Genomic DNA, 72,089 nt, shown 5'->3' with positions numbered 1-72,089 from the left:
GGGAAATGAGCGTAATTCTTCGACAACGTGAAGCTATAACGTTGAAGGATCATCGAGAGCGCAATCTTGGCCTCATTGGTCGCGAAATTCAAGCCAACGCACGTTCTTGGGCCGTAGCCGAAGGGGAGGAAGGCCATGGGGTTGTTCCTGGTAGCTGTGGCAACACCCTCTGCAAATCTCTCTGGTTTGAACAAATGTACATCTTTCCCCCAAATCTCTTGATTCCTATGCAGCGCTAGAGTTGGGATGTGGAATTCCATCTTGGCTGGGAATTCGTATCTCCCGATCCTCACTCGCCTCGTCCCCCGCCTCACTAGGCTCGCTACAGGGCTGTAGAGCCTCAACGTCTCATTCATAATCATGCTTGCCTTCATCAGATTCAACACATTGAGAAATGGTCAAGAAATGTGATGTGTGAATTGTTATAATCATATATTATAAAAATCTGCTTACTGTCTTCAATCTAGGAAGGCCTTCTGCAGTAGGATTCTGCTCTCCAAAAAGCTCCAACACTTCTTGCCTTGCCTTTTCTTGCCAATCTGTGTGGATTGCTAAGAGGAATATTGTCCATGAGAGCAAGCTGCTTGTAGTTTCGTGTCCGGCTAAGAAAAACACCTTGCATTCATCGATGACATCGTCGATTGAGATCCTACTCTTCTTGTCTGAATCATGGTGAGCTTTCAACAATGCTCCAAGAAAATCGGTCCCATAATCCTCTGCTTCTCCGGCTACCACTCTCTCCTCTCTCTTCCTCACTATTGACATGGCAGTATCACGGAGGGACTGCTCGATCTCATCTGACTCAACGTCGTCTCGCGTCTTCCAAATCATTCTGCAAATCCCTCATCACTCAAAAATGAGACATAACATAGAATGGTGAAGGTGGTGTGGAAGTTACCCGAAAGGTCGGATCTTGTCCATGTTCTTGAAGAGAAGAAAGCCGAGCTTGGTGAGCATGTCGAAGATGTTCTTCCCTTCTAAATAACTGCTTCCAAATGCAGTTCTTGCGATCACCTCCGAGCTCATGACTTTGAGCTCTTCACACACATCCATTTCTCTGCCTTGGTATTGCCTCCACTTTTGCAGCATTGTTTCAACGCTTGCAATCATGGATGGAATCATCTCCTACACAAGCAAACAGTTACAGTAGAAACTTCTAGATGGAAATTGCTAGAATTTTTCACCTTCAAGCTTTCTGCATAGAATGCATGGTTTGCCAATTTTCTCAGCTTAAACCACTTAGCCCCTTCAGCCATAACAAGCCCATCTCCAAGCAGCTTCTTCACATTACCTCTACTTTTGGGTTTGAGGAAAATCCCTTCCTTGTTTGTGAGTATCTCTTTAGCTATTTCGGGCTCGGTTATCACCACATGAGGTTGAGGGCCAGCCCAGGTAAGGAAATTCTTTCCTGTTACAGACAAATATGAGACGAGTTTGGGAACAAGATTTATATACGTAGTTACCATAAAGCTTCATCCATTGGTAGAACTGAGGCTGGATTTTGGGGAATATATCATGTGACAGCTCCATAGGACCCTTGAGTGCTTCTTCTCTCAAGATCGTGCTCTCTTTTGTGGTTCCATGAACTATTCTATACGAAGGGCCCGTGATTCCCTGTGCCTTCATCATGCGCTGCACGTGAAATGGTATCCATATTGCCTTGTAGATAAATCTGATCAGGGTAAATGTGATGAGATGAAGCATGATCTGGATGATGGTGATCATGGTGAATACAATGCAGCAATGAGATCACGCGAAAACCCCTCGTATTTGAAGGGACCAGACAACATACATTGTTTGGGGTGGTGATGAAAACAAGTCAGGCAAACAAGGCAATGAAAGTGACATTAGATGTTTCCTAGGATACATATGTTTTTAATGTAGAATGAGATAGAACTAATACAGTTTCTATCAACATATAAAAGGGAAAATTACATTTTTTTTTAACCAAGTGATCAGCACACATTCATTCTACGCAGATTACAGAATGATTTGAATTCCATGTTGAGGATTGACAGTGAGAAGCTGAAAAGGGGCATGGACATAGTTTGGCGAGAGCGTGAGCTTGTAACGCTGCAGGATCATGATGAGCGCGACCTTCGCCTCATCACCTGCAAAGTTCAAGCCCACACATGCCCTTGGGCCGGCCCCGAATGGGAGGAAGGCCAAGGCCGTGGGATTCCCGTTCGCGGCCTTAGCCACCCCATCACCAAACCTCTCAGGCTTGAACAGATGAGCATCTCTCCCCCATATTTCATGATTCCTATGCAGTGCTAATGGTGGAATGTACACCTCAACATCTGCAGGAATCTTGTACCTTCCTAATCTCGTTTCTTGCCCTACTTTTCTCGTGAGAGCAAGAACCGGGCTGTACAGCCTCAACGCCTCGTTCAGAATCATAGTCAGCTGCAAGAAAAGGTATAAAATGAGAAACATCAAAAGATCACAGAATCTTCATAACTTTTGATTGTTCACATACAATTTTAAGCCTAGAAAGGCCTTGTGCAGTGGGTTTATCCATTCCAAAGAGATGAAGCACCTCGTCCCTCGCTCTCTCTTGCCATTCCTCGTGGATGGAGAGCAGAAGAGCTGTCCATGACAGCAAGCTGCTGGTGGTCTCATGTCCAGCAATGAAGAACACCTTACACTCATCAACTATATCATCTAATGAGATCCTAATCTTGGGATCAACCTCATGATTAACCTTCATGAGGGCTCCAAGAAAATCATTACCAAAGTCTTCCAACTGCCCTGTCCTAACCATATCTTCCCTCTTCCTAACCAACGATACAATTGAATCACGCAGTGATTTCTCAACTCTGTCAGCTTCAATCTCATCACTTGGCCTCCAAATCCTCCTACAATATTATCCCAATCAGAAACAATAAAAGTAAAACTATAATCTTGAAATTATCAAAAAACAGATGAAGAAGTAAATACTTGAGGCCGAAAGGTCTGATCTTGAAAGCATTTCTTGTGATCAAAACTACCAACTTCATGAGCATGTCGAATATGTCTTGGCCTTCAACGTAGGTGCTCCCAAATGCAGTCTTAGAGATTATATCCGAGGTTAAAAGCTTGAATTCCTTGCTTATCTCGATTTCTTTACCTACATTCCCTTCAAATCTCTCCAACATAGTGTCCACACTCTCCACCATTGCAGGAACCATGTCCTAACATTAATATATATAGCAAGATTATTACAAAAAAAATACTCCTACTAAAGATAAAAAAATGCGAATCATTTAAGTGAGTCACCTTCAAGGAGTCTCCATGAAAAGCATAGTTAGAGAGCTTTCTTAATTTGGACCATTTTTCACCTTCTGCTACAACAAGGCCATCTCCCAATAGCCTCTTAACATAATTTAAAGGCTTGCATTTTTTGTAGATTCCATCCTTATTTGTTAATATCTCCCTAGCCAACTCGGGTTCAGTGACAATTATTTGAGGTTGATCACCCATCCAGGGACGGAGCCAGGAATTTAGTTCGGGGGGGGCTGAACCTGTACGGGCCCCCGAGAAATTTTTTTTGGGCATTCAGTATATTTAAGGTATTTTTTTTTATTAAAATACGAGCATAATACTAATAATAACGAACATTATTTTCATAGATTATATAGTTTCAATATATCACAAAACTTTTTTTGGAAATTCCGTATATTTAAGACATTTTTTATTAAAAGGCAAGCATAATAATAATAATAACAAACAACATGTCCATAGATTATATATTTTCTATATATTACAAATTAGTTTCAATACATTATAATTTTTTTTAGCATTTCATACATATTAGGCATTTTTTATTAAAAGACAAGTATAATAGTAATAATAACAAACAATATTTCATAGATCATATAGTTTTAAAAAACAAAATTATCCTTAAATTAAGTATATATGAGAGAATATAATAACCAAATACTCTTTTATAAAACAAAATTATTTTATAATAGGTATAAACATATATCTATATATATTATTAAAAAAAAAAAACTCAAAATTTGGGAGGGGGCTCTAGCCCCCCCTAGCTCCCCCCTGGCTCCGTCCCTGCACCCATCCAAATGAGGAAATTACTTCCTGTTCCACACAATAACTTAAACAAATTCAAGAATCACACACACACATGCATATTAGTTCAAGATGGGATTACCATATAACTTGATCCACGAATTCAAGTGGGGAAGAATTCTTGGAAAAACGTCATGACTGCAGAGGTCGTCGCAGCTGCTGATTGCTTCTTTCCTCATTTTGAGGATGTCTTTGGTGTTTCCATGAATGAGTTTGTAGGAGGGCCCTTTGATCCCTTGTGATCGGAGGATTTTCTGGATTTGAAGAGGCTTCCACCATAGTTTGTGGATTAATCTCGCTAAAACTACCAGGATTGAGATGATGAAGAAGAAAGTGATCATCACTGCTGTGAACTAAGAAGGTGTAAGTAGTTTCGATTAATTAGGATTTATAAAGTTGCAGGGAATCAGAGAACTGGGATTTTAGCATATAGATGATCGCAAAGAGACAAACGAAACGGTCTTTGTTGATCAACACACAATTTTGTCTGTTAATTGCTGCCTCAAAGGCTTCTAATATGAGGTATTAAATGTTATACACGGCACCACATACATTTTTATCAAATATTCTAATTAATGTCAAGTTTGAACTTAGAGAGTATTCAATCTATCTATTATATGAAAACACAGTTTGTGGTATTTTAGCAAATAAAACAACATATTAAGGGTAAATACATTAAAAGCTGCGCTGCCCAACAACATATAAAATAACATAGTCAAATCACAACCCCACTAAATATAATGGGGTGTTAGAAAAAATCGTGGCCTTTACTTCAATATAGAATTTAAATATATCCACATTTAAATATTTCATTAACATCTCATTGAATATCAAATTCGATTAATTATTGATTCATTATTTTTTTACGCAGACTCATTTACAATCTTAATGTTAATTGATATAGTACAATAATTATTTAACTGTTAGTTACATAAAAAAATAAATTGAATATTGTAATATGTATCAATAATTGATTTATATATATAATAAAATGTCAGATTGTATTATTGCTATAATAATTCTAATTTTTTTCTTTATAATTTATTTTTTGTAATATGATATTTATTAAATTTAATATTATATTCACTGGTTTGACAATATTCATTATTTTACACTACTTCAAATAAAGTAATGTTTGAATAATAAAATCTATGTTTTTCTTATTAATTAATTTAAGTCATAAATAATGATTTTTAGGCACTACATAATTTAAAATTTTAAATAATTACTCTTTCCGTTCATAAAATTTTTGCCACATCCTGAACGGCACGAGATCTAATAAAATGTGAGTGGATTTGTGATGGAATAATATACACCATATTATTATAAATAAAAGTGATAAATTTTTCATGGATGGATCAAAAAAAATTATCATCGCAATATTTTCGTATAAAAAATGCTTTGACGTATTAGTAATATATAAAGGAGTTTTCTCCCCTCCTCCAGGATTTACGTTGACGTCGATTATTTTATTTCATTTTTAAAATATACTTGCATTTTTTTATATTTTAATTCTGTTTTATATTTATATTTATTCATTTAATTATGTCGCTTAATTCGATAATCGCCGTGCATCGCACGGGAGGGCGTACTAGTTGTTCATATGCTGCAGTGCTGATGCTATTTTAATGCTTGTGGGACGAGTGAAGAGCTATGATGCACGGATTCTTCAAAAATCAACATGTACGGCGAATCAGATTCTTTTAGGGTGCGATTCTCTCGGATTCTCGTCGGATTCGCACCCGATTCGCCACGTGGCGTATCTTTTAAAACAATTTATAAAAATAAACCGAATTCGCAAATTCCATGGGCGAAATTCACGTATCTCGTGCACGAAAGGCCTACACAAGGTTATTTTGATAATTTTATTTTCAGTTATGACTTATATATCTATCTATTATATGAAAACACAGTTTGTGGTATTTTAGCAAATAAAACAACATATCAAGGGTAAATACATTAAAAGTTGCGCAGCCCAACAACATATAAAATGACAGAGTCAAACCACAACCCCACAAAATGTAATGGGGTGTTAGAAAAAATCGTGGCCTTTACTTCAATATAGAATTTAAATATATCCACATTTAAATATTTCATTAACATCTCATTGAATATCAAATCCGATTAATTATTGATTCATTATTTTTTTTACGCAGACTCATTTACAATCTTAATGTTAATTGATATAGTACAATAATTATTTAACTGTTAGTTACATAAAAAAATAAATTGAATATTGTAATATGTATCAATAATTTGATTTATATATATAAAAAAATGTCAGATTGTATTATTGCTATAATAATTCTAATTTTTTTCTTTATAATTTATTTTTTGTAATATGATATTTATTAAATTTAATATTATATTCACTGGTTTGACAATATTCATTATTTTACACTACTTCAAATAAAGTAATATTTGAATAATAAAATCTATATTTTTCTTATTAATTAATTTAAGCCATAAATAATGATTTTTAGGCACTACATAATTTAAAATTTTAAATAATTACTCTCTCCGTTCATAAAATTTTTGACACCTCCTGAACGGCACGAGATCTAATAAAATGTGAGTGGATTTGTGATGGAATAATATACACCCTATTATTATAAATAAAAGTGATAAATTTTTCATGGATGGATCAAAAAAAATTATCATCGCAATATTTTCGTATAAAAAATGCTTTGACCCGTGCGATGCACGGGTGGACGTATTAGTAATATATAAAGGAGTTTTCTCCCCTCCTCCAGGATTTACGTTGATGTCGATTATTTTATTTCATTTTTAAAATTTACTTGCATTTTTTTATATTTTAATTCTGTTTTATATTTATATTTATTCATTTAATTATGTCGCTTAATTCGATAATCGCCGTGCATCGCACGGGAGGGCGTACTAGTTGTTCATATGCTGCAGTGCTGATGCAATTTTAATGCTTGTGGGACGAGTGGAGAGCTATGATGCACGGATTCTTCAAAAATCAGCATGTACGGCGAATCGGATTCTTTTAGGGTGCGATTCTCTCGGATTCTCGTCGGATTCGCACCCGATTCGCCACGTGGCGTATCTTTTCAAATAATTTATAAAAATAAACCGAATTCGCAAATTCCATGGGCGAAATTCACGTATCTCGTGCACGAAAGGCATACACAAAGTTATTTTGATAATTTTATTTTCAGTTATGACTTATATATCTATCTATTATATGAAAACACAGTTTGTGGTATTTTAGCAAATATAACAACATATCAAGGGTAAATACATTAAAAGCTGCGCAGCCCAACAACATATAAAATGACAGAGTCAAACCACAACCCCACTAAATATAATGGGGTGTTAGAAAAAAATCGTGGCCTTTACTTCAATATAGAATTTAAATATATCCACATTTAAATATTTCATTAACATCTCATTGAATATCAAATCCGATTAATTATTGATTCATTATTTTTTTACGCAGACTCATTTACAATCTTAATGTTAATTGATATAGTACAATAATTATTTAACTGTTAGTTACATAAAAAAATAAATTGAATATTGTAATAAGTATCAATAATTGATTTATATATATAAAAAAATGTCAGATTGTATTATTGCTATAATAATTCTAATTTTTTTCTTTATAATTTATTTTTTGTAATATGATATTTATTAAATTTAATATTATATTCACTGGTTTGACAATATTCATTATTTTACACTACTTCAAATAAAGTAATATTTGAATAATAAAATCTATATTTTTCTTATTAATTAATTTAAGCCATAAATAATGATTTTTAGGCACTACATAATTTAAAATTTTAAATAATTACTCTCTCCGTTCATAAAATTTTTGACACCTCCTGAACGGCACGAGATCTAATAAAATGTGAGTGGATTTGTGATGGAATAATATACACCCTATTATTATAAATAAAAGTGATAAATTTTTCATGGATGGATCAAAAAAAATTATCATCGCAATATTTTCGTATAAAAAATGCTTTGACCCGTGCGATGCACGGGTGGACGTATTAGTAATATATAAAGGAGTTTTCTCCCCTCCTCCAGGATTTACGTTGATGTCGATTATTTTATTTCATTTTTAAAATTTACTTGCATTTTTTTATATTTTAATTCTGTTTTATATTTATATTTATTCATTTAATTATGTCGCTTAATTCGATAATCGCCGTGCATCGCACGGGAGGGCGTACTAGTTGTTCATATGCTGCAGTGCTGATGCAATTTTAATGCTTGTGGGACGAGTGGAGAGCTATGATGCACGGATTCTTCAAAAATCAGCATGTACGGCGAATCGGATTCTTTTAGGGTGCGATTCTCTCGGATTCTCGTCGGATTCGCACCCGATTCGCCACGTGGCGTATCTTTTCAAATAATTTATAAAAATAAACCGAATTCGCAAATTCCATGGGCGAAATTCACGTATCTCGTGCACGAAAGGCATACACAAAGTTATTTTGATAATTTTATTTTCAGTTATGACTTATATATCTATCTATTATATGAAAACACAGTTTGTGGTATTTTAGCAAATATAACAACATATCAAGGGTAAATACATTAAAAGCTGCGCAGCCCAACAACATATAAAATGACAGAGTCAAACCACAACCCCACTAAATATAATGGGGTGTTAGAAAAAAATCGTGGCCTTTACTTCAATATAGAATTTAAATATATCCACATTTAAATATTTCATTAACATCTCATTGAATATCAAATCCGATTAATTATTGATTCATTATTTTTTTACGCAGACTCATTTACAATCTTAATGTTAATTGATATAGTACAATAATTATTTAACTGTTAGTTACATAAAAAAATAAATTGAATATTGTAATAAGTATCAATAATTGATTTATATATATAAAAAAATGTCAGATTGTATTATTGCTATAATAATTCTAATTTTTTTCTTTATAATTTATTTTTTGTAATATGATATTTATTAAATTTAATATTATATTCACTGGTTTGACAATATTCATTATTTTACACTACTTCAAATAAAGTAATGTTTGAATAATAAAATCTATGTTTTTCTTATTAATTAATTTAAGTCATAAATAATGATTTTTAGGCACTACATAATTTAAAATTTTAAATAATTACTCTTTCCGTTCATAAAATTTTTGCCACATCCTGAACGGCACGAGATCTAATAAAATGTGAGTGGATTTGTGATGGAATAATATACACCCTATTATTATAAATAAAAGTGATAAATTTTTCATGGATGGATCAAAAAAATTATCATCGCAATATTTTCGTATAAAAAATGCTTTGACCCGTGCGATGCACGGGTGGACGTATTAGTAATATATAAAGGAGTTTTCTCCCCTCCTCCAGGATTTACGTTGATGTCTATTATTTTATTTCATTTTTAAAATATACTTGCATTTTTTTATATTTCAATTCTGTTTTATATTTATATTTATTCATTTAATTATGTCGCTTAATTCGATAATCGTCGTGCATCGCACGGGAGGTCGTACTAGTTGTTCATATGCTGCAGTGCTGATGCTATTTTAATGCTTGTGGGACGAGTGGAGAGCAATCATGCACAGATTCTTCAAAAATCAGCATGTACGGCGAATCGGATTCTTTTAGGGTGCGATTCTCGTCGGATTCGCACCCGATTCGCCACGTGGCGTATCTTTTCAAACAATTTATAAAAATAAACCGAATTCGCAAATTCCATGGGCGAAATTCACGTATCTCGTGCACGAAAGGCCTACACAAGGTTATTTTGATAATTTTATTTTCAGTTATGACTTATATATCTAGCTATTATATGAAAACATAGTTTGTGGTATTTTAGCAAATAAAACAACATATCAAGGGTAAATACATTAAAAGCTGCGCAACCCAACAACATATAAAATGACAGAGTCAAACCACAACCCCACTAAATATAATGGGATGTTAGAAAAAATCGTGGCCTTTACTTCAATATAGAATTTAAATATATCCACATTTAAATATTTCATTAACATCTCATTGAATATCAAATCCGATTAATTATTGATTCATTATTTTTTTCCGCAGACTCATTTACAATCTTAATGTTAATTGATATAGTACAATAATTATTTTTGTTAATGCTTTTCCTGAGATAGTGTGTGATATCTTACTCACTCCTCTAGGTACTGAGGGAGATGTGCGTTTCTGGAAACCCTCGTTGCAAGGGAATGTCACTACTGCGCTGGCATTCAACAAGCATTGTCATCATTTTCCGAAGGTGTCTTGGGGTTCTTGGCTTTGGGAATCTTTTATTCCAATTCGACGTTCTTTGATATGTTGGCGTCTTCTTCATAATAGAGTGCCAACTTATGATCGCCTTATCCGCTACGGTATGATCACGCCTAATGTCTGTTTTATTTGCTTAAAATGAAGTGAGTCTCAAGATCACCTTTTCTGGAATTGTGAGCGTGTGAAGAATATTTGGGCTACGTTTCTTGGGTGGTTTAATTTCACGAAAGGGTTGCAAGAGAATGATATTCATAGCTTTTTGGTGGCAGCTTGGCAGTATAAACTTAGTCCCCTCACCGGTAATTTCTGGAAAGCGGGTATCATCACAGTCATCTGGGCCATATGGATGCAGAGAAACAATTGTATCTTTGATAATCAAAAGTTCGAAGCAAGCCGTGTCATCCACACGGTGAAAGTTGCTTTCAAAGAGATTGATGATAACTTTGCTAAATTAGGCTACATGTGGAATTCTTGGTCGGATTATCTGATTCTCAGGGCAGTGGGTGTTACTACAAGGAGTGCTCCTCCTCCGGAGTTTGTGGAGGTGCATTGGTGGCCACCGGTGGCGCCATGGATAAAAGTGAATACTGATGGCTCGGCGATGGGAGCTCCGGGTACTATTGCTGCAGGTGGGGTGTTTAGAGATAACTGGAATGTGGTGCGTGGTTGTTTTCACTTCAAAGGTGGCTCGGGTTTTGCCTTTGAAGCGGAACTCCTGGCTGTTATCTCGGCGATTCAAATTGCTCACAATCGTGGTTGGCACAAGCTTTGGATTGAATCCGATTCCAACTACGTGATATCCATTCTTAATTCTCGTTCTTTGAATGTGCCTTGGCGTTTTAAGGCGACGTGGAATAGGATTTTAAAGATGTTAGATGCTTTCTCGCTGCAGGTCTCTCACATCTTTAGAGAAGGAAACAAGGCGGCAGATTTAATGGCTAACCAACAACGTTAAGAAGGGTGGTGGCCGCACGAGATTGAGGAGATTAGGGCTGCGGTTCGCCTTGACATGGCTTCGCATAGCCATCTGCGTCAGAAACGGTAGTTGGGGCTGATGGGTGGTTGTTTGGTTCGGCTTTTTCTTGGTTTTGTTGGCGTGTGTATGGGGAGATCTTGGTTTGGGTCTTTCTTCGAACACTTGGCAGGCGTTTGGATTAAGATGGGTGCTATTGATGCTCAGTTGATTCTTGCGCTGATGGAGGCGTGGGTTTTGAGGCGGTGGATGGAGTTGAGCTTGTGCTGCCCTGGTTTGGTGAGGGATGGAGTGTCGGTAGAGTCCTTCCGGGTTTGGGTGCGCTCGGCTCGGGGACGCTACTGGTCGGACTCCGTTGGTTTTTGTCTCTGTTTATCGGGGACGTTTTCTTTAGGGGATTCAGATGATTTTTTCGTTGATCCTTCCGCTCTTCCTTACTTTCGTCTTGTGTTTAGACGAGTACTCTTTTTCCTTTTCACGGTTTTTCCCACTGGGTTTTCCGTGAAAAGGTTTTAATGAGGCTCGGCCCTTAGTCTGCTCCTTCTGTGCTTTCAAGGGTTTTTTTTAGTTTTTCCTTTTCTTTTCTTTATATAAAATCGTCATTTAATAAAATAGTACAATAATTATTTAACTGTTAGTTACATAAAAAAAATAAATTGAATATTGTAATATGTATCAATAATTGATTTATATATATAAAAAAATGTCAGATTGTATTATTGCTATTATTATTAAAATACGATTTTATTAAAAAAGAGAAAACCTAAAAAAACCCTTGAAAGCATACTAAGGGTCGAGCCTCATTAAAACCTTTCTACGGAAAACCCAATGGGAAAAACCGTAGAAAGGAAAAAGAGTACTCGTCTACAAACTAAAAAAGAAAAAAGAGGGGGGGAGAGAGCGGAAGGGTAAGTTTCCGGAACTCCGGCCTAACCATCGTCCCCAAACCAACCCGGCTCTCACCCCACAGAAAAGAAAAGCAGGGGCAGATGGCCGGTGAAACACCGTCGCCAAATAGCCCAAAAAGGAGAGCTATACGACCGGTTAGACTCCGTCGCCGTTAGCTCGAACAAAAACAACACACAAACGCAAGTAGCACAGCCGGTAAGACGCCGTCGCTGCGAACTTACAAACAAACCCAAAAAGGAACCCAAGAAGTAAAACAACGGCCGATTATACTCCGTCACCGAGATTACCTCCCAAACAAAAATCCAAATAGTTTCGGCCGGAATGATGCCGTCGCCGGAAACTAAAACACCGTGAAGAAGACGGAAGCGCGATCTGCCCCACAAGACACCACCACGCCAATCACCTAGCAAGCAATCCACCAAACTAAGAACTCCGGCCGGAGTGATGCCGTCGCCAGAGCCTATAGCTTTGTGAATGTCCCGATTGCACGAACTGCACAACCTGTCACTACCACACCAAACACAGCGAACGCAAATTCTGCAAGTTAGCGAACCGATCACCGCCTGCCCACCATGTGTTCGATCGAAGGCTGGCAAGAAGACCAGCCATATAACTTAGAATCACCAGACACCAGCACCAGCCTACCATGTGTTCGATCAAAAAACCACGCCCCCATGCCCACCCAATGTTCGACAGAGCAGCAAGACAACCCACCATATGCTCGATCAAAGTACCTCGCCTCCAACTCCGATCAACCAAAACCTTTGCCAGAACCGGTAGGAACACTCCGCTCCCAGCAGACCAATTCTCCTTCCCGACGTCAGCGGGAAATACGAACAAATGAGTGTACCGCCATATCCTTCCGGGCAGCATGCGTTATTTCGTTGATTTCATGAGGCCACCATCCCTGATCACGTGCGGGATTCGCCATTAAGTCCGCAACTTGATTTCCTTCCCGATATATGTGAGTAATGTGCAAATGAAACAAGTTTAAAGAATTCAAGGTGTCATCCCAAGAAGCTTTAAACCGCCAAGGGATGTTTTTCGCTTTTTCTCAAAGCAGACCTACAACATAATTGGAGTCTGACTCGATCCAGAGATTCGTCCAGTTTCTTGTTCGAGCAATTCCAACGGCCATAATCACCGCCAATAACTCCGCCTCAAAACGTATCCCATGCCACACTTGTAGTGAAAACAACCCCGGACCCATCCCCAATGATCCCTGAAGACACCTCCATAACTAATATTCCCCGGCGCTCCAAATGCCGAACCGTCTGTATTTACTTTCATCCAAGGCGCCAGAGGAGGCCACCAATTGACGGAAATGTAGGTAGGGGGCGCAGCACGACTGCGAATACCAATATTCCGTAAAGTAATATAGTCTGCCCAACTGTTATCCATATGTCCAAGTTTTTTAAAGTTCATCTCCATCTCCTGGAAGCCACGCGCACCACATGAAGCAGGCGCCTCTGACAGAACTTGAAGCTATAAAAAACACACTTGTTCCGTTGATTCCAAATAGCCCAAATCATCGTGATTATCCCAGCCCTCCAATATTTACCAATTTGTGAGCTCAACTTTCTTCCCCACGCAAGAACCAGAAAGCTGTGAATATCCGTCGAGTGCAAAGCCTCCGGGAAGCAAAACCAATTGCAGAAAATAATCCAGCTATGACGCACCAAAGTACAATCCCAAAAAATATGCTCCGGCGTCTCGGAATCTCTGTGACAAAAAGGACATCGATTCGGCATAATCATGCCCTGTCTAATCTGATTGTATTATTGTTATAATAATTCTAATTTTTTTCTTTATAATTTATTTTTTGTAACATGATATTTATTAAATTTAATATTGTATTTACTGGTTTGACAATATTCATTATTTTACACTACTTCAAATAAAGTAATGGGAATCGACGATCTTATGCCATGATTACGGCTCATATACTTGCTAAGCGGCCGGAGGTTCCCGCTCATTGATTCACTGCTCTTCGTGCTTACGACTCTGGCCATGGGTATGTGTTGTCGTTGCCTTCGGAATTCTGTAAAACTCGTGTTGAGGAATACAAGTTTGCTTTGATTGGAAGGTTGCTTCTCAAAAAGGAGACAAGCCGCGTTCGACTTTGGATTTGAAACAAGAACTTCAAGGTCTTTGGAAACTTTCTTCAGAGTGGAAACTCATACCTATGTGTAAGGGTTTCTATGTGCTCAAATTTCAGAATATGGAGGACAAAAAAATGACGAAAGCTCGGACCCTTTGGAATTTGTCGCATGGAACTTTCCGTATGCGAGAGTGGACTAAAGGCTTTAATCCCTACAAGGAAGTTTCTTCGCTTTGTCATGTTTGGGTTCGAATTTATTATCTTCCTGTGGAGTTTTGGCACCCTGAAGTCATTACAGCGATAGGCAATGTGGTTGGAACGACGATTAAAATTGATGGAGCCTCTACTTATGGAGATGTTGGACATTTTGCTCGTTTGCTTGTGGAAGTTGATCTTGCGCTTCCTTTACAGGAATCTATGCATGTGCAAGGCGATGATGGCTTTTATTATGTGGAGTTTTATTATGAGCAACTTCTATTTTTCTGTTCTCATTGCAAGATTACAGGTCATACAGTCGACAAATGTAGGAAGTTTAACAAGCCGGAGGAGAAAAAGGAGGACGCTGAGAAGGCGGCTGAAGTTGAGATCATGCCTGCGGGGGAATGTCAGTTGAAAGCTTCTGATGAGACGAAGGATGATGGTTTCAGGAGGGCAAAGAAGGTCTCACACTGGAAGCCTAGAGGAACGAATTATGTAGCTGCTGGTAATGGTTTTGCCGCGCTCGCTGAGGAGGGGAATGTGATGCAAGAGGCAGGGATTTCGGGACCGGACTTACTCCATGCTGTTGTTAAACCTTGCGGGAAGGAGAGTGAGGGCTTTGTTGAGGATTGTTCTTCAGACGAGGAGGATCTTGAGGAAGGAGAGTCTCGCTTTCAGCGGCAACAGATGCATTCATGCGGTGTTGAGGAAGATGAGCAGCAAGGGCTGGGTCTCTTGGAGCAGGCTGATGGCCAACAGGAGGCGGAAGATCACCCAGCTGTCTTCGATCGGCAGAGGTCGCCGTCTCCGGTTTCGGGACTGCACACACCGAAGGGCAGATTACACCAAGATATTAACGGTGATTGCTCTCAGGCCGAGCAACTTGTTATTACCAGAGAGAGGTCTGATGCTTGGCAACAACCGGCGGACGTCTGACTTTAAGCAGCGATTTAATCCTCAGAATCATAACAGCGATGCGAACAACATTACTTCTCCCTTGGAGAAGCAACAGCCGAGCATGGAGATGCAGCAGGTGACGATTTCCGAACAGCAGCTTCAACATCAGATTGATGATCAGAACGCAGCTGCTAGCCAACAGGATCAGGGGATGATTTCGGATAGTCGGCAAACGAAGGCTTTGGCTCTTGAAAATCAAATAAAAGTTTAGAAAGTTGCCTCTTCGGTGTTGCAAACTTCTTCGGAGCAACCTAAGAGGCCGAGAGGAAGACCTCCCAAGTCGGAGCAAATCCGTAAGCCTTTTGTGGAGAATAGTATTAAAGGACGTTTAAGGAAGCCTCCGGAGGCGCCCAATCCCAGATCTGAATAGATTATTCAAAATAAGCTCAAAGCTTCTTATGATGCAGGCAATAATCCTAGAGATTATGTGGTGGATAGAAGCGGATCTTCCAGTGCTAGATCCATGAGTAACATTGCTTCGCAAAGCTGGGCGGATGAAGTTGAAGCGGGGAATAACCCCGCCTTTTTATCTTAGCTCCATGAATGTTCTTGCTTGGAACGTCCGGGGTCTGACGGACGAATCTAAGCGTCTCCTTTGGAAGCACTGTCGTACTTTCTCTCATATTATTGTTGGTATTATTGAGCCGAAGTCGAATCTCAGAAATTCTAGCCACAATTATTGGCCTTCTCTTAATTTGGTCCCTGCTTTTCAGAATGAGCGGCATGACAGGTGTTCGAACATTTGGGTTTTACATCATCCTGATGTGGTGTTCAGATTGGTTTTTTCTTCGGAGCAGACGGTCATTGCGGATTGTCATTGAAACTCTTTTGATTTCCGGGTGGCGATTGTTCACGGTGCTTCTACTCATGTCGAGAGGAGGTCTTTGTGGGCTGATCTCATTAATTTTACTGCTGACAGTATGTTGATTTTAGGGGATTTTAATGCTGTTAAAGGCGCCCACGAGAGGATCAGTAGTTGTATGCCTAGTCAGACTTCTTGCAGAGAGTTCTGTGACTTTATTGATGACACTGGTTTTATTGAGTCAGCTACTTCTGGGCTTCGGTTTACTTGGTCTGGTCGGCATTTTATGCCTCAACATGTGGAGTCTTTTCTTGATCATGCTTTATACTCTGAGTTGTTCTCTTCTTTGTGGCATTCTGTTCATACTCTGAACTTGGCTAGATTGACTTCTGATCACTCTCCGATTGTGTTTCAGTGCAGTTTACCGCCCCAGACCAGACATAGATTTTTCAGATTTTTAAACATGTGGGCGATGCATCCGACTTTTCATGCTTTAGTGGAGGATTCTTGGAGACAAGATACCGGGGTCCTGTGTCCGATTTATAAGGTTATGTTTAAACTTAAACGGCTTAAGAAGGAGCTGAAGAATTGGAATAAGAATGTTTTTGGCAATGTTGATGCGCTGGTGGATGAAACTCAGAGGGAGTTGATGGATATTCAGATAAGTATTTCGCTTCATGGTTATACGGATGAGTTGTTTGACAAGGAGGTTCAAGCTCAGGCTAAAATTAATGTTGCCTTGTCTCGCAAAAACTGTTTGCTACAGCAAAAAAGCCGCATTTCGTGGCTTACGGATGGGGACAGGAATACTGCTTTTTTTCATGCTACGCTCCGCTATAAGAACAAGCCTAGGGAGATATCGCAGCTTATGATTGATGGGACCAGAGAATCGAACCAGGACAGGATCGGTGGGCACATTGTTAATTATTTCACCACTCTTTTTATTGAGGATAGTGGCTCTGATGTTGGTATTGAGGCGATTGATGCTGTTATTGACCCTGTTATTTCTGATGATCATAATGCGGTTCTTTCGGCTTCTCCTTCGGACGAGGAGATTACTGCTGCTATTTTTAGCATGGATGCTGATAGCTCGCTTGGACCTGATGGTTTTTCTAGGAAGTTTTTTCAGGTTTGTTGGACTATTATTAAGCATGATGTTTGGGCGGCGGTTCGTACTTTTTTTCTGAAGTCTTATCTTCCGTCGGGATGCAATTCCAGCACTCTCATTCTCATTCCGAAGAAAGAGAATGTCATTTCTGTTTCTGACCTTAGGTCAATTGTTCTTTCCAATTTCTTGTTCAAGATTATCTCGAAAGTGTTGGCAACAAGGATCAGCGGGATTGCATCGCTTTATGTTTCTCAGAATCAATTTGGGTTTATTAGCGGTCGTTCGATTCAGGATTGCATTCTGATGGGATCTGAAGGTTTTAACTGTATGAAGCGTACGGGCAGAGGGCAGAATATGGCCTGCAAAATTGACATCCGCAAAGCCTTTGATACTCTTCGTTGGGGTTTTCTGTTGAATGTTCTTAAGGTTATGGGGTTTGATGTGAGATTTATTGATTGGATCAAGATCATTCTTACTTCTGCCCGGCTCTCCATTCTTTATAATGGGAAGCTTTATGGTTACTTTGGTTGTTCGCGCGGTGTGAGGCAGGGGGACCCTCTCTCTCCTATTCTTTTTGGGATTGCTGAGGATGTTCTGAGTGCTCTCTTTCGCAACTGCATTACCTCTGGTCATCTTACTCCCATGTCTATGACTCGTTCGCAGCTTTTTCCCACCCATCTTCTTTACGCGGATGATATTCTGGTCTTCTGTAAAGCCTCTGTTCGGAATGCGAGGACGATTAAGAAGATTCTTGATTACTATAGTTGGATTTCTGGGCAAACTTGTAGCAGTGATAAGTCTCATATTTACTTTTCTGCTAAAGTTCATGCTGTGACTCAGCGTTCAGTTCTGAGAGAATTGAACTTTGTGAAGGGAGTGGCACCCTTTACTTATCTGGGAGTTCTGATCTTTGATGGGCGTGTCCGTGCTTCTTATTTCAGACCGATTCATGATCGGATTTTAGCAAAGTTTTCCAGATGGCGTGGGCGTCTTCTTTCTATGGCGGGTCGTCTTTGTCTGGTTAAGTCGGTCATTCAGAGTTCTATCACGCACTCTATGATGGTGTATAAATGGCCCAGATCCTTGTTGAAAGATTTGGATGAGAAATGCCGCAATTTTATCTGGACGGGTGATGTTAGAAAGACGCCTTCTTGTTCGGTGAGCTGGAACTGTGTTTGTGCCATCAAGGATGAGGGGGGCTTGGTATCCGGTCCTTCTCTTTAATGAACAAGTGTTTTTTGATGAAGATGGCGTGAAAGCTTATATGTGGCAAGAGTTTCGGGTTTTCGATTCTGCAGGAGAGATACTTGGACAATTTCAGCCAAGTGAGATGTGATTCGATCTCTTCGTCTGTTTGGCTTGGTCTCAAGGAAGAGGTGAGTGATTTGGTAGAGAATTCCTACAGCTATGTTGGTGATGGCACGGCCACGAACTTCTGGTGCGATGTCTGGCTGGGTTACAGAATCTCTGAGAAATGCAGGGTTCCTCATTATGTCCTAGATTTGCTAAGACATTCTGTTGCTGACTACTTTTATGATGGGGTGTGGCATTTCACCCAGGATTTTATTAATGCTTTCCCTGAGATTGTTGGTGATATTTTGGTGCTTCCTATTGGAGAGGAGTCTGACACTCGTTACTGGAAGCCTTCTATTCATGGCACGGTCACTGCTGCCCTTGTGTTTACTAATCATTGTCATCGTTTTCCTCGCGTTAGCTGGGGCTCTTGGATTTGGAAGAATTATATTCCAGTTAGACGTTCTTTAGTCTGCTGGCGGATTCTTCATGATCGTCTTCCTACATATGATCGCCTGATTAGATATGGTATGATCATGCCCAATCACTGTGTTTTTTGTTTTTCCTCGGGTGAAACTATGGATCATGTTTTATGGTCATGCGGCTACGTTAGACCTATTTGGATCGAGTTCTTGAGTTGGTTTCAATTATCTGAGGCTGTTGATGCTGCTGATTTGCATAGTTTCTTGGTTAGGGCCTGGGGGTACAAGTTCAGTTCTCAGCTGGACAGTTTTTGGCGTGCTGGCATTATCACTATTTTATGGGCGATTTGGACTCAGAGGAACTCTTGCATCTTTGATAACAAACGGTTTGAACAAAGGCGGATCATACATGTTGTCAAAGTTGCTTTTAAGGAGATGGAGAATAATTTTAATCTTGGTCATATGAATAATTCTTGGAAAGATTATACTATTCTCAGATCGATAGGTGTTGCTACACGTGCTGCTCCTCCTCCGGATTTCATCGACGTGCACTGGTGGCCTCCAGCGTCTCCTTGGATTAAAGTTAACACGGACGGCTCTGCGATGGGTGCTCCGGGAAAAATTACGGCTGGTGGAGTCTTCCGTGATAACTTTAATTGGGTCCGTGGTTGTTTTCATTATAAGGGTGGCGTTGGTTTTGCCTTTGAAGTGGAGCTTCTTGCAGTCATCAAAGCCATTCTCATTGCTCATGATCGGGGATGGCTTCATTTATGGGTTGAGTCTGATTCTATGTACATTGTTCATCTGCTTGAGGAGCGTTCTACTGCGGTGCCTTGGCGTTTCATTGCGTTATGGCGTAAGGTTCTTTGTCTCCTTACTGATTTTAATCTTCAGATTTCTCACATTTATCGGGAAGGAAACAAAGTTGCTGATATTATGGCTAACTATAGTAGAGATGAAGGCTGGTGGCCTTATGCTATTGAGGAGATTAAGGACGCTATGCGGCTTGATATGGCAACTCACAGTCATACTCGTATGCGCTGATGGCTTGCTTTAGTGGTTGTTATGTGGGAATGTTCCATATGGTCTTTTTCAGTTTTCTGGTGCGCTAGATACTGGGCCATATGGAGTCGGATTCCGTTGGTTGCGTCGTATTTTAGACAGCGACAGGAGTCTTCTGGCAAGATCTTTGGTTTGGTCTTTGCTTCCGCCGTTTCCTTCGTTGATGATGGTGGAGCTGCCTTTTGGTTTGTTTTGCTGTTGTTTTAGTTTTTTGTTGAGTCTGTTCTACTTCGTTTTTCGGTTTTTGCCTTTTCTTCTCTTTTTGGAGATGGTCTTTTCTTCTTTGCTCTCTGTGGTCTTGGTCTGCGTTTTTTGGTTAGGGGAACGAGCTGGGGCTGCTTCAGGACGATGGTTAGGCCGGAGTTCTAGAAGCGGTCCCATTTCCGCTTGTTTCCCTCTTGTTGGTTTCGTCTTAGACGAGTACTCTTTTTCCTCTCTAAGGTTTTTCCCATTGGGTTTTCTTTAGAGAGGTTTTAATGAGGCTCGGCCCTTAGTCTGCTCTTTTGTGCTTTCAAGGGTTATTAGGTTTTTTGCGTTTCTTTCTTTTATAAAATCGCAATTTAATAAAAAAAGTAATGTTTGAATAATAAAATCTATGTTTTTCTTATTAATTAATTTAAGTCATAAATAATGATTTTTAGGCACTACATAATTTAAAATTTTAAATAATTACTCTCTCCGTTCATAAAATTTTTGCCACATCCTGAACGGCACGAGATCTAATAAAATGTGAGTGGATTTGTGATGGAATAATATACACCCTATTATTATAAATAAAAGTGATAAATTTTTCATGGATGGATCAAAAAAAATTATCATCGCAATATTTTCGTATAAAAAATGCTTTGACCCGTGCGATGCACAGGTGGACGTATTAGTAATATATAAAGGAGTTTTCTCCCCTCCTCCAGGATTTACGTTGATGTCGATTATTTTATTTTATTTTTAAAATATACTTGCATTTTTTTATATTTTAATTCTATTTTATATTTATATTTATTCATTTAATTATGTCGCTTAATTCGATAATCGCCGTGCATCGCACGTGAGGGCGTACTAGTTGTTCATATGCTGCAGTGATGATGCTATTTTAATGCTTGTGGGACGAGTGGAGAGTTATGATGCACGGATTCTTCAAAAATCAGCATGTACGGCGAATCGGATTCTTTTAGGGTGTGATTCTCTCGGATTCTCGTCGGATTCGCCACGTGGCGTATCTTTTAAAACAATTTATAAAAATAAACCGAATTCACAAATTCCATGGGCGAAATTCACGTATCTCGTGCACGAAATGCCTACACAAGGTTATTTTGATAATTTTATTTTCAGTTATGACTTATATAACTATTTATTATGTGAAAACACAGTTTGTGGTATTTTAGCAAATAAAACAACATATCAAGGGTAAATACATTAAAAGCTGCGCAGCCCAACAACATATAAAATGACAGAGTCAAACCACAACCCCACTAAATATAATGGGGTGTTAGAAAAAATCGTGGCCTTTACTTCAATATAGAATTTAAATATATCCACATTTAAATATTTCATTAACATCTCATTGAATATCAAATCCGATTAATTATTGATTCATTATTTTTTTACGCAGACTCATTTACAATCTTAATGTTAATTGATATAGTACAATAATTATTTAACTGTTAGTTACATAAAAAAATAAATTGAATATTGTAATATGTATCAATAATTGATTTATATATATAAAAAAATGTCAGATTGTATTAGTGCTATAATAATTCTAATTTTTTTCTTTATAATTTATTTTTTGTAATATGATATTTATTAAATTTAATATTATATTAACTGATTTGACAATATTCATTATTTTACACTACTTCAAATAAAGTAATGTTTGAATAATAAAATCTATGTTTTTCTTATTAATTAATTTAAGTCATAAATAATGATTTTTAGGCACTACATAATTTAAAATTTTAAATAATTACTCTCTCCGTTCATAAAATTTTTGCCACATCCTGAACGGCACGAGATCTAATAAAATGTGAGTGGATTTGTGATGGAATAATATACACCCTATTATTATAAATAAAAGTGATAAATTTTTCATGGATGGATCAAAAAAAATTATCATCGCAATATTTTCGTATAAAAAATGCTTTGACCCGTGCGATGCACGGGTGGACGTATTAGTAATATATAAAGGAGTTTTCTCCCCTCCTCCAGGATTTACGTTGATCTCGATTATTTTATTTCATTTTTAAAATATACTTGCATTTTTTTATATTTTAATTCTATTTTATATTTATATTTATTCATTTAATTATGTTGCTTAATTCGATAATCGCCGTGCATCGCACGGGAGGGCGTACTAGTTGGACTAATGATATTTGAATCGTTATATTGTTGCTCAATTAACTTATATAATTGAAAATGCTTAACTTTTGGGTAAAATAAAATGTAAATTACATAGAATTAATTTAAGAAAATTTAAATTGTATATAGTTTATAAGCATTATATATCATAAAATTTTAATAATTAGATGTATCCTTGCCGAATCGCATCCTATAATTTTTAAAAATCTGTATCCCCGTACTCGTATCGTATCGCCCCCACATCCGCATCCGCACCCCGTACCTATGCAACATAGGTGGAGAGTTACTTCAATAATTTATACACATTTTATTTTTAATTTTGCGATTGCAACTCGTTATCAAATTAATTTCTAATTCTCATGTAGGATTAAGTGGGTCTGATTTTTAATTCGAGGTGAATTCAAAAAAATAAAAAGTTTATGTATTTCTGTTTATGTAAAATAATTGAAATTTTGATATAATTCGTTTATTTACGAATAATTAACTCAAGAAAAAAATAATCTATATCTATATCTATATATATAAAAGCTCAACCTGAGCCAAAAATTGCATTTTGGCGGGAAAATGAACAAGCCATTTATCAAATGTGTAATCCAAATTTGTCTAATGTATAATGTAAAAGTCAAATCTGATTTCCAAAATCAATTCAAGACTTGGACCCCAAGCTTGACATCCAACAATCTTTTGGGTAAAAATAAAATTAATCTTCACATATAACAAACCACTGGATAAACAAAAAAATTGATGGTTAATACAAAATACTGATTTGGAGTTTGGCTTCCAGAATCAAATTCAATGCTTACCCTCCAAGTTTCGGCCCCTATAAATATGACTTCTTCACTCCCACATTTCACATTAGTTGTTGGGCTGCAGAGACGTCATTGGCTTCTATAGAGTCGCTGGCAGATGGGCCGAGGCCGGAGGAAGCAAGACGACGACAAATAGAGTCGCTGGCAGATGAGCCGAGGCCGGAGGAAGCAAGACGACGACAAACAAATGATGGGCTTCGCAGTGACACACTGAGGCGGGGCGCAGGCTGCTGCTGCAGAGATCTTGAGGTGAAGTGAGGCGTATGTTCTGCCTCTATATCATTGCGATCTTCTTCTTTATCACCAAAGTATTGTGGGATGGCATGGTTGAACTCCCAACGGTTGTTGCGAGTTCAGTATCCTCCTTCATTGTAGATTTCCTGATTTTTTTGTCTCTAGACTTGAATCTGTAAGGGTGATGGATAAGACTTATGCAGAATTAATATAATGAAATTAATAGTTATAATGAAATACTCCATAGATCTAGAGCTTACCTGAGTCAGTGGAGGCAGTGGTGCGACGGAGACGACGAATTCCAAAGGGGAAGAAGGGAGGTAGAAACCCTAGGAATTAGATTTTATGATTTGGGGATTTAGATATAGGGAAGAAATGGAAGGGAAGGAAGGGGGGAAGAGAAGGGGCCGGCCTCGCCGCGCCGGAGGCGGCGAGAACCAGCGACGACCGCCAGAGAAGGAGGGAGAGAGAGAGAGGCGATAGGAAGGAGCGATAGAGAGAGAGAACAGAGAAAAAGAAAAAGTATGCGTGTGAGAGGAAGGGGAAGAATTATTAATCTGATTCATATTTTGGTGTTATAAAATCTGAATTATTAATTGGGCTTGAACTATATTTGGACCAACTAATTCTGATGGACCTGATAGTTTATTTAATGGGCTTAATTTGAATTAAATTAATGTTGGGCTTTGAGTTAATTAACCTAATAATTAGATTGATTTTCACATATTATATATATATATATATATGTATATATTATAGGCAGTATGGTTTAGGATGCTCTTATGTTAGAAAACATTTTTACTATTATTTATATTATGTAATCGATATTAATTCAAATGTCATATGAAATTTAATAATTTAATCAATGCATTATTTTATTTAGAGTATATAAATAAAATAACAAAGTTTATATATATATATATATATATATATGTGTGTGTGTGTGTGAAAATAAATAACAAGTTTGTTTATTTTAATAAATAAATTAACTTGATTTCTCTTAGGATGTGTTTGCTTTTTATCCTCTAAATGAAGGGATAATATAATGAGGTATAAATTTATCACTTAAAGTGGGGACTACATTTATTATATCTTATTTGGTTTGAAGGATAATATATTTATCCACTCCTTATAAGGTGGTATAAAATTATATCACTCTCTTTTAGGGAGTATAAAATTATCCATTTTCCAAGGGATAAGGGGCTGCCCAAAAAATTATACAACCTGCCAGAATTTTTTTATACATCAAAGTAAACGAAGTATAAGGTGGTAAATGTAGCTTATCCATCCCTTATACCTCAAAGCAAACACACCCTAGAAGCTATAATGTTATGTTGGATAGGGATCATAAATTTCATTTTTTATTTTACATAAATATAATCGTCTAATTCGTTATATTTCACATTTAATTTTTTATGTAATAAACAATATATTTTTTATTCCATAGATTACTGATTATTGATTATTTCATAGGTTGAATTTGTTTTAGGTTCCACATTGATTATTGCATTGGCTGGATTCATTTTATGTTCATATCTATATATATATATATATATATATCAATGATTATTAAGTATTGATATTTGAAACTTTAAAATTTTAGATTCTTGATAATGTTTTTTATATGATACTCTAAAGTTTTGATTTGTATAAGATATTTTATTGTTTGTTATACATATTTTGCTTTATTTCCTTCTTATATTTATAGTTATTTTGCATGTATTTGTGTAATTTGGTACCCGTGCGGGTAAAATCCTAGTACTAATAAAAAGAAGGATCAAATAATGTTTAAATTTAGGGCTGGCAAATGGGTTCGGCTACTGCTGCGGATTAATGGAAAATCCCTGAAATCACTAACCGAACCGAAATTAACCGGTTTGAAGTGTAGATGGACGCCAGCCCCGACCAACATTAATAACCACCATTTACCGAATAAATCTTGTTAATCGTCAAAACTTGTATTTCAAATTTATTCATGTTATTGCAGTGGAATCTAAAAAGGTACTAGGATAAAATTTGAATTTTGATAAACCGTAAAATCGAGATGTGTAAATCTATACCAAATACAAAGCCTACAAAAGAAATTTTAATTGAATTCAAATTCATTCATTTAAAATCCCTCTATCTCAGTTCTGAGTCAGTATAAACAATACGGTTCTTGCCTTTCACCTCCGAAATGTTTGGCAGGAACCCATACCTCATCCCGCCACCACCACCATCGAAAACGGAGAGGCATCGGCGGCGCCGGTGAGGAAGCAGACTGCCAAGAAGGATCGACACAGCAAGACCGCGGAATTAGGCATTGGGTATGGGCCGTGGAGGATTGTGGATTTCGGGATTGAGGAATTAGTATGATTTAGGATTTGGAGAAATTATTTAATTAGGAATTTTCGAATTTACAAATATGTTATTTTCATAATTTGTTAAATATAATATTTTTATATATTAATTCAGTTAATCCATCAAACCAATTAATCAAATTTCAAAGTATTCTAACACCGGTTACCAAACCAAATCGAAAAATTTCGATTACCAATTAACCAAAATTTTGATTCGATTACAGTTATAACCGAATAATCGAAACCGTTTTACCACCTCTATGTGTAATATGTAATATGTGTAGGAGTGTAATCGAATCGTGTCGAACCGAATAGTGGTGTGTTCAAGTTTGATCTGTTTAGTATCGAATCGAATCCCAAACTTTATTTATCAAATACTTTGAGGCTCACGAACTTAATCGAGTCTATAAGAATTTTCTATATTTATATTTATATTCAAACTATTGATTATTTTCTTTTGAAAATAAATTATTTTATTTAAAATAATAATAATAAATATATTAATTATTTTTTTTTATAACAATAGAGCTAATTAGAGATTTAATACAATTATTATTAATTTCAATAGATAAATATAAGTTGTATCTACTAATAATTTATATTTTTCAGGTTGAATCACTTAACGAATATATTCACGAACTAACGAGTTGAATACTACTAAGTTCAAATTTGATTTGTTTATTTATTAAATTTTTTTAAATGACTTTTTTTTTTAGCTTAGGTCCAAATAATTTCGAGCAGTTTGATTTATTTACAATCCCAACGTGGAGCGAAATTTCGAGGGCCTTAATTTGATAGAGATTATTTGGACTGTGCGAGAATGCGAGATTACATTGATTCTGATGCGATGACTCGAAATATTTTTGAACTGTGCGTCATTAGTCAATGTATATTAAGCATTAATTTGACTAACATTTTGGTTCTCAACAAAAAAAATTGGCTAACATTTTACGTAGTAAAACGTATTGTAGAGCAGTTGTATAAGAAAGTCACAAATCTTATCTAGTTTTTAGATTTGAACTGTGCGTCACTAGTGTTCTTTTGGAATTAGATTTAGTGTATCACATTTTATGTCTAATTTTGTGTCTCACTTTCAATTTTATTTATTTTCTTGTACATATATTTTTTAATTTCAACTTTATATGCTTTAGTTTAATTTTGTGATTATTAACTAGAGTTTATTCCATCAATCTAGAGTATATAATTATTTTTTATCATTTAATTTCACTTTTATTAGTTTATGGAGTAATAGGTTGATAAATTCAAAGTCATGGTATGTATTTTTTAAAAAATTTAATTTTTTAAAATAAAAATTAAATATAATTCATAATATCATAATAAATTTTATTTTAATAAAAAAATATTTTTAAAATAATAGATATAAGAATGAGACACAGTGACACACATAAAATTGTGGAACACTGGATCTCATCCCGTGTTCTTCTCTACAAACAAGACACTCCTATTTCTTTCTTTTTCTTTTTTTCTTTTTAATTATAAATAAGTCTAAATCAATGAGATAAAAAAGTTTGCATCAATTTGTTCGAAGATTAAAAAAAAAGTAAATGCTTACTATAATTTATCAACACCAATTTTTCCGTACATCTAGGGGTGGTAAAACGGTTTCGGTTTATCGGTTTTAACCGTAACCGAACCGAAAAAATCGGTTTTCGGTTAACCGATAATCGATTTTTACCGGTTCGGTTTGGTTATCGGTTAGTGTGTTCATCACTAATCGGTTAATCGGTTTAACCGGTTAAATCGATTAACCGATTTATTTTATATTAAATTAATTAATTTATACTTTAATATTTTAATTTAAATAATACATTAATATTTCAAGTATCTATAAAAAAAAAATTGTTCTAAATTATCATAAGTTATGAATTGGTGCAGTGAATAAGACCTTATTCTTTCTTTCAAAGGTCAAGAGTTCAAATCCTATTGCACACATTCTACAAATTTGAATTTTTTAAAATAAAAATCGGTTAAATTCGAACAAATTGAGAAATGGTGGATTAATCGATTTGACCGGTTAACCGATTAACCGGTCCGATTAACTGATCTAATAACCGGTTCGGTTACCGATTAAAAAAATGGCCCTTAACCGGTTCCGGTTAACCGGTAAACCGGTTCGATTTTAACCGAACATGTTTACCAGCCCTACGTACATCCGTCTGCATAGTGCGAACAGATCCAATATAAGTATTAGATAAATGTTTATAACTATAGTAGGTCGTCTTGCTTAGCTGGCAAATCGGACGACTTTTAACCACGTGGTTGTGAGTTTGATTCTCACAGATGCGTTTGGTACTACCTTGCTTTTTGAATTTACCAAATCTCCAATTCGATTTAATTGGTCCATTTTTTTTTTAAAATTTAACTTATCTTTTATTTTCTTATCCAGCATCTTCTCGATCCATTTGAAAGTATCAATTGCATATATTTAAAGTGTCATTTGTAATATATTACTCCCTTCGTCCATGAAATAAATTCATCTTTTTCCTTTTTGGGACGTCCCCCAAATAAGTTCATCTTTCTTTCTTTCCATTTTTAGACAACTACCCCACCACTAATAATACCTTATTTATTCTTACTTTTCACCTTTTCACCACTCCAATACTAATTATAAGTAGGGGTGTTAATTGAACCGAGCCGAACCGAATAGTGGTGTGCTCAAGTTTGATTTGTTTAGTATCGAATCGAATCTCGAACTTTACTTACCGAATACTTTGAGGCTTACGAGCCTATACGAACTTTCTAAATTTATATTTATATTCAAAATATTGATTATTTTATTTTTAAAATAAATTATTTTATTTAAAATAATAAATATATTAATTATTTTTTTTTGACAAATAAAATTAATTGGAGATTTAATACAATTATTATTAATTTTAATGGATAAATATAAGTTGTATCTACTAATAATTTATATTTTTCAAGCTGAATCACTTGACGAACATGTTCACGAGCTAACGAGCCGAATACTACTAAGCTCAAGTTTGGTTTATTTATTTATCGAGCTTCTCTAAACGAACTTGAACGAGTTTTTTTTGAGCCGAGCTCCGAATAGTTTGCGAGCGGCTTGGTTTGTTTACACCCTAATTATAACATTTTTTCACCTTTTCACCACTCCCAATACTAATTACTCCCTCAGTCCACCAATCAACTACCCATTTGATGGTCGCACGGAAATTAAGAAAGCTGAAAAAGGTGGTGTAAAAGACTAAAAGGGTAGTGTTAATATATTTTGATTACTTTTACTAATCTTTCATCAGCTATTTGACATTATTTTAATGCCTTGACTTATTAAAGTGTTCGTTTTTTTTATATAAGCTATTTATTTCTTTCTTTTTTTACGCCTTAACTAAATAAACTGAAAACTAGAAAATAAATAAACTGAAAATTCAAAAATAAATAAATAAATAAATAAATAAACTGAAAATTCAGAAAATAAATAAACTGGAAATAAATAAACTGAAAATTCAAAAATAAATAAATAAATTAATTAAAAACTGGAAAATAATTTTTTTAGAAAATAAATAAACTTAAAGTTCAAAAATAAATAAATAAACTGAAAATTCAGAAAATAAATAAATAAATAAATAAACTTAAAATTCAAAAATAAATAAACTGGAAATTAAATAAACTAGAAATAAATAAATAAATAAACTGAAAATTCAAAAATAAATAAAAAAATAAATAATCTGGAAATAAATAAACTTACAGTTCGAAAATAAATAAATAAATAAACTTACAGTTCGAAAATAAATAAATAAACTGAAAATTCAGAAAATAAATAAACTGGAAAAAAATAAATAAACTGAAAATTCGAAAATAAATAAATAAATAAACTGAAAATTCAGAAAATAAATAAAATGGAATTAAATAAATAAATATAAACTGAAAATTCAGAAAATAAATAAACTGGAAATAAATAAATAAATAAACTTAAAATTCAAAAATAAATAACCTGGAAAATAAATAAATAAACTGAAAATTTGAAAATAAATAAATAAATAAACTAAAAATTCAGAAAATAAATAAACTGGAATTAAATAAATAAATAAACTGAAAATTCAAAAATAAATAAATTAATTAAAATCTGGAAAATTATTTTTTTTAGAAATAAATAAACTGGAATTAATAAATAAATAAACTGAAAATTCAAAAATAAATAAATAAATAAATTAAAATCTGGAAAATTATTTTTTTTAGAAAATAAATAAACTTACAGTTCGAAATAAATAAATAAACTGAAAATTTAGAAAATAAATAAACTGGAAGAAAATAAATAAACTTAAAATTCGAAAATAAATAAATAAATAAACTGAAAATTCAGAAAATAAATAAAATGGAAATAAATAAATAAATATAAACTGAAAATTCAAAAATAAATAAATAAACTGAAAATTCCGAAAATAAATAAATTGGAAATTCGAAAATAAATAAATAAACTGAAAATTCGAAAATAAATAAACTGAAAATTCAAAAATAAATAAACTGGAATTAAAATCTTCTGAAAATAATTTTTTTTTGAGGAGTTTTTTTTAGAAAATAAATAAACTAATAATTTGAAAATAAATAAATAAATATACTGAAAATTCCGAAAATAAATAAATTGGAAATAAAATTTTCAGAAAATAAATAAATTGGTAATTTAAAATATCTTACTCCATTTAATTAACATCAATATTGGATTAAGTAGACAAGTAATGGTAGAGTGTGGTGGGTTCAATTGGTAAAATGTAGTAATTTAAAAAGTAAAGGAGGGTATATATGTCCAAAAAGCTGAGTAGGTAGTTAATTGGTGGACAAAATTTTAGAGGCAAATATGTAGTTGATTGATGGACGGAGGGAGTACAACATATTTTTCTCTACTATCAATATACTTTACCACTTTTCCTTAAAACACGTGTCGTCCCCGAAAATGAACTTATTTCAGGGACGGATGGGGTATTTACTTTTATATAAAGTATCATTTGATTTTATAAGAAATACTCCCTCCGTCCACTAATTGTTGGCCTAGGAGGCAAAACACGGATTTTAAAAAAAAGTGTAGTGAGTGAAGAAAGGGACCCACAAAATATATTGTTTATTAGTTGAATGGAAAAAGGGACCCACAAAGTGTATTGTTTATAAGTTGAGTGGAGAAAAAGTGTATTGTTTATTGGGACCCACCAATTAAAAAATTATAAAGACTTACTATAAATGGGTAGGACATAATTTGGTGGACGGACCAAAAAGGAAAGTAGGCCAACAATTAGTGGACGGAGGGAGTATTATTTACGAATATCATTTGTATACAATAAAAAATAGTATTATTTTATATTATTAAAAATAAAATTTGCTTTGTGTAAAAAATATTACTCCGTATTTTATAGTATTATTAAAAGTATTGTTAATAAAATATTATTTCTGTTGATCGAAAAAAATTGAACGAAAAAAAATTAAATGATAAGAATAAAGGGCGGGTCAAATCGGGTGTAGAAGTGTTGTGGGCCGGGTTGATCCGTCCGCCCAGGAAAGCACCTCAATTATGAAATGTAAAGTTAGAGAACAGTAGGGTTTGAAAATATCATTGACGAAGACGATGATGATGCATAGTGATAGTAGTATTATGATGGTACAAGTTGGGTAGCACACAGTACCACCATTCATCAACCAAAACAATTCACAAGTCTGGTAGAACCGTAAGAAAGCATACTTAATATTTTGGGAATAGCTTAACAGAGGTGATCTCCAGGGTGAGCACGAAGATTACCAAAATACCCTTTGGGGTTACTCTCAAACACGCTCCTCGGCATCCTGCAGTTCCGGCCTGGGGCTTTCATCATCCTCACCCCCCTTCCGCCGCCGCAGCAGCAGCGGCAGCAACACCGGCAGAAGTAAATCAGCACCGTCAGTAGCACGGCGGCGATGATCCACGGCAGAGCCAACTGGAACCAGCGGCTGACCGTGTCGCCCCTTGTTTCCGGCGGAAACACATCATCGAACCAAGCCAACGCCTCGCCGCCGAAATTCTCCACCGCAAGCAGAGCTTCCTTCAGCTTCTCCACCACAAACTTCATCGCCTCCTCCACCCCCATCTCTCTCTCTCTCTCTCTCTCTCCTGTTTGTGATTGTTGAGAGAGTGGTGTACTTCAGAGCAAAATTTACTGCTTTATTAAAACAGATCTCGCGTAACTTTTTTTTTGTTTTTTTTTGAGGAAATCTCGCTGAACTTTTTTATTTTGGAACGAAAATCTCGCTTAACTTTAAACATACCTAATTTCTTTATTAAATAAAAAAGGAAATTCAATATCTCACTTTAATTGACTCAATGAAAATTGTCTTTTACTAAAAAAAAAATTGTCTTCTACTATAATTAAAAAAATTATTAGTAACTAATTCTGACTCATACAACTATTTATAAAAATATTCTCCCTCTATTTTTTTTTTAATTAAATGTTCTATTTTAATATTTTTGTTTTGTTTCCTAATAAGTGTCCCATTTCAAAATTTGAGAGTATACTTTTGATATATTTTTTATTTTATTCTTATTTAATATTTATTAAAATATAATAATTAATTGTACATATGTATTTATTATGATAAATAATAAAGTTATAAATATATTTTTGTAATTTTATTGATATGTATAATTTGATTGTTGGGGACATTTAATAAAAAATAAAGACACAATGGCTCTTTGCGAACTTGATTTGATGTTAAATTGTGGTGTATATTCCATGTTTGCATGGGGCTATTTGGGAATTATACCAAAGATTAGGGAGCAGTTGGCTAATGTCAAGGATTTAGGTATAACTATGTCACACCCTAATTCTTGAAGGAATAAATATGATCGAGGTGTGAATAATTCATAGAAATAAACAAGGAACAACCTTGTTAAAACCCGAATAATAAGATAACGAGTCAGGCTAGGCCCCTTTGGATCACAAGTTTTGTTTCATGTTTCTGACAACCGACATTCATTAGCATAAAACTAGAAATTTTAAATTGAAGCTCAAAATGAAGTCATCTTAAGTTGAGAAAACAAAAGATGTATAAGAGTAATTACTACAGCGGAAGTCTATATAGAAATTGAACCCTAGCCTCAGCTCAGTCCCGTCAGCATCGGCCAGCCAACCTGAAAACATTTGAAAGTATTTTTGGGCTAAGTACTAATGTACTCAGTGGGCAAGCATTTTCATAAGCATTTCATATTTTCGTAAGAGCAGTTTATCCAATCATACTTGACATGACTTAGAAGGTTTTAAATTGAAAGAACTTCTAAGCATGTTAAAATAATTTCTTTCATTTGTGCGCACATGTCACACTCCCTTTTCCGTTACTCGCTGTGATCCCGGACCTTTTAGCCACCGACGGATCCATTTCTCCCATTGCACTTGCCCTGAGGACGTAACTCAGACAAGTTGAATTGACCTCGGGACGCTACCCAGGCAGGCCTTACATTAGATGCTTCGGAATACATCCAGCAAGCACCCTTATAACGCCTCTTAGTTAGTGCCCGATGGAGATCAACCCACCAGGTCAGCTAACGAGTGTACACAATTCTCAGACAACGTGTTAGGTCATAAGAGAACCTCAATTGATTAACTTTGCAAGCCTTAAACAGAGCAGAGTGCACATAAACATTTTATTGGATAAACAGTTTTCATTTCATTAAATAAACAGTTTGCAATTCATTGAAACATTTAGAGCTTAATAACTCAATCATACTTTATACATTTGGAAAGTAAGCCCACCTGGATAGGCAAAGCCTGAAGATCATACACATATAAACCTGTCTTGGGAAAGCAGCGCTAATCCCCTTGGTCCACAAAGCCTACAAGCAATTCTATTCTTAATAGGTCTCGTGAATCTAATCTTAAGTCATGATGAAATGCATATCATCCTATGATTCACTTAACCGAATTTTTAAAATTTAATAATAAAGATTGAAACTAATTTTCTTGAGTTAAGAACACCAACAATATCCTTACTCGATTTTCTTCACTAATTGAATTTAATTAAACCAATTTAAATCGTAAATACTTTTATTGCAAAATGCTAATGCAATTTAATGACATGCTTATAATAAGTAATTTATTCAAAATATGCACCTAATAATAATATGATATTATTATGCAAATTATTCTTTAAAATAATTAATTAAATTAATGGTAACTTAATTAAGTAAAACAATACAGCCCTTTTTTTAAAAAAATAATAAGAGGTCCGCTTTTTGTAAAAAAAAATCGCAGCTCAAAACTTAAATAAAGATGAGACCCATCTGAATTAAATCAGCCCAAGATACTCAAGCCCAAAACTTATTCAAATCGGCCCAAACCAATTCTTCTCCCTTTTCTCCTTCTCCTACGGCCGCTCAACTTATCTCTCTCTCTCTCTCTCTCGTTTCTTTTCTCTCTCAATGCTGATACACAGTGTTATTTGATGACTACATAGATGAAGGACTTGGGTGCAAATATGAGAAGTGCAAGGAGTTAGCTGGAAAGAAAGCAAGGAAGAAGAAATTCTGTTATAACAGAATTCAGTTCAACCGAGCCTACTTCAGCTTTACTTCCTGTTCACGTTTCTAGTTAGTTTTCTCTCAATTCTTGTATATATATTCTCTGAAGATAAGAGAATAGGTTTAAGAGTTTTCTCAGCTGAATAGAGGTCAAGAAGTGTATATGCAATAGCTTTGAAGTTAGCTTGTTAGGCTGTGTTTTCTTGGTCTTGTTGCTGAGTGTGGAGTCTGTAATCTCTCCTTCTTGTTCATAGTGGAAACTCTTGGTTGTGTGTCCGTGGATGTAGATCTTTCCAGATCGAACCACGTAATTCCTGAGTCTCTTTACTTTTCTGTATTTTCATAGCTTTACAAATCGTGTGAGCTTTGTATTGAGAGAGTATTGAGAGAGGTGTGGCTACTGTTCCATTGCTGCGATCTGTGTTCGTGAGTTTTTGGAAGCTGCTGCGCAACAAGTGGCGCCGTCTGTGGGAAACGATTTCCTACAGTGAAGGAGAGTGCTCGCAGAGGAAGAATCAAACCAAGATTGATAGAGAGAAGCGAATCCATCTGTTCTTGGAAGAATGGCGATGTCTAAGTTCGATATTGAGAAATTTACTGGAAAGAACGATTTCTCCCTATGGCGCCTCAAGATGAAAGTTATACTGACTCATCAAGGATTGATTGGTGCCATAGATAAAAGTCAGATCTCAAAGAAAGAGAGTGAAGATAAAGATCTTCTTCAAGAAATGCTACGGAAAGCACACTGCACTATTATACTCTGTCTTGGAGACAAAGTATTGAGAGATCTTTCAAAAGAAACTACTGCAGCTGGAGTTTGGGAGAAACTAGAGAGTTTGTACATGACAAAATCTCTAGCAAACCGCCTATACGTGAAGAGGAAGCTTTACTCCTTCAAGATTTCTGATGACAAGAACATCTTAGATCAGCTAGATGAGTTTAACAAAACTCTGGATGATCTAGCCGATATAGATGTAAAGCTTGAAGATGAAGATCAGGCAATCATGCTGATAAGTGCCTTGCCAAAATCCTATGACAATATGAAGGATGCTTTGGTGTATGGCAGGCAAACTACCATCACACTTGAAGAAGTGGTGACTGCAATTAGGAGTAAAGAACTCCAAAAGGCTGCAGATTCAAAGTCAGAAGCACCAAATGAAAGTTTGAATGTTAAAGGCAAATCTCAGAAAGGAAAAACCAAGAAACCATGGAAAGAGAAAGCAAAGTCAGGCCCTCAATCAAAGTCCAAAGATGAAGATGGAAAAGAGACCAGAAAGTGTCACTACTGTCAAAAACCAGGCCACATCAGAAAAGATTGCTTCAGTTGGAAGAAGAAGCAAGCTCAGAAATCATCCACTCCAGACACTGCTGATGTTGCTGAGCAATATCAAGAAGCAGAAGCCTTGAATATAATTTCAAGCTCAAATGAAACTGAGTGGATACTAGATTCTGGTTGTACTTTTCATATGTGTCCAACTAAATCTTGGTTTGTTGATCTGCAGGAAAAAGGGCTTGGTTCAGTAATTCTTGGCAATGATGAAGTCTGCCCTGTGAAAGGGATAGGATCAGTCAAGCTGAAACTCCATGATGGTTCACTAAGGTTACTAACTAAGGTCAGGTACATTCCTAGCTTAAAGAGAAACTTAATATCTTTAGGCTCTCTGCAATCAAAAGGTTATGAGTTTAAATCTGAAAACCTCAGTTTGCATGTTGTTAAAAATGATAAAATCATTATGAAAGGTGTAAGGAAGAATAGCCTATATCATCTGTTGGGATCCACTGTAATAGGAGAAACTGAGAATGTTTCAACTTCTGAATCTATGTTATGGCACTCGAGGTTAGGTCATGTTAGTGAAAAAGGCTTATTAGAGCTTAAGAAGCAGGGGTTTATTGATGCTAAACATGAAATTAGTATTAATAACTGTGAATCATGCATTTTAAGCAAAAGTAAGAAATTGGTTTATCCTGTTGGTAAACATCTGTCCACTGCTCCATTACAATATATCCACTGTGATTTGTGGGGTCCTTCAAAGACTACCACTATAGGTGGAGGAAGTTATTTCATCTCCCTAATAGATGACTATTCCAGAAAGGTATGGGTATACATTCTTAAACATAAATCTGATGCATATGATAAGTTTGTTCAATGGTGCAGTGAAGTAGAAAATGAAAAAGATTGCAGGATTAAACATTTGAGAACTGACAATGGCCTTGAGTTTATATCTGAAAAGTTCAGTGAATTTTGTAAAGCTAAAGGGATCAAAAGGCATCTTACTGTACCTGGGAATCCACAGCAGAATGGGGTTGTAGAAAGGATGAATAGGACCTTACTTGAGAGAGTAAGGTGTATGCTGAGTAGCTCTGGACTGCTGCAAGGTTTTGGGGAGAAGCAGTTACTACAGCAGCCTATTTGATTAATAGGTGTCCTTCTACTGCAATAAATTTGAAAACTCCAGAAGAAATGTGGAATGGCAGGTCAGGAGGTTATTCTCATTTAAGAGCATTCGGTTGCCTTGCTTATGCTCACACAAGGCAAGACAAGCTAGAACCTAGAGCTCTGAAATGTATTATGATTGGATATCCTACTGGTGTGAAGGGTTACAAATTATGGTGTATAGAGTCAGGAAAGGGAAAGGCTCTTGTAAGTAGAGATGTCATCTTTAAAGAATATGTCATGCCATATAAGAAAGAGGTGTCAAATGCTGAACTTGAGGTGGAGTCCACTACCAGATCTGCTGATTCTGAAACTCAAAAGGAAATTACTAAAGATGATGGTATAAAAGAGGAAGAATCAGATTATCAAGACACTTCTGTAGATAACTTGAGTGACTATCACTTGGCAAGAGATAGGGTCAGAAGAGAGATCAGGCCACCAGCTAGATTTGCTCATGCTGAACAAGTCTCTTATGCTCTCAACATTGCTGAAAAGATTGCTTACCAGGAGCCAAAGAATTACAAGGAAGCAGTCAGTTGTAAGGATAGTAAACAATGGATTAAAGCAATGGAGGAGGAGATTGAGTCTTTAATGAAGAATAAGACCTGGAAGTTAGTACCAAGAGTAAAAACACAGAAGTGTGTTAGCTGTAAATGGATTTACAAAAGGAAGGTGGAGGTAGTTGGAAACACTGAAATGGTAAGGTATAAAGCTAGACTAGTAGCCAGGGGATTTACACAACAAGAAGGTATAGACTTTACTGAAATTTACTCTCCTGTTGTAAGACATACTTCTATTAGGATTTTGCTGTCTTTAGTTAATCAATTAGGATTAGAACTGCATCAGTTAGATGTTAAAACAGCATTCCTGAATGGAGAACTAGATGAAACAATATACATGAATCAGCCTGAGGGCTTTATTGTTAAAGGTTTAGAATCTCAGGTGTGTCTGTTAAAGAAGTCTCTTTATGGTTTGAAACAGAGCCCTAGGCAGTGGAATAAAAGGTTTGATGATTTCATGTTGAGCATTGGTTTCTGCAGATCTCTTTATGATAAATGTGTGTATTTGAAAAAGGGCAAAGATGGAGGTCTAGTGTGTTTATTGTTATATGTTGATGATATGTTAGTTGCTAGCAAGTCATTAACAGAGATTGTTGAAGTTAAGCAAGCCTTAAGTGCAGAATTTGATATGAAGGATCTTGGTGAGGCTAGAAGAATCTTGGGAATGGATATCAAGAGAAACAAAGAAAAGGGTGAGCTAATGCTACTTCAATCTGACTATATTCACAAGGTACTCAGGAAGTTCAATATGAATGAGGCTAAGACAGTAAGTGTCCCCTTAGCTCAACATATTAAACTTTCTGAACAGCAGAAACCTAGTACTAAGGGAGATGAACAGGAGATGAGTAAAGTTCCTTATGCTAATGTTGTGGGGAGTATTATGTACTCCATGATCTGTACAAGGCCAGATTTAGCTCATTCTATTAGTGTCACTAGTAGGTTTATGGCAAATCCGGGTAAAGATCACTGGGAAGCTTTGAAAGTTATACTCAGATACTTAAAGTCAACTTCTGATGTTGGGATTGTGTTCAAGCAAGTTTCTGCTATAGGTGGTGAGGTGTTGGCTGGATTTGTAGACTCTGATTATGCTACCAGTATTGATACAAGAAAATCACAAACTGGTTATGTGTTTACAATGTTTGGTTCAGCCATTAGCTGGAAGTCAATGCTCCAATCTGTTGTAGCACTCTCAACTACAGAAGCAGAATATATAGCTTTAACTGAGGCAATAAAAGAAAGTGTTTGGCTCAAAGGGATGATTCAAGAGTTTGGTTTTCAGCAGGAATCAGTCTCTATACTTTGTGACAGTCAAAGTGCCATTCATCTTGCAAAACACCAAGCATTTCATGAACGCACTAAGCACATAGATGTGAGGTTACATTTTGTGAGGGATATCATTGAAAGGGGTACTGTAAAGGTTGTTAAAGTGGGGACTGAGAACAATGCTGCTGATATGTTAACTAAATCTTTACCAGCAGTCAAGTTCAATTATTGTCTTAAGTTGATAAATGTTTGCTCTCTTAAGGAGAGCTTGTCTGTGTGATTTGATTCTTTTCTGTTTTGTGATGCACAGCTGCAGGTGGAGCTTCTACTATGAAGTCAAGGTGGAGAATGTTATTTGATGACTACATAGATGAAGGACTTGGGTGCAAATATGAGAAGTGCAAGGAGTTAGCTGGAAAGAAAGCAAGGAAGAAGAAATTCTGTTATAACAGAATTCAGTTCAACCGAGCCTACTTCAGCTTTACTTCCTGTTCACGTTTCTAGTTAGTTTTCTCTCAATTCTTGTATATATATTCTCTGAAGATAAGAGAATAGGTTTAAGAGTTTTCTCAGCTGAATAGAGGTCAAGAAGTGTATATGCAGTAGCTTTGAAGTTAGCTTGTTAGGTTGTGTTTTCTTGGTCTTGTTGCTGAGTGTGGAGTCTGTAATCTCTCCTTCTTGTTCATAGTGGAAACTCTTGGTTGTGTGTCCGTGGATGTAGATCTTTCCAGATCGAACCACGTAATTCCTGAGTCTCTTTACTTTTCTGTATTTTCATAGCTTTACAAATTGTGTGAGCTTTGTATTGAGAGAGTATTGAGAGAGGTGTGGCTACTGTTCCATTGCTGCGATCTGTGTTCGTGAGTTTTTGGAAGCTGCTGCGCAACACACAGAGTACCCATGCTCCCTCCACCGAGCTCCGACGACAGCCGCCACCACCATGGTCGTCACCGCCTCCCGACACCCCTCTCCTTCTACTGACTATATCTCCTCCCTCGTCTCATCCTCTCTGGCTGAGGACGAAAGACACACATCAAATCTCACCCCTCCCTCATCTCTCTCAGCCCTCCGACGACTATAGCCTCCAAGCCGCCGCCTCATCTTACTCTCTTCGCCCGTCCTCGACCGAGCAGCTGCAGCAGAGTCGCTGCTATGCCCTAGTCCACTTTTCCCAAATCCACCGATTCCCGGCGACCGCTCCGCCACACGTGACGCCGCCGAGCTCAGCCCGAAACCCCTAATTTCCATCCCCTCCTCTCTTTTACTTGCGTCGGACGGACAACAGCGATGAGCCGCCGCCGACCGCCGTATCCCTCCCCTGCCTCGGTCGGGCAGTAGCAGCTTTCGTAGCCACCACCACCGCCGTCCGTCGACCCTCTCCAGACCCGGCTCACACACCCAACAAACATATAGCATTCTTCTTCTTCTCTTCTATTTACTAGTACAGTTTTTCTTAAAAGCATTTTTGTAAATGTAAAACTTGTGAAAAGCTATTCCAAAAATTCATGTATGTGTTTCTTTTAACATGGGCTGATTTAGTAAAATATACATAAGCTTATATATATATATATAGGGTGTGGTTCTAGAGAGAACTACATTATTTGTGAGAACGGGAGAACCATCAAATCTAATGCATCCACTGTAAAAATTAATGCATTCGCTGTTAAAATTAATGCACTAATTTTTTTTTAAAAAAATGCTCCCTTCAGGATTCGAACTCAGGATCTGCATTCATCCAACAAGATGATGCATTCACCGTAGATCTTGATGATCGAATGGCTGAAAATGGTTCTCCGGTCTTCTTTTATTTATGGTTCTTTCTTGAACCTCTCCCTATATATATATATATATATATATACACGAATATATGAAAGATGAAAGCTTTCTGATAGATTTGTGGAACTAAAATATATCATGCCAGTGAAATTGTATGCGTATAGCTGGAATAAAAATCTGTGAAAGATTAGTGGGGAAAAACCTTGAATCGGTGATTGTGGTGCTCTGAACTTGAACTCTATGTGCTCCTGTTGTGACTGGTTGGCTGATGAAGTTATGAAGCTTCAACTCTCTCTCTTTAAAAATGAAAGTGTGTTGGGTGATTGGTGTGAAGTGATGAATAACAAATTTGCTAAGTATAACTATGAGGGATGAGCTTTGAGGGTGGGCATGACTGCCTGTACTTAGGCATGGTGTGAGTGTACATGAGAGAAGGGGAATAGCATGGCAACTGTAACACCCCGTTATTTCTTAGCTAAATTTAGAATTATTTTGAACTTAGAAGTCAGGATGATTCACGCCGGATATAAAGAAAATGAATTTATTTTAATTCCAACAAAAATGATTTACAAAAACATTTGTAAATTTAGTTATTAAATTTATATGCATTGCATATTTATTTAATTTAGCATTCAAAGCATTTTCACGAGCTTTTATTTAAGCAAACACTGAAGAATTATTACAGTTTTCATAGTACAACCCGGAAGACTTTTTATTTTATTATTTTATTCCTCCCACTACTCCCACCTATTTCCACTCACACGTTACTTTTGTCTTCCACCCACCCACCTATTTCCACTCACACTCTTTATTTTCCACCCACGACACTTTCCCTGCAACTTTAATTCATTCACACTCACATACTCCCTTCTTTTGCAACTCAACTTTTAGGCTGTCTTGTCTCCCAACACTGCACTATAACTTAAAGAAATATCCTTAGTAAAAACTCCTCCTAAGCAAAAACAAACTCCTCCTCATCCTTGCTGGAACGATTCTGATCCTTTAAACACCAGAAGTAATCAGCCAAGGCAGGTAGAACCAGCAAAACAAGCCGATCAACTCCTCAAGGTTTTATTTTAAATCCCTTGTATTGTTAATACCATCAAAGTATGTTCTTACCCTTCACAGCACCAAATCATTTCAGATTTTCAGCAACATAAAAACCCATGAGATTCTGTTAAAGATTATACCTTTAATTCATTTGCATAAATTTTCTTCGAGTATTATTAAAGACAAGCAAGGAAATTCCATATAGCATTTTCAGATTATGCACATAAGAGAGTGGACAAATGACATTCATGTATTCATACTTTTACATCAGAGCATGTTTGTTTTTAAAAGAAGAGAAGAAAGAAGAGTCTTGAGTTTTGTTGGTGCTTGTCGTGTCTGTGTTGCTGTTGTTTTTGAGTCGAGGGAGGCGGCGGCAACTCCACCGCTGCCATGGGAGGAGACGGCGCAAGGGGGGGGCGTCTGTGTGTGGGCGTGTGCTGTGAGGGTCTGAGCGGAGAACAGTGGAGCGGCAGCTTATCGCTGCTACTCGCCGGAGTCGGGGAAGAGAGCGGCTTCCGCTGCTCGTTGGCGAAAGTCAGAGAGGATGGAGGCACGGCACGGCAGCGGCGCTGCTGTCGCCCGGCCACGGTGAGAGAGAGGGTAGACCGACGGTGGTTGAATTCAGCTGCTATGGCCGCTAGGGTCTGTAGATAGGGGGAAGGGTGAGGGAGATGGCCGACCTCGGCACTTCGGCGGAGGGAGGCAGAGCTCGGCGGCCATGGCTGCTATTGCTCGGCCACGGACGGAGGAAGAGAGAGGGAGTCAACGGCACTCGTCGTCGCTTCCCTGAGTCGCCGGAGATCGAGACTAGGGTGGAGGTTGAAGGAGATATAGGTTGAAGGAGATATAGGTTGAGGGAGATGGAGGCCGGTCGCCGGTTGTCTCGCCGGAAGGAGCCGCGGCCGTGGGATATGGCTGAGAGAGAGAGGTCGAGAGAGAGATGACAGATTTAGTTGTATGCGTGTGTGTGTTATGCGGCTGGGAAGAAGAAGAAGGGGGGAGGGAGTGTGGGCTTTAGGTTTGGGTTTTGGGAATTGGGTTTGATTTTTGGGCTTTGAATGTTGGGCCTTTGTTTTAAATTTTCAATGGGCCGATTTTTATGAGTTTTTGGGCCGAGTCAGTTGGGCCGATATTCTTTTATTTAGCTGGGCTCGATTTATTTTATTCAGTTTGGGCCATGTGTTTTAAATGAGTAGAGTTATTTTTGTCAGTGGGCCTCTAATTATTTTAAATCATGGGCTGCCCAATTATTTAATTTAATTGGATTTATGCAGATTTTTATTTAAAGGAGATACACTATTTTAATTAATTAGACTTATTAAGTTTGATTAATTATTTTTAATTTGCATAATAATATTATATTATTATTATTATGTGCATATTTTAAGTAAATTACTTAATAAATGCTAAGCATGACATGAAATTGCATTTATTTTGCAATAAAAGTATTTAATTGGTTTTAATTATAATTCCAATTATTAAAGAAAAATGAGTAAGAATATTGTTGGTGTTCTTAACTCAAGAGAAATGTTTTCAATTTTTTATTCATTAAATTTTGAAAACCCGGCTAAGTGAATCATAGAATATTAAGCACTACACCATGACTTAAGATTAGAATTCAAGAAGACCTATTGAGAATAGATTTCTTGTAGGCTTTGTGATGACCAGGAGGATTAGCGCTACTTTTCCAAGACAGGTTTATATGTGTATGATCTTCAGGCTTTGCCTATCCAGGTGGGCTTATTTTCCAAATGTATGTTTGAGTTATTAAGCTCTAAATGTTTCAGGAAATGCAAACTGTTTATCCAATGAATATTTTTTTTTGTGCGCTCTGTTATGTTTAAGGCTCGCAATTCATGAATCGATCGAGGTTCTCTTATGACCTAACACGTTGTTTGAGAATTGTGTACACTTGTTAGTTGTTTCGGTGGGTTGATCTCCATCGGGCACTAATTCATGTAAGAGGCGTTATAAGGGTGCTTGGCTGGATGTGTTCCGGAGCATGTATCATGTAAGGCCTGCCTGGGTAGCGTCCCGAGGTCAATTCAACTTGTCTGAGTTACGTCCTCAGGGCAAGTGTCATGGGAGAAATGGATCCATCGGTGGCTAAAAGGTCCGGGATCACAGCGAGTAACAGAAAGGGAGTGTGACATGTGCGCACAAATGAAAGAAAATGTTTTAACATGCTTAGAAGTTATTTCAATTTAAAACCTTCTAAGTCATGTCAAGTATAATTGGATAAACTGCTCTTTACGAAAATATAAAATGTTTCAGAAAATGCATGTCCACTAAGTACATTAGTACTTAGCCCAAAAATACTTTCAAATGTTTTCAGGTTGGCTGGCCGGTGCTGACGGGACGGAGCTGAGGCTAGCGATAAATTCCTATGTTAGACTTCCGCTGTAGCAATTACTCATATCAGTCTTTTGTTTTCCCAACTTAAGATCTTCATGTTAAATTTCAAATGATATACCTGACAGAGCTTAGACTCTTCACTACTAAATTTATGCTAATGAATGTCGGTTGTCAGAAGCATGAAACAAAACTTATGATCCAAAGGGGCATAGCCCGAGTTTCTATCCTATTTCAGGTTTTAACAAGGTATTTTCCTTGTTTATTTTTATGAATTATTCACACCTCGATTATATTTATTCATTCAAGAATTGGGGTGTGACAGCAACACATGCTATTGATGGGAGGGGAAGGTGACTTGATGGGATTGTTGAGTGGAGAGAATTGAGGGAGAAGATTTGACAAATAAAATTATTCAGAGTTGGATTATTGAAATTGTAATAATTTATCAGGGTTCACTAATTAAATAGCTCGTTTAAATGCTCGATGCTTGATTTAAATAAACATATAATGCATATGAATTTAAATCACTTAATGAATTTAAATAATTCAAATTTACAAAAGTTTTGTAAATAATTTTTGTTGGAATTAAAATAAATTATTTTCTTTATTCGGCGTGAATCAATCTAATTCTAAGTTCAAAATAATTCTAAACTTAGCTAAGAAATAACGGGGTGTTACAAACTAACTGGATCCTTTCATTTCTGCAGCTCGGCTTTTATATGCGCATGAGATCTCTTATGGATAAATTAGTGTATAACTCGTGGAAATTCGAAAGATCATTATTTTATAATATAATTTATAATAAATTTTATTGTCAATTATATTGGTAATATATATTATTATTTTTATTTGATATTATCTGTACAATTTTTAGTGGGATCTATTTTTTATATCTTTGTTATATTGTAGAATGAATAATTAAACAATTATTAGTGTTATGTACGACATATAAGAAAACTATCTCGTAGAACATTATGCCATAATTTACTTACGAAAATTAAAGACAACGATACTCGACACAACAACTCACTAACCAGGCAATTGGCCACATCTTCAAAAGCAAGCAATACAACAGTCATTTCCAATTCCTCACTTGAAACCCTGAATCTACAATAACCTTCATAAGCTTTGGCTTGAAGAGAAAATTTCTAAATCCTGAATTGTAGATCCACACATAGCCTTTGCAAGTAAAAGATACGATATACATAAGCAATAGCCAGAAATAGAAATCCAACACTCATTTCCATCCATCTCGAATAGCAGTGTTAGTTATACATCAAATATAAAAAAATAGCTTATCTTTATAAATAAATTACGTAACTTATTAACAATTAGTCTATAATTACTAGGGTAAAATCAAAATGCAAAGACACTCAAAATGACCAATACACAACTCGTATTGCTAAAAGTACGAGTCTTTCCTTAAGAAATCTACAATAAACTTTTAAAAGTACATATGTTAAGCAAATAACATTATAAATGTTTAATGAATGCTACTGGTCTATAAATATATGAATAAGATGACCAAAATTATATCGTACTTACCTTTCAATCTATCAAAAATTTCATTATATACCACGTTAGTTGTTGTGTTGCTTGTCTGACCATTCTCGTCACATATCAAAACTTTAAGACCTTTTTTGCTAGTGACTCGTGAGATTGCGATATACAACTGGCCATGACTAAATACAGTTTTTGGTAGGTAAAGTTGTACATTTGAAAGAGATTGTCCTTGGCTTTTGTTTATAGTCATAGCAAAACAAACACTTAAGGGGAACTGCTGCCTCTAAAATCGGATGGAAATTTCAGTGAAATCCGACGGACTCATGACCATTCTAGCAATTGGAAATTTCTTACCAACATTATTTCCTGAAATCGATTTTGCTTCAATCACACGTTCTCCTATTTTAGTAACTATCATCCTCGTTCCAATGCACAACTCATTGGACGGATCGATATTTCTAAGAAGCGTGATGATGCATCCCTTCTTCCATTTTATTTCGTGGTTTGCCAATCCTGGACACTTGATTGTGTTGAGATATTCAACAGAAAATCTTTCATCATGGACATCCACTTCTCCATCCGCTTTGCAAATGTTATCTGAACTAAGGTATACTTTTTCTTCGGGCGGCATTAAAGACATGGCGTAATTATTGATCGTATCCACCATTTCATTCGTAGGCGCCAAGATAGCTTTGTCCTTAAATTTTTCTAGATCAGACTATGTATTCAAAACATCTGTATATGTACTTCTCACTATAGATTCAGTAGGACTAGTACGTCCGCCCGTGCGATGCACGGCGAACACATTGAACGATATTTTAAATAAATAAATATAAATATTAAATACAATTAAAATATAATTAAATGTGATTTTTTTAAAAATAAAATAATTCATATCAATTACTCAATAAAGAATATGAGTATAAACATCTAAATTCATTGAAATCAAAAGTAAGTATAAATAATAATGAATATTAGTTATGTATCACAAAGGAAAAATTTTAATCTGTCATGTTTGATGAAAACCTTTATTTTCTTTATTTAAATTATAGAATAGTAAAACAGGTTTTTTTTTTTTTTTCTTACAAATTGAAATGGATAGTTTTCATTATTAACACAAAATCACATTTCATGGCTCAAACTAATTAGCCCAATAACAATACAAAATTATATTTAAGAATTCATATGTTTTTTTCTAACATTTTTGCGCATCTTCTTTTTCTCCAGGCTGCGGTTTTCTTTTTCATTTTCTTCTATGGTCTTCTACTTCTTCTTTGCTCCTTTGCATCTTCTCCCAAATACTTTTTCTCGTGTTTTTCTTCTTCTTAACTCTTCTTTTTTGATCTTCGGTTTCTTCTTCGCTCCTCTGCTTCTACTACCAAATGCTTTTTTCCTTTTTGTACTTTTCTTCTTCTTCTCTTCTCTTCTGCTTCTTCCAAATGCATCTTCATATCGGACTATATCTTAAAATCTAATTTCTATAATTTCTAGGCTAAGATGGAAACTTGAACAAAATATAACTTAAGAGAAAGAAAAGATAAAATAGGCGACGCTACTATTTAACTGCAAATTGATAGGTTGCGCCACTATCTAGCAGCAAATTGCAATGTAAATCATAATTACTTTGGTGAAATTGTGGCCATTGCTATCGACACCACTTTGTGCTACAAATTGCAAATTGCAAAGTTCTAAGAATAAAAAGCTGTTAAGCTATGAGCTAGACATGCATTTGTGAAAATAAACTAAAGAATGAAAATGAGATTACTTTATTCATCTTGATAATGCTCTATTTATAGAGCTACAATACTGCATCTACATTTAAGTTAAAATATCTTTTAACTAATCTTGCCACCTCATTAAAATGGTTTGCTACTCTAACTGAGTCTGCTATGAAGAAGCTAACTAACATATTTCTGGTATATTTTTATATGCCAAGGTAGGTGAAATTGTGGTCATTATTGTCTTCAAACATTGAGCAGTAGTGATCTTGATTAGTAGCATGCATGAGATGAATTAAGTGAAGTTGAAGATGATAGTCCTCTACCCATCTCCAAGAATGGGCCAGCTGGTGGAGCTCGGCAAATTCATCCTCCACCACCACCTCTCCCTATCCATCATCATCCTAGTGGCGCCACCCACATGTTAAGGCCCATGCTCGATCGAACCTCCTCTGATTACCAAACTTTCCTTAATTTCTCTATCAGTAAACCAAATTCAGCTAGATTGATCGTAATAAACTCGAAAGCTTAGAGCCTATGCCTCTTCAAGCTATACGATTGTTTATTATTTTCAAATAGACTGCTTACAAATTAATAATAATTTCCCCTCCTCGACAACACCTAATATTCATTTTCTTGTAGGATATGCACTAAAGTAAATTCTTTCGCAACTTGAAGATATTGCTTGATACAAAATTGCACAACACAACAGTTTAACTACTTAAATAATGTGCCTACATACAACACTTTCTAATATATGTTTTCCTTTATCATACAATGAACATTTTAAAGAAACAAAAAAATCAAAAGGACAGACATAGAAATATTCCCTCATGTTCATGCAAGAACTTCACTTATAAATTGCAAGGTACAATTAAATCCATTGAAACAATTGTTTGAGTTCAAATCAACTAATTGAGGGTCATAGAAATGATTCATGAGCTTCTTCAGTTATGTGTTTCTCTTAATCTTACAAAACACTATTCACATCTAGATCTTTTACTTTCAGATAAATGTGCACTAAGCCAAAATTAAACAGCTAGACGACTAAAATTAGAGATTAATCATAGTTCACAGTTTAGGCTTTTCTACCTTGTGTGTATCTCCAAACATTCCACTTCACTGCTGCATCGACCTCTGCCCCAATCGCTCTTGCCTCCTTATCTTGCTCCACCTTTGTTAACTATAGTTATACATCCAAATCTAGAATAACATACCAGAAGAAATACACGCAATCATATTTTGATGATACGAATAACAACTATCAACTTTAAGAAATGGGTTTCTTTTGCAAATGTGGCCACACATTTTCGCGATCTCAAAATTGGAGAGATGAGGAGGCTGTGCTACGGGAATACAAAGACGACGGGACTTCGAATCGCAATGTGCCTTATCCATGACCTGCAACAAAAAACCAAATCTTTTAAGGCTCGCTCTGTGACTGAATAATGTGCACACTTTCCTTATTCAAAGTCGAACAGGATAGAAAGAGAGATGAGAAATAATTTAACTGGTAGATCTCTTATCCCTTGACGGTTTGGCATCTTGATCATCACCAGATATATCGTTCATGTTGTCGCTCTCATATCTGGTCTCGCGCTCTTCTTCTCTTGATATCTTCTACCCGCTTCAATAATCGAAAACAATCGCATCCTTATGCATAAATAGATGGAGAGAAGTTGTTATCGTTGCTTCAGATATATTCTGAGAGAACCGTGTCGTGTCGTGCTGTGCGTGTGAGAGATAAAACTGTTATTGTGAGAAAACCGTGTTAGACAGAGATAGAGAAATAGTTGCTGGGAGAGAACGTGGGAGAGATGATTTTTGCCGGGTAAAATTAACTGTTGAAAAAAGTGTTTTCATATAATATATAAATTAATAGATATAGATTTATTTACAGAATTGCCACAAACTGTGTTTTCATATAATAAATAGATTAGCTGCATTTTGTATAAGAATATCATCTGATAATTTCACTTCAGCTTCTCCATCATCAAAAGTGTCACCAACAATACCATCCCCTACATTAAGTATCCATTCTGCAAAGTTCTTAGTATCTTCAGCCTCTGATCCTGATGTGCAATTCTGATATAAAAAATAAATTTGATAACATTATAATCAATAAATAAAATAATTTAGATGAACATATATCTTTATAAAATTTTAACTCTAGTTTAATTACCTGCAATCGCATGTTCTTAGTTAATTTAAGAACTTTGCATTGATTCCAAAGTTTAGAAGAACTTATTGAGGCGTGGACAATATCATGCCTGCTACCATTTGGTACAACTGGTAGTATTTGTCTGAAATCTCCACCTAAGACAACGACTAAACTGCCAAACAGTTTTGAAGAACAAATTCCTGTAGGTGACCGTAGCACATCCCTTAGACTCCTATCGAGAGCTTCAAAACAATATCTATGCGTCATTGGCGCCTCATCCCAAATCATGAACTTTGTCTTCTTAAGGAGTCCGATCAAATCACTATCAGGTTTGATCTTGCTACATGTTGAGTTCTCATCACAGTCTAGGGGTATACCAAATCTGGAGTGTGCAGTCCTACCTTTAGGAAACAGTAGTGAAGCTATGCCACTTAAGGCAATTGGTAGTACAATATGTAGTAACCCGCTCTTTTAATTATATTAAAACCAGTAATGCAATAATTATTTATTGCATCTTTCGGTAATGAAACACAGTGATGATCTATTATTAATTTCGACTTATGACTTTGAGTTATATAATACTTGAAGCAGAGTTATTATTGTATTTACGTCTGTTAGCTTCGCGTGAGAAACCGAGATAAGGATTATTGAGACAATCAATAATTATTATTTCAGATTATAACTGACTTAGCAAAGTCATGTTATTTAAATTTTTGCAATAGAAGTATTATTTATATTATTAGTTATTATTATTATTCTTGCTTAAGTCGTGAATTTATTCCGGCTTGTGAGGAAAATTAAATCTTCGGATTTAATTTAGATATTAGATGAGCAAACGAATTAAATCTACGGATTTAATTTAGAATTATTTTACAGTCCATCGATATTAATATCGAGCAGATACATCATCACACGTTACATATTGCAGTTATAGAAATTCCAAGACTAGATTTTATTTCTTTTATTTGTTTTTCACTTTACACAATCTGCCAACAATCTACACAATCCCCCAAGAGATAGGAGGCGTGTGTGTTGTGTGCAAAAGTCTGCAGCACCCTTTTCTTTTCCCTATGCCAGCCGCCCTACGCCTCCAATCCCCATCTCCCTACCCCTCCTACCATCCCTTAGCATACTCAAGTGTGCAGCCATCATCCTTTCTCTATTAGCTTTAACTTCAGCCAACAAACTCCCTCATTCACTCACAGTCACTGCTCGACAACTTTCAAAGAGAGTAAAGTGAATTTCCTACTGCCAACTTGAACAAGGTGAGACTTGGCTTTAATTCCCAGCTTTCTCCATGTTTTCACCTGCATTTATTGAAGAACAACGACTGTAAATCATTTCAGCCATTCCAGTTAACACCTCAACACTTGAAGAAGTGAGAGAGAGGTCGTTCATTCATTACTCTGCCAAACTGCCAGATTATCTCAGTTCATTCAACAACCAACACAAATATTCAGGGTATTGATTCCATCTCAAATATCCATTCCAGTAAGCATTCATACCAAAGTACGATCAGATTCAATGATAGAAGATCTATATAGCGTAATGGACTTAGCAGCGAACTACACTTTTTAATGTAGACCACCAATTACTTTTCTTTTGTGCAAGTGTTAGTATGTATAAGAACTCGAACGAGCATAGTATGATTCTTAAGCAAAGCGAGGATGAGACTGCATCTTGTTTATATTTTAGGTTAGGAATCGATAGATGAAGCAGAGTAACATTTGGCTTAGCTTTAGAGGGCTAGGGCCACTGCCTTGCTGCCCCATCGAACTCCGAGAACAGCAGTGTCGACGGTGTCGACCGGTGAAGGGCAGACGACTCCCGACCCCAGCGATGGCTCCTCGTCGATTCTGGAGTAGCAGCAGTGGCTTGGTGCGCGGCGGGGGTAGAGTTTTAGGCGAAGATGGCCGAATTGAATCGACATGAGAAGAGTTAGGGCTCTCTTTACCCCGTTCGGTGGATTTTAAAAGTGGTGGCGGCGAATTCAAGCGAGAAGCTCGCCTTGATGCTCAGCGATTCGTTAAATCGAGAGAGCAGAGCAGAGAGAGAGATAGCAAAGCAAAGAGTAGAGTAGAGTAGAGTAGAGTAGAGTATAGCAGAGCAGAGAGCGAAAGAGCAGAGCAGAGAGAGAGCAGAGAGCGCGAGAGCAGAGAGAGTAGAGAGCGAGAGAGCAGAGCAGAGACAGAGCTAGAGAGAGCAGAGAGCAGAGAGCATATCAGATCAGAGAGTGAGAGAGCAGAGCATAGACAGAGCTAGAGAGCAGAGCGCGAGAGAGCAGAGAGAGAGGACCGAGGGACGAGTTTGAGGGAGAGGGTCTTGGGCCTTCCCCTTTATTTTTACTTTGTAATTGGTCCTTTGGGCATTTGTTAAATTATTTCAGTAATTGGCCTATTTTCTTGGGTCTGTTTGATTATTTTACTTGGGCCTCCTTAATTATTTCGTTGGGCCGACTACATTTGATTATTGGAGCCCAACTATTTTAATTCAGTAAATGAGCTGCTATTTTAATTATGTTGGGCCGAGTTCATTTTAAATTATATGAGTTGCCCTTAATTGGTTCATTATGGATTAATTATTATGGGATTATTGCTCGAGTAATTGGATTCAGCTATTCCCCTTTTCCGATTAAATAGGCCAAGATCTATTAGATTCTCATGTGAGTCAAAACACCCTAAGACGAACGGGTTAATCATAGTTATTTACCTGATCGTGCGAAATGAGTTTCGGTTAGTTTATTTTGCTTATTTAATCCGAGAGTTAGGATTAATAGTAGAATTTCTCGAACTATTAAGTCGGAATAATGAATCATGCATAAGAGAGTCATGCATCATTAATTTCACATTCTCATTAATCGAGGATTCCCTTCGGACACATATCTTATATTATATTCTCGCAATTAAGGTCAAGCACGAGAGTAATTACTAGGCAAGAGCTACTGCACCACAATAAGAGTTGCCAACAGGTGGGCATTACTTTTATATATATCCAATGAGTTTAAATGTTACGTTCAAGCAAGTTATTTCATGACAAAATCTTAGAGTTGAAGTTATTTCAAGTATTGTCTTGCCATAAAATGTTTCAATTTCAGTATGATATCTATCTGATGTGGCTTTGCCAGTTATCATGTAATCGAATTCGGGTCTTGAGCAGTTGATAGTTATCCTGCCTTGACTAGTGTACACGAGGGATCGTGAGTCATCTAGCGAGTTGGCCGGTCCGGTGTCCGTTGAGAGGTGGCCACCTCTCCGGCACGCAGCTTCAGATATGATAGATTATGAGAACTTAGACTGCAGTCGAACTTTAAGAATCACAAATGAATTTAGTAAGCTTGGGTCTTTTAGCGAAAACTCCCTTGCTGTATTGTTTATGATGGCATGACAATTTACAATATATTTAACATGTATTTTATACTTAGGCATACGTGCCCACTGAGTACTTTTGTATTCAGCCCTGCGTATATTTCTAAATGTGCAGGTTGAGCAGCTGCCGGTGGTGATGAAGTGACGAGCGAAACTATTTTTCATCATCCTTATATATTAATGAACTCTGGGGATACATGTCTTCATACATGTCATCAGAACCTTATTCTGCTGCTTACTCAGAAGTTTTATGTTATTTTGGCTAAGTCGGAGTTATCCGAACTTACTAGTTTATTTGAGTCTATATGACTTAAGGTCCGTTATATGATAAATATTCATTTTGTTAACAATGATATAGAATACGATCCTCCCTGTTTGATTATCCCCCTTTCTACCCCGCTTCTAATCTCCCTCCCTTAGTCACGGTTTTCCCAACTTAATTATCCTTAATTAGGCTAGGTCGTGACAGAGTGGTATCAGAGCAGTTCATTTGCTCTGAACCCTAGAGTTAACCAATTTTTCTAGTATTATTACTAGTATGAAAGAGTCAGTCGATAAAAGCTCATCACTTCATCACTTCGTCAAGCTTAACAAGAAGAAAAACAACAGAATGTTTCAAACGTTGAAAGCTTTATATTTCACGCGAATGCGCGAGTGTTTAATATCATGTTTATGTATTTTATTGTGAAGATGACTCAATGAACTTAGATGCGTTAGGGATGCATGATCACTATTGTGATAAAGACAGTAGAAGCAACTAGCAGAAACACAATTACTTTTCAGCACTGGTTAAGGTGAAGAGTGAGCCACAAGGGGTGGAAGTCAAACGTCACACAAGGGGACACAAGAAGCTAGCAACCAAGATACAATGAGGTGTAAAGAAGTGTGTCATGCTAGTTAATGACATGGGTATAGTTCTTCGTTCGGACTGTTCACGCAAGGCGGGACACCGAATCAACTATGGCCTTAATCAAACGAGTATCATGAGCATTTCTTATAACAATGAGTGTGATATATATATATATATATGGTCAGCTAGTCGCGGCATAATAAAGTACCTCCTTCGAACCATAGTCAGTACTACATACAGAATGATAGCGACTACACGATTTATACCCGAGTCTAGTGTTAAGATATTACGATGTTGAGGTATGTTAGTTTGAATTGTGATCACCCGAACCGCAGGGCATTCCGTGACTTAATACTTTGTAATGGATTCGCCAGATGGCCAGTACGTCAGGGGTAGCACTTAAATAGATCTTTAGATCTAGGCTCTCATATCGATGTGAATTCCTCATTGAGGCAATTTATAGTGACCTTATTGGTCTTTCACGACAGAACTTGATGAGTTAGGGAGCGACTATAGAAATGATAGTATGTCTTAATTGTGTTTTAATGCGTTGACAACTTATGTTTTGACCCATTAGAATGCCACCAAGACGAGGACGTCCAAGGGGAAGGGGAAGGGTTCCCCGAAATAAGGAGAGAGGTCCGAAAGCTGGGCTAGAACCAGAAATTGTCCCACCACCTGTGCAGCCGAAACGACGAATCGAAGAATTATTCCTACGGCAAAACCCACCTACCTTTAACGAAATAGGGGATCCGGCAGAGGCCGAAACCTGGATACGCTCTATTGAGCGCATTTTTAACTTTTTGCGTTGCACTGATCAAGAACGCTTGAATTGCGTGTCCTTTCAACTGACTGGGTCGGCTGATTTTTGGTGGGAAGCGAGGATGAAAACAATGACAGCCGAGCAGTTGGAAAATCTAACTTGGGAACAATTCAAAGCAGACCTATACAACAAGTATATACCCAAGAGCTATCGAAAGAAGAAGGAGGCCGAATTTTTCAACCTGAAACAAGGGAAGATGTCGGTAACTCAATACGACAGGATGTTCTGCGATATATCTAGGTATGCGCCAGGACAGGTTGACACAGACTAGAAAATAGCTAAGAAGTTTTGTGCCGGTCTGAGGCACGAGATCAGGATGGCTTTGGCAAGCCATGGAGGATTGTCCTATACTGAGTCGCTCAGCCGAGCATTGGACATTGAGACAGCAATGCCGGGAGAAAGACCAACATCTATACCTACGCCAGCACCTCCACATAATATAAATCATAGTCAGAATTTCAAAGGAAAGAGAAAATGGGACAATAGTAACTCGGGCCAAGCCGAGAAGAGGCCATGGCAGGGGCAAACTTTCCAGTCACAAGGCTATGGGGGCCAGAGCGCATCGAAACAAATAGAAAATAGCCAACAAAGGACTCCACCTTGCCCCAAATGCAACAAAAGTCATGTGGGAATCTGTAAGGCCGGCAGTGATAGTTGCTATATCTGTAACCAGAAAGGGCACTATGCAAACTGATGCCCGAATAAGCAACACGGGACGGGTTTAAGGCCGAACCCACCTATCTAGGCTCCGCATCTGTGAGCGATCCAAGCTTTGCCCCAACCACACCCAGGACAGTAGCTGCAGTATCCACAGCACAACAGCACCAACAGTTACCGTATCAACCACAACCTCAACAACTGTATCAGCAACAGGCTCGCCAGCAACAACAGCGACAACGAAAACAACATGAAGGGCCTTGTCAAGCTAGAGCTTATGCTTTGAGACAGAAGCTGCCCGAGAACAACCAGGGAAACCTGGCAGGTATGGGCATGCTACTCAATACTCTTGTTGTACTCCTATTTGATACGGGTGCATCGCATACTTTTATTGCAAGTGCATGTGTTGATGCCTTAAGGCTAAAAATGGAAAGAGCTGATCAGAAGTTGAGTATATCATCACCAATAGGAGGGGTGAAGACAGTAGAACATGTTTGCTTGAACCTAGAACTGAATATATGATCACTTAGGGTTTTAGTGAACAATTCATATGTTATACCGATGGGAGACGTAGACATAATTCTAGGAATCGACTGGCTGGCCGAGAACTACGCCACCATCCTATGTAATGAAAAATAGATATCTTTTCGAACCCCAGGCAGGGAGCCGACATATTTCCACGGGATCGGCATGGAAAGAAGAAAATCGATCATCTCCACTCTGCAAGCAACGAAAATGATGAAGAAAGGACACCCAACCTACCTCATGTATTTGCACGGAGAACCGGGAACCGAGAGGAGCATAGAAGATGTAGCAATTGTATGGGACTTTTCAGATGTATTTCCAGAGATTCTGCCAGGGCCGCCACCGGACAGATAAATTGAGTTTACCATTGATTTGGAGTCCGGGGCAGCTCCCATTTCAAAGGCACCGTACCGGATGGCTCCTAAAGAGTTGGAAGAACTCAAGATACAACTTCAAGAACTTTTGGATCTTGGATTCATTAGGCCAAGTGTATCACATTGGGGTGCACCCGTACTTTTCGTGAAAAAGAAGGATGGCACATTGCGAATGTGCATAGACTATAAGGAACTGAATAAAGTGACACTCGAGAAAAAATATCCTTTACCAAGGATAGACGACCTCTTCGACCAGCTCAAGGGAGCAAGCGTGTTCTCGAAGATTGATTTGCGGTCTGGTTATCACTAGCTGAAGATTCGACCAGAAGACGTACCTAAGACGGCGTTTCGAACTAGGTATGGCCACTACGAATTTGTAGTTGTGCCATTCGGGCTAACCAACGCTCCAACCGTGTTCATGGACCTCATGAATCGAGTGTTTCATCCGTACTTAGATAAATTTGTCTTACTATTCATTGATGATGTCTTGATATACTCGAGGAATAAGAAAGACCATGAGGAACATCTAAGAATTGTCCTAGAAACGTTGAGGACGGAGCGCCTTTATGCCAAATTCAGCAAGTGCGATTTTGGCTCAGCGAAGTCACGTTTTTAGGGCATATTGTGTCATCAGAAGGGATTAAAGTGGACCCTGAGAATGTGCAAGCGATGCGCGAATGGAGATCGCCTACTAACCCTAATGAGATAAGAAGTTTCTTAGGATTGGCAGGTTACTATCGGAGGTTCATTGAAGGATTTTTCAAAATCGCAAGACCAATGACGCAATTACTCAGAAAATGGATAAAGTTTTTTTGGACAGAGAAGTGCGAGAAGAGCTTCCAAGAACTCAAGGAAAAAATGACTACTGCACCGGTCTTAGCCGTCCCAACAGCTGACAAGGAATATTTGATCTACACAAACACGTCCAAAAATGGACTTGGTTGCGTATTAATGCAAGAAGGAAGAGTGATAGCATACGCATCGCGATAGCTTAGACCACATGAATTGAACTATCCGACCCATGATCTGGAGTTAGCCGCAGTGGTGCACGCACTGAAGATTTGGAGACATCACCTATATGGAGTTAGGTGCGAGATATTCACGGACCACAAAAGCCTGAAATACTCTTTCGAGCAAAAGGACCTTAACATGAGACAAATGAGATGGCTTGAACTAGTGAAAGATTATGACTGCGGTATTAACTATCACCCAGGTAAGGCCAACGTAGTGACTGATGCATTGAGTCGTAAGATTCAATCTAAATTGGGATATCTCATCACTCGAGAGAAGGAGCTCATAAGAGAATTTGGTAAAATGAGCATAGAAGTGGTCAAACCACCAGGAACGATAGCAAGCGTTGTTACTACGATACCTAACTTGAGAAAAATGATCGTAGAAGCACAAAGAAAGGACGAGAAAATGGAGACGCTACGAGAAGCGGTGAGGAAATGAGACGTCAAGAATTATCAAGAAGCATCAGATAATGTTATCTTCTTTGAGGGAAGGATATGCATCCCCCACGATGATGAGCTTTTAAGGATAAAATCATGAGTGAGGCTCACGATACCCCTTATACTGCCCACCCCGGGAGTACTAAGATGTATCAAGATCTAAAGAAGCATTTTTGGTGGGAAGGCATGAAAAGGGACATAGCGTCATTTGTAGAAAGATGCCTAGCATGCCAACAAGTGAAGGCCCTACACCAAAAGCCATATGGGAAGCTACAACCACTGGAAATCCCGGAATGGAAGTGGGAGCACATTGCAATGGATTTTGTGACCAGTTTGCCCAAAACAAAGAAATGGAACGCTGCCATTTGGGTAATAGTGGATCGACTCACGAAGTGTGCTCATTTTATACCAATACCGATCACATACGGGTCAGACAAGCTAGCTCAATTGTATGTTCAAGAGATTGTGCGCTTACACGGCGTGCCCGTGTCGATCACTTCAGACCGAGACTCAAAGTTTACTTCTAGATTTTGGATGAGCTTGCAGAAGGAGTTAGGCATGAGGCTAAATTTCAGCACCGCTTTCCATCCACAGACAGATGGGCAATCTGAAAGGACAATTCAGACCCTTGAAGACATGTTAAGAACAGTGGTGTTGGACAGAGGCGGAAATTGGGAATCAGTGCTGCCGTTAATCGAGTTTGCCTACAACAACAGCTACCAGGCGACCATTGATATGGCACCTTACGAGGCGTTGTATGGAAGAAAATGCAGATCACCACTTTATTGGGATGAAGTGGGTGAGAGAAAAGTTTTAGGATCGGACATGGTCAATGAGATGATTAAGACAGTCTGCCAAATCAGATGACGAATAAAGGAGGCACAGGATAAACAGAAATCTTACGCTGATGCACGCCGAACTGAGTTACATTTTAAAATAGGAGACAATGTCTTCCTAAAGGTATCTCCTACCAAGGGGATAACTAGGTTTGGTGTCAAGGAAAAATTTAGACCCCGATTCGTAGGACCTTACGAGATTTTGGAAAGGATAGGTCCAGTGGCCTATAGGTTGGCGTTGCCGCCAAGTTTTGGAAATGTCCACAATGTTTTTCATGTATCACAACTCAGGAAGTACATCTACGATCCGAAGCATGTGATCCACCAAGAAGAGATGATCCTTAGCCCAGACTTGAGCTATGAAGAGAGTCCTGAAGCCATTCTAGATCGGAAAGTGCAACAACTCAAGAATAAGGCAATCACATTAGTGAAAGTCTTATGGAGACACCACGGACAAGAGGAAGCTACGTGGGAGCTTGAAGACAAGATGAAAGAAAAATACCCCGAGCTGTTTTAGCAGAGATATGTAAATTTCGGGACGAAATTTTTGTTAAGAGGGGTAGTATGTTGTAACCCGCTCCTTTAATCATATTTAAAATTAGTAATGCGATAATTATTTATTGCATCTTTCAGCGATGAAATCCAATGATGATCTATGATTGATTTCGACTTATGACTTTAGGTTATATAATACTTGAAGCAGAGTTATTATTGTATTTACGTCTGTTAGCTTCGCGTGAGAAACCGCGATAAGGATTATTGAGCAGTCAATAATTTTTATTACAAGTTTATAACTGACTTAGCGAAGTCATGTTATTTAGTAAAAATATTATCTATATTATTTATATTATTATTTATTATTATTCTTACTTAAGTCATGAATTTATTCCGGCTTGTGAGGAAAAATTAAATCTTCGGATTTAATTTAGATATTGGATGAGCAGACGAATTAAATCTACTGATTTAATTTAGAGTTATTTTATAGTCCATCGATATTAATATCGAGCAGATACATCATCACACGTTACATATTGCAGTTATAGAAATTCCAAGACTAGATTTATTGCTTTTATTTACATTTCACTTTGCAATTTCTCGGCCAATGAAATTCCATCTTATTTCCCCTAAATCAACACCTTTCCTACATTCCCATTTCATGTCTGCTGCATCATCAAGGAGAATGAGTAAAAGAAAAGAAAAGAAATAGGAGAATAAAGAAAAAAGGATAGGAGGCGTGTATGAGCTGAAACTACTCTGCTACAGCCGCACCCCCCTCCAATCCCCTTCTCCCTACCTATGTATCTATTCCTTAGCATGCTCAAGCTGCAGCCGCAATATCCCCCAATCCCCTTCACTCTACCCCTATATCTATTTTCTAGCACACTCAAATGTGCAGCCAACATTCCTCCTTTTAGCCTCAAACTTCATCCAGCAAATCACTTTCATTATCTTTCATTCCACACATAGAATCCATCGAAGAGTAAGGAGAAGCTGCATTCATTGTTCTACCAAAACTCAAGAGGTAAGCTTTGGCTTCACTTCTCCACCGCCATGATATTTCACCTGCATTTACTCAAGAAACAACGACCTTCTATTTCAGTGCTATTCCAGATCATTTAATTCAATCACGACAGTCAACCAACACAAATATTCTCAAGGTATTACTGCTGTCCCACACAGTCAACCATCATACATGATCGAATTCAAATGATAGAAGATCTATATAGCGTAATGGACTTAGCAGCGAAGTACACTTTATAATGTAGAGCACCAATTACTTTTCTTTTGTGCAAGTGTTAGTATGTATAAGAACTCGACCGAGCATAGTATGATTCTTAAGCAAAGCAAGGATGAGATTGCATCTTGTTTATATTTTAGGTTAGGAATCAATAGATGAAGCAGAGTAAGATTGGGCTTAGCTTTAGAGGGCTAGGGCCACTGCCTTGCTACCCCATCGAACTTCGAGAACAGCAGTGTCGACGGCGTCGACCGGTGAAGGGCAGACGACTCCCGACCCCAGTGATGGCTCCTCATCGATTCTGGAGTAGCAGCAGCGGCTCGGTGCGCGGCGGCGGTAGAGTTTTAGGCGGAGACGGCCGAATTGAATCGGCATGAGAAGAGTTAGGGCTTTGTTTACTCCGTTCGTCGGATTTCGAAAGTGGTGGCGGTGGATTCAGGCGAGAAGCTCGCCTTGATGCTCCGCGATTCGTTAAATCGAGAGAGCAGAGCAGAGAGCGAGAGAGCAGAGCAGAGAGTAGAGAGAGCAGAGCAGAGAGCAAGGGAGCAGAGCAGATAGTAAAGAGAGCAGAGCAGAGAGCAAGAGAGCAGAGCAGATAGAGCAGAGCAGAAAGCGAGAGAGAGCAGAGCATAGAGCGAGAGAGCGAGAGAGCAAGAGAGCAGAGCAGAGAGCGAGAGAGAGCAGAGCAGAGAGGGAGGGAGAGCAGCGCAGAGAGCAAGAGAGTAGAGCAGAGTGAGCAGAGCAGAGAGCGAGAGAGCTGAGCAGAGAGAACAGAGCAGAGAGTAGAGAGAGCATAGCAGAGAGCGAGAGAGCAGAGAGAGAGGACCGAGGGACGAGTTTGAGGGAGAGGGTCTTGGGCCTTCTCCTTTATTTTTCTACTTTGTAATTGGGCCTTTGGGCCAAATTCATTTTAATTATATGAGTTGCCCTTAATTGGTTCATTATGGAATAATTATTATGGGATTATTGCTCGAGTAATCGGATTCAGCTATTCCCCTTTTTCGATTAAATAGGGCAAGATCTATTAGATTCTCATGTGAATTAAAACACCCTAAGACGAAGGGGTTAGTCATAGTTATTTACCCGATTGTGCGAAACGAGTTTCAGTTAGTTTATTTTGCTTATTTAATCCGAGAGCTAGGATTAATAGTAGAATTTTCCGAACTATTAAGTCGGAATAATGAATCATGCATAAGAGAGTCATGCATCATTAATTTCACATTCTCATTAATCGAGGATTCCCTTCGAACACATATCTTATATTATATTCTCGCAATTAAGGTCAAGTGCGAGAGTAACTACTAGGCAAGAGCTACTGCACCACAACAAGAGTTGCCACCAGGTGGGCATTACTTTCATATATATCAAATGAGTTTAAATGTTACGTTCAAGCAAGTTATTTCATGACAAAACCTTTGAGTTGAAGTTATTTCAAGTATTATCATGCCATAAAATGTTTCAATTTCACTATGATATCTATCTGATGTGGCTTTTCCAATTATTATGTAATTGAATTCGGGTCTTGAGCAGTTGATAGCTATCCTGCCAGGGCTAGTGTACACCAGTGACCATGAGTCATCGAGCGGGTTGGCCGGTCAAGTGTCCGTGAGAGGTGGCCACCTCTCCGGCATGCAGTTTCAGATATGATAGATTATGAGAACTTAGACTACAGTCGAACCTTAAGAATCACAAATGAATTTAGTAAGATTGGGCTTTTTAGCGAAAACTCCCTTGCTGTACTGTTTATGATGGCATGACAATTTACAATTTATTTAACATGTATTTTATACTTAGGCATACGTGCCCACTGAGTACTTTTGTACTCAGCCCTGCATATATTTCTAAATGTGCAGGTTGAGCAGCTGCCGGTGGCGATGAAGTGACGAGTGGAACCCTTTTGTCTCATCCTTTTGTATTAATGAACTCTGGGGATACATGTCTTCATACATGTAATCAGAACCTTATTTCGCTGCGTACTCAGAAGTTTTATATTATTTTGGCTAAGTCGGAGTTATCCGAACTTACTAGTTTATTTGAGTCTATATGACTAAACCTCCGTTATATTATAAATATTCCTTTTGTTAACAATGATAGAATAAGATCCTCCCTGTTTGATTATCCCCCTTTCTACCCCGCTTCTAATCTCCCTCCCTTAGTCACGGTTTTCCCGGCTTAATTATGCTTAATTAGGTCCGGTCGTGACATGGGAGATGAAGGTCAACAACTTCTTCTTTCCAGACATTTGCTTCAACAATTTATTGTTGACGGATACACCATGATGGAAATTCAAAGGCTACAATGGATCCATTACAATCAACCATCACTCATGTAATGATTCAAAAAATAAAGGAAACACAGACAGTTCGTCTGTTGGCAAACCTCTTATTCTTCCATCATCTTTCAGCGGAGGAAAGCTACATGATTCAGAATTATCAAGATCCTATGGTTATTTGCAGGTGGACCGGATATCCATCATTGTTTATTACTTTCACATGTAATCCAAAATGGTCTGAGATATCGAGATTTGTTAAAAAAAAAGGGGACTGCGGCCGGAAGATAGGCAAGATATATATGTTCGTATCTTCAAAATCAAACATCGCGAACTTTTGGCAGATTTGAAGAGCGGAAAAGTGTTAGGCCAACCAACTGCACGTGAGTTATTCATATACTTTTTTACAAATTAGTTTAGCCTAAACACTTACTATGTTCATGATATTCTATTTTATTTTCGTACAGTTGTTGCAACCATCGAATTTTAGAAGCGAGGGCTCCCTCATGCTCACATCATTCTTTTTACTAAGAGTGAAGCTCATCGTTACTTGATAGAGAATATAGACGATTTCATATGTGCAGAAATTCCAAAGGAAGAAGAAAATCTTAAACTATACAATGCAGTTGCTGAATGTATGATGCACGGTCCTTACGGTCCAAACATATTAAATTCACCTTGCATGGTGAATTCAAAGTGCTCAAAGAGATACCCGAAGGACTACACTGATCATACAAAACTTGATGACAACGGATAGCCAACCTATATGAGGAGAGACGCGGGAATAACCGTGGATAAAAATAGAGTTTTACTTGATAATAGGTTCGTTGTTCCGTACAATTCATATTTAATTTTGAAGTATCGAGCTCACATCAATGTTGAGTTCTGCAATCAGGGACAATCTGTGATGTATCTTTTCAAGTACATCAGCAAGGGCAGTGACAGGATGGGTGCCAGAATAACTAAGACCAATAACGATGAAATTAGTGAGTACGTCGATTGTAGATACATTTTAGCGTACGAGGCTATATGGAGAATATTTGAGTTCAAAATTCACCATCGGACTCCGCATGTAGAACGTTTGTCTTTCCATTTGGAAGGAGAGCAAACATGTGTGTTTAGAGAAGGCGATTACATTGATAATGTGTTGGTCAAGAATACCATTGCAGAATCTCAATTTCTACAATGGATGGAAATAAATAAAATAGATCTGGATGCTCGGAAGTTGTTGTATAGTGAATTTCCAAAACACTACGTGTGGGATGTAACAGATCAAGTATGGACCAAAACAGAAAGAGGTTTTGGCATTTGACGCATCTTCCATGTCGCCCCATCTGTCGAAAAAATATATCATCTTAGGATACTACTGAATCATGTGAGGGGTGCAACATGTTATGAGGACTTTCATAGGGTGAATGGAGAACTAAAAGAGAGTTACAAGAAAGCATGTTATGCAATGGGTTTGTTAGACAACAATAAGGAGTACATCGAAGGAATTATTGAAGCAAGTTCATGGGGTTCTGGAGATTACCTACGTCGCCACTTTACGACTTTACTCATTTCGAATAGTATGTCAATGGCGGAGAGAGTGTGGGGACAAACTTGGCGATTGCTATCAGACGACATCCTTCATATGAAGCGAAAGAGTCTTAAAAATCCAAGTAATTTTATTGTTTCTTAATAGGTTAATTACGCCAAAAACCGTGAACTATACCCCAATTTTCAACTTTTCCATGAACTTTTTTTTTTATCAAAAATTCCCTGAACTTAATGTGTTGAACAATTTTTCCATACTTTTTTCTCCGGTGAAGCTCCGGGCTGACTTGTCGCATACGTGGTAATGTCGAGCTGACGTGGCGTCTATTTGGACTAAAAAATGACACTTGGAAAAAAAAAACCATTCCCTTTCTCTTTTCCTCCTTCCATGTCCGGCGAACACCACCGCCCCACCAGATCCGCCGCCCCCTCTCTCTCTCCACCGCCCACCGCCTTCCCTCCTCGATGTCCGGCGAACTCCTCCTCCATGTCAGAAACAGTTACACATGTATTCTCTTCGTTTGCACGGTGGTGGTCAGGTTGTTGTCCAATCGAAGCGCAGAGAAGGTGTAAGAAGGTGGGGGATCTGGAGCTCTGCGGCGACAGCCCTATGGTTGTGCAGTCACCGGACTTCGAGGAGAGAGAGTAGGGCTTACAGAAGGGCAAAGCAGAGTAGAGTAGAGCAGAACATAGTAGATCAAAGCAGAGTATAGTAGAGCAGAGTATAGAAGAGTAGAGCAGAGCAGAATAGAGCGGCGTTGGCTTTTCGCCGATGGTCGTCCGAGGGCAGAGCAGAGTATAGTAGAGCAGAACAGACTAGATCAGAGCAGAGTAGAGTGGAGCAGAGTATAGAAGAGTAGAGAAGAGTAGAGCATAGTAGAGCAGAGCAGAGCAGAATAGAGCGGCCTTGGCTCTTCGCCGATGGTCGTCCAACCGAGAGAGCGAGAAAGGAGGAAAGAGAGAGGGCGAAAGCAGATCCGGCGCCCCAACCTTAATTTTGTGTCCCCCGTTTCCCCCACCCCCAAACCCTAATTTCACCTCCTTCTACCCGCCGCCGCACCAGATCCGACGCCCTTGCCGCCGCCCACCCCCTCAGCCACCCCTCTATCCAAAATCGAAAAGACATCAATTGTTGCGATAAGGTTAGCTTCCGGCGCTGCACGAGAACGGGCAATAGCAAACCAGCACCGCGCGAGGTCGCTGCTGCAAACCAACACGCCGCTGCACTGCATCTCCGGCACTGATCCTCCGCCTTCGCCTCCGTCAAAAATAGGGCTCAGAAAGGGGGGCTGATGTTAAACGACGTCGTTTACCTCCAATTAAACGACGTCGTTTCAATTCTCCGGCGGCGATGCCATATCATATATCCGGTCACTTAAAACATGCCATGTCAGCTATGAATTTGGGGATTCTTGAAAGTTATGGAAAAATTGTTCAATACACTAAGTTCATGGAATTTTTTATTAAAAAAGAAGTTCATGGAAAAGTTGAAAATTGGGGTATAGTTCATGGTTTTTTGCGTAATTAACCCTTAATTATAATATAGACATGTGTAGAATTGAAAGTTTAACTCAATTTTATTCTAAAATTTCACAAACATTTAAAAGAGAGAGAGAAAAAAAAAGCTCTATAATATGACAATTATTTGAAGGTTTTTTCAAAAAAAAAAATATATATTAATCTGATGGTACGAATTCTTTATCTTAATCAATGCAGGAGCTTTACTCATCATGCACCTCCATGCCTCGCATAAAGCTAGAAATATAATAATAAAACATGATATTATGACATTAAAAATATAGTAAAAAAATGTTTATTCATATTCTTATTTACAGCGTAAAGTTACATAACACAATATACATCCATTCGATGACATATATTAGACTTATCAACAACATCCAAATACAATCTTTCTCAACTCAAATAGCAAAATTAAATATAAATCAGATTTTGTATTAACACCCCCAACTCACTTTTAATTATAACACACAACCTCATTTACTTCCCAATTTAGCAAACTATATTTCACATTTTCACATCCTAGATGCACCACTTTAATCCCTATATACCAAAACACGGTGAATTTATGTACAGCTGCTGCGTGATCAAATTCATCTTTTCCCATAACAAACCAAGTAAGGTAACTAAACAAATAAAAAATTATAGTAAAAACAAATAAAACAAGGAATTCCAAATTGATCAAGCCAAGAGCCAAAAATCTTTCTGCCTTTTAGTAGTGATGAGATATCCCCCAACTTTCTTGCTCTTCCTCCTCACAGCAAGGGCCATACAGCTAGCATTTTGCACACAATACTCCGCCACGCCACCTCCCGCCGCCGCCACCACCCGGCCGCCGGCCCACGTCAGCATTAGCCGCCACGTCACCGACCGTTTCTTCTGCCCAACCACCAGCAGCGCCGCCTCTTGCCTCCTAGCAGCCTCTACTATAGCAGGGCCTTTTTCTTTCCCTTCCACCACCTCAACCTCTACACATACCTATCTTCCACCACATTTTAATTAAACAAATTTTATAAACTAATTATCTAATTAAGAAATAAAAGAAAAAATTGTACTTACCTCAGGCCTCTTCACTTGGCACATACTCTGCATACTAGTGAGAAATGCAGGAATTCTTGGATCAGTTTTAACCTCTCTATCACCTGCAGATTATTTAAACATTCAATTCAGAAACTTTAAAAAGCTCCCACATCGAAAAATTAAACAGAAATTATACCGCTAATTATACCTTGTTTAGAAGGCTTAATGACATAGAGCAGAACCACCAAATCTTGATTCTGAACGGTGTGGCTGAGAGCCCACTGCACCGCGTTCTTTGCCACGGCGCTCGGATCCACCACGATCATGATTTTCCGGCCACTCGCCGCCGCAGCTTTCTCACAACCGCCGCCGGAAAAACAGTCCTTTTTTTCTTCCGCATTGTTGGGAGGCGAACGCACCCGGGCTACAGGCCTAATCCTGTTTAAGCAGAGATTAGGCAGTTTAGTGCCTATTTTAACCATGTTTGTTTAATTCTGGTTGAAGAGGAGATTATTTGTCGTGTGAGAAGAAGAGGTTTATTTATTTTTGAGGGAAAAGAGCAAAGCAAATTTGCAACTACTGCATGATTGCATGGGGACACAGTTTCTTTCTCTTTTTCATTCTTTTTTGTGTAATCATTTTTTCTCTTTCCATCTTTTTATTTCTTTTAGGCTTTCTGGGCCTACACTTGAACGTGACTATCATCAAATTTTGTAGGCCCATATTCTTGCCATGATTAGCTGTTCTTACATAATCTATAAATTCTTTTGCCTATTATCACACCCTTTAATTCTAATTATCTTTTGATTAATGTTTGACAAGATTCTCAGCATATTAGCCAAATATTAGAATCCTAGGAAATAAGTGGTGAGCAAGTAGAGAATAACTTTGTTCTTGAAAATGAATGTCACAACAGTAGCTTTCACCAAATATATTCGTTCAGCAATAATTTGGGTCTATTTATAGATTTTCTCGAATGATTGTAATTACAATTTTTTTCCTGGTAAGTGTATTGTAATTACAATTAGTATAGTTTGATGGATGGTGGTACCTGAAATGTCCTAATTAAGTGGTATCCATCGACAATCAAACTAGTAATTAATAAATTACTGGGATTTGGTGCAGGCAATGATGGTTTCTGATGATAATCATGAGAAACCATAATCCAAAGTAATTGACTTAGTAGAGACTGATCAATTAGGAGAAGATGCTAACGGATGCCTTTAAAATTAATTAACTTTTTTTTATCAGAAAATTCAAAAGTTAATAGAAGGGTACCAGAGGTACCAAAGTCTAAAGAGATACACAGGAAAAGCTACTGAGAGATCTATTCACACGAGCACCAAGCTGAGAAACTTAATTGGTAGTCATTTTTTTTCTAGATTCTCTTAAGACATTAGAGATACATGACGATGTCTTTAATATTTTCTTACGTCGTTAAATTTCATCTCGTTCGTAAATTATGTTATTGTATTAAACTAGAATAGAAACCCTAAGCACACAGGGAGATCTCAATGCTGCAAATTTTGTGAAAAGACATCTAAAAGTAGTGAATTAAACATGTTGTCAATAGATTAAAATAATCTATTAAAACAAAAACAGAAAAAAAAAAAAAAGCAATGATGGTAAAGTAAATTGAGAAAATTTGCCTCTGTCGGTTGTTGATTTTTTTTATCAAATGAATTAGGCCAAAACAGTGGGCCAGGATGGGAAGAGTACTCTAGAACCCACTGGACTATTGGTCACGAGCTTATAGTTTGGGCCAAAATATTCGAAAGGCATGCACGGTGTTCGCCTAAGCTTATAGGCTTTAAAGTGTTCATAAATTTTTGAAAAATATTTAACAAAATAAATTTTTTAATAATTTATAAACTATAAAAATAATCTCTAATAATTTATAATCTCCCAAAATATAAGTTTTTTAATCCCAAACTTATTTTTTCTTAAAGGGTATTTGTTAAGTTTATCTTAAAGAGCTTACAAGCTCCAACAACTTATAAGATGTATTGTAATAAGAGCTTATAATTAAGTTGTCAAAGTGTCTGGTTAGTTGAGTTTATAGGTTAGAAAAAGAAATTTGAGTTAAAAAGAGAAAATTGAAGAGATGAAAAATTGAAAGGGTATCTAATGGAAATAATATAGTAATGTTATTTTTGTAAGATAATTGTTGCTTATAAAATAATAAAAAAAATAAACTGGAGTTGAAGAACTTTTTTTTTTGGGAGCTTATAAGATGTTGGAGCTTATTTTTACATCTTATTTATAAGTTGCTTAGGAGCCACCTTATTTTGTTAAACTCTTATAAGCTACTAAACCGCTTATATATAAACTCAGTCAAACACCTTCTTAATCTTATAATCAATAATCATTTTATAAAAATAATTCAATTACGATTTGTTATTTCCAACATAACCGCTTCCAATTTTATTTTTCTTCGATTTTCTCTATAACTCACAATTCTGCCAGTAACTTATAAAATCATTATTTAAACACTTTAATTTATACTCCCTTCCGTCCCGCTAAAAATGTAATTCCCACTATAAATGACCTATTTTCATAAATGAATAAAATTTCACCCTTAAATGGTCGAAACTTATAAACGCTTTAAATAAGTTTAGCCAAGCAACCCTAAAACCATTCAATCTGCCCACTATTTTTTTTTAGGAAGAAATTTGCCCACTATACTAAAGAACGGGATCTTATTTACTTTACAAATAGAAACGATAATAAGCACGATAAAACATGATTACTTACGTTTCATCACAATATAAATTAAGTACTCCAGCATATATAAACTCTATTAGCATGTGTTTAGAGAATTTGAAAGAAGCCAAATATAATTAAACACTTTTATAGTCAGATAACATCATACATATTGCTGCATGAAAATACCAAAAATTAATTAATAGTATTACATTGTCAAGTATTCCACGCAAGAAAATAAATTGCACATGCGAATTTACGTGATTCGATCTTGCGATCTACGTCCCCGGACGAAGAACTCGAGTTATATATATTATACACACCACAAACTTTGGTTACAAGCTAAAGAAAGGTTCTCGATCTTCACAGACTTTGAACGAAGACAAGAAAGAAAATTCAAGCTCAATATCTTTTACAAATTGCGCGCCACGCACCCTCCCTGGAAGAGCTTTAATGAAGAAGGTGCAATTAGTTATAACTAACTTCAACTTAGCTTTAATCGCAACCAGATTAGGTCAACGACTCATATCAAGTCTTCAATTAAACTTTACTTTTGCAACTAAATGTTAGGAAATTAGACGCAACTAATTCCGCCCTGGATCTAGTGTGACGCAAAATTTTGGATATCGATCGATATGAAACGAGAAAAAAAAATGACACCGATATTTTTAACGTGGTTCGGCCAAACTGCCTACGTCCACGGACCCACACCAATATATTAGAGAATCTCAAAAGGAGGAGTACAACAAAATATCACACTGTATTTTGTATCTGCCTACGCCGAGGCTATCTCTCAACTCTCTTTTATCACTCGTGTATAACTTCCACACTGAAGTTTTATCTCACAAGATTTTTTCTCTCTCTATTTCTATCTCTCTCTAGATAGCTATGGTTGTGATTTTGGTGTTGTGTTGTTGTGTTTGGGATGCTGCAGAAGATGTTTATTTATAGGCAAATGGTGGAGGTGGTAGGTGGCAAATGGTGGTAGGTGGCAAATGGTGGAGGTGGTAGGTGGCTACCTACTTCCATTTTTTACTAACAATCTCCCACTTGAAGACTGATTTCAATCTGTCTTCACACCTCGATCAACGCAGCAGCCTTTCTGTCTTTGTCATTCTAGCAAACCAATTGAAGCTGAGCACAACTTCAATTTATCAATGGTTACTGCCTTTGTAAGCATGTCGGCTGGATTTTGAGCTCCTTGGATCTTTTCAAGTATTAACACCTCATCCTCCAACAGAGATCTGATGAAATGATAACGAAGTCCAATATGCTTCGTTCTAGAATGAAATGCTGAATTCTTTGCCAGATGTATCGCACTCTGACTATCGCTGTGCAAGACATTCTTCGTCTGATCAAAACCCAATTCTGCCAACAACCCTTGTAACCAGATCATTTCTTTGCTAGCCTCGGTGATTGCCATGTACTCTGCTTCTGTAGTGGATAAAGCAACAATCTTTTGTATCTGCGAGATCCAACTAACAGCAGTCGTGCCAACAGTAAAGACATAACCGGTAGTGCTTCTCCTGCGATCTACCTCACCGGCAAAATCTGCATCTACAAAACCTTGTAGTGCAACATCACCTCGTCGAAAACACAAGCATCTATCAGTAGATCCACGTAGATATCTCAATATCCACTTTACTGCTTCCCAATGCTGCTTTCCTGGATTTGCCATAAATCTGCTCACAACTCCCACTGCATGAGCGATATCTGGTCTAGTACAGACCATGGCATACATCAGACTTCCAATGGCTGAGGCGTAAGGAATTTTAGCCATGAAGTCTCTTTCCTCCTTAGTTTTTGGAGAATGCTCTTTGGATAGGCGGAAATGGTTAGCTAATGCTGAGCTAACCGGTTTAGCACTGCTCATGTTGAATCTTTGCAAGATTCGATTGACGTAGTTGGCCTGAGACAACTGCAAAACACCTTTTTGCTTGTCTCTGTAAATTCTCATCCCGAGAATTTGCTTTGCTTCTCCTAAGTCCTTCATCTCGAACTCCGCTGAAAGCTGCCTTTTCAACTTCTTGATTTCGTTCAAGTCTGAGCCGGCTACTAACATGTCATCAACATAAAGTAGCAAGATGATATAGCTGGACTCGAACCTCTTGAAGTAACAACAATGGTCAGCATTGCACTTCATGTAGCCATTTTTCTGCATGAATCCATCAAACTTCTTGTACCATTGCTTCGGAGCTTGCTTCAAGCCATACAGGCTCTTTTTCAACTTGCACACCAGCTTCTCCTTTCCTTTGACAGAGAATCCATCTGGTTGTTGCATGTATATTTCCTCCTCTAAGTCACCATTGAGGAAAGCAGTTTTCACATCTAACTGCTCTAGATGCAAGTCCTCCGTTGCAACAATACTCAGGACCGATCGGATTGTTGTCAACTTTACAACCGGAGCAAAGATATCTGTGTAGTCAATTCCTTCTTCCTGTTGGAAACCTTTGACTACCAATCTTGCCTTATATCGCTTTGAACCATCATGCTCTTCTTTGATTCTGTACACCCATTTGTTGTGTAGAGCTTTCTTTCCTTTGGGCAACTCAACTAGTTCCCACGTCATATTAGAGATAAGAGATTTTATCTCTTCTTTCATTGCAAGCTCCCACTTGACAGAATCTCCGACTTGACATGCTTCTTCATAGAATTCAGGTTCACCATCATCGGTCAGTAACATCTGATTCATGTACTTCCTGTTTGGAACATGAGGTCGAGATGACCTCCTGGGTATAGGAGTTGGAGCTGGAGCTGGAACTGGAGACTGTGGTGGATCAGCCTCAGAGTTGGGCTCCTCCGTCTGCAAACCTTCATCTGTTTGCTTTGATGTACTGCACTCTGCAGTATCATCTGGATCAACGTATGTTGGATCGTCACTTGTTGTATCGGTGGACTGAACTGCATTCCTGTCCTTGTACATCACATTTTCATTGAATATGACATTCCTGCTTCGAATGACCTTCCTGTTTTTGTCATCCCAAAAACGGTACCCGAACTCATCTCCACCATATCCAATGAAAGTACATTTTAGTGATTTGGAGTCGAGCTTACTCCTGGCATTATCACTAATGTGTACATACGCGACACAACCAAATACTTTCAAGTGAGAAAGTTTAATTTCTTTGCCGCTCCAAACTTCCTCAGGTATTCTGTACTCCAATGGTACAGATGGCCCATGGTTAACGAGAT

The 72,089-nt window shown here is 37.3% G+C and overlaps 4 protein-coding genes and 2 long non-coding RNA genes across 6 annotated transcripts in view; 1 reads left to right on the top strand and 5 right to left on the bottom strand.

Annotated features, from left to right (window-relative positions):
• LOC130995943 (cytochrome P450 CYP749A22-like) overlaps nt 1-1,739 on the bottom strand; it is a 2,430-nt gene extending 691 nt beyond the window's left edge. The window contains exons 1-5 of the mRNA XM_057921463.1: nt 1,464-1,739; nt 1,185-1,408; nt 899-1,125; nt 454-832; nt 1-368 (exon numbers count right to left, since the gene is read on the bottom strand). The exon at nt 1-368 is cut by the window's left edge and continues 691 nt beyond it. Coding sequence (XP_057777446.1) covers nt 1-368; nt 454-832; nt 899-1,125; nt 1,185-1,408; nt 1,464-1,725 — 1,460 coding nt within the window. The 5' untranslated portion in view covers nt 1,726-1,739. The remainder of the gene's footprint in view (nt 369-453; nt 833-898; nt 1,126-1,184; nt 1,409-1,463) is intronic.
• An 80-nt stretch (nt 1,740-1,819) lies between these two features.
• LOC130995957 (cytochrome P450 CYP749A22-like) lies at nt 1,820-3,462 on the bottom strand. The gene is made up of 4 exons (XM_057921484.1): nt 3,259-3,462; nt 2,941-3,173; nt 2,480-2,858; nt 1,820-2,406 (listed from the first exon to the last, which is right to left on the bottom strand). The coding sequence occupies exons 1-4, from the start codon at nt 3,460-3,462 to the stop codon at nt 1,981-1,983; spliced, it is 1,242 nt and encodes a 413-aa protein (XP_057777467.1). The 3' UTR covers nt 1,820-1,980.
• A 37,513-nt stretch (nt 3,463-40,975) lies between these two features.
• Nucleotides 40,976-44,123, top strand: LOC130996020 (uncharacterized). Its single transcript, XR_009092350.1, has 3 exons — nt 40,976-41,513; nt 43,148-43,229; nt 43,831-44,123. It is a non-coding gene; the product is annotated as an uncharacterized LOC130996020 (long non-coding RNA).
• An 802-nt stretch (nt 44,124-44,925) lies between these two features.
• LOC130994065 (uncharacterized) lies at nt 44,926-46,804 on the bottom strand. Its single transcript, XM_057919100.1, has 4 exons — nt 46,757-46,804; nt 45,675-46,071; nt 45,396-45,581; nt 44,926-45,029 (listed from the first exon to the last, which is right to left on the bottom strand). Exons 1-4 carry the CDS (start codon nt 46,802-46,804, stop codon nt 44,926-44,928), a joined length of 735 nt encoding a protein of 244 aa, XP_057775083.1.
• Nucleotides 46,805-47,096: 292 nt separating this feature from the next.
• LOC130996002 (uncharacterized) lies at nt 47,097-48,883 on the bottom strand. Its single transcript, XR_009092324.1, has 2 exons — nt 48,583-48,883; nt 47,097-48,472 (listed from the first exon to the last, which is right to left on the bottom strand). It is a non-coding gene; the product is annotated as an uncharacterized LOC130996002 (long non-coding RNA).
• A 16,705-nt stretch (nt 48,884-65,588) lies between these two features.
• LOC130995984 (uncharacterized) lies at nt 65,589-66,822 on the bottom strand. The gene is made up of 3 exons (XM_057921516.1): nt 66,403-66,822; nt 66,234-66,316; nt 65,589-66,152 (listed from the first exon to the last, which is right to left on the bottom strand). Exons 1-3 carry the CDS (start codon nt 66,674-66,676, stop codon nt 65,856-65,858), a joined length of 654 nt encoding a protein of 217 aa, XP_057777499.1. The 5' UTR covers nt 66,677-66,822; the 3' UTR covers nt 65,589-65,855.
• Nucleotides 66,823-72,089: the final 5,267 nt, after the last annotated feature.

The sequence above is a fragment of the Salvia miltiorrhiza genome, chromosome 7, assembly GCF_028751815.1.
Source record: "Salvia miltiorrhiza cultivar Shanhuang (shh) chromosome 7, IMPLAD_Smil_shh, whole genome shotgun sequence".
In the NCBI taxonomy this organism is placed as follows: Eukaryota; Viridiplantae; Streptophyta; class Magnoliopsida; order Lamiales; family Lamiaceae; genus Salvia; species Salvia miltiorrhiza.
Note: the sequence above shows the minus strand (reverse complement) of the source record. Positions and strands in the feature narration are given on the sequence as shown.

What these genes read in the sequence shown, in the direction of transcription:
- LOC130995957 (XM_057921484.1), bottom strand. Translation starts at nt 3,462, where the DNA reads ATGGGTGATCAACCTCAAATAATTGTCACTGAACCCGAGTTGGCTAGG. An exon ending in TTCATGGAGACTCCTTGAAG is followed by an intron (nt 3,174 to 3,258) that starts GTGACTCACTTA and finishes TATTAATGTTAG; the next exon opens with GACATGGTTCCTGCAATGGT. An exon ending in GCCTTTCTAGGCTTAAAATT is followed by an intron (nt 2,407 to 2,479) that starts GTATGTGAACAA and finishes CTTTTCTTGCAG; the next exon opens with CTGACTATGATTCTGAACGA.
- LOC130995984 (XM_057921516.1), bottom strand. Translation starts at nt 66,676, where the DNA reads ATGGTTAAAATAGGCACTAAACTGCCTAATCTCTGCTTAAACAGGATT. An exon ending in CATTAAGCCTTCTAAACAAG is followed by an intron (nt 66,317 to 66,402) that starts GTATAATTAGCG and finishes AATAATCTGCAG; the next exon opens with GTGATAGAGAGGTTAAAACT. An exon ending in GCCAAGTGAAGAGGCCTGAG is followed by an intron (nt 66,153 to 66,233) that starts GTAAGTACAATT and finishes GGTGGAAGATAG; the next exon opens with GTATGTGTAGAGGTTGAGGT.
- LOC130994065 (XM_057919100.1), bottom strand. Translation starts at nt 46,804, where the DNA reads ATGAAGATGCATTTGGAAGAAGCAGAAGAGAAGAGAAGAAGAAGAAAA. An exon ending in AGAAGAGAAGAAGAAGAAAA is followed by an intron (nt 46,072 to 46,756) that starts GTACAAAAAGGA and finishes TTGAATACATAG; the next exon opens with TCTGATCTAGAAAAATTTAA. An exon ending in AATTGCTAGAATGGTCATGA is followed by an intron (nt 45,582 to 45,674) that starts GTCCGTCGGATT and finishes ACAAAAGCCAAG; the next exon opens with GACAATCTCTTTCAAATGTA.